Source organism: Lagenorhynchus albirostris, chromosome 7 (genome assembly GCF_949774975.1).
Source record: "Lagenorhynchus albirostris chromosome 7, mLagAlb1.1, whole genome shotgun sequence".
NCBI lineage: Eukaryota > Metazoa > Chordata > Mammalia > Artiodactyla > Delphinidae > Lagenorhynchus > Lagenorhynchus albirostris.
The window spans coordinates 107,147,191-107,217,661 of record NC_083101.1 but is presented as its reverse complement, the minus strand read 5'-3'; the positions used below and the strand labels follow the sequence as shown (position 1 = coordinate 107,217,661).

The following is a 70,471-nucleotide window of genomic DNA, read 5'->3' as shown; positions in this document are numbered from 1 at the left end:
ATTAGGTCCCATTTGTTTATTTTTGTTTTTATTTCCATGAAATGACATATTTAAAGTGCTAAAAGAACTGTCACCTAAGAATTTGCTATCCAATAAAACTATCTTTTAAAAAATGGAGGTGAAAGAAATACTTTTCCTGATAAATAAAACAGAGAATTTGTTTTTATCTGACTAATACTACGGAAAAAACTAAAGGAAGTCGTTATAACTGAAAGAAAATGATACCAGATGGTAACCAGTTGACAAAAGGAAATGAAAAGCACTGACAATGGCAACCATGTAAGTAAATTTAAGAATGTATAATAATAAAAAAAGAATATATAATGATATATTATCTTTTCTTAACTTAAAAAAATATGATTGCTCAAAGCAGAAATTATAACATCATACTGTGGGTTTGTAGCACATATAAGTATATATGCCAATAATAGCACAGAAGAGGGGGTAGTGAGAAACGGAGCTACATTGTACAGAGTTTCTTTTTTTTAAAATTTTATTTATTTTTTGGCTGCGTTGGGTCTTTGTTGCTGCGCATGGGCTTTCTCTAGTTGAGGCGAACGGGAACTACTCTTCGTTGTGGTGCACGGGCTTCTCATTGCAGTGGCTTCTCTTGTTGCAGAGCACGGGTTCTAGGTGCGCGGGCTTCAGTAGTTGTGGCGCGTCGGCTTAGTTGTTCTGCAGCATGTGGGATCTTCCCAGACCAGGGATCGAACCCATGTCCCCTGCACTGGCAAGTGGGTTCTTAACCACTGCACCACCAGGGAAGTCCCCAGAGTTTCTTTTTGTCACCAAAAAATCAGTATTAATTTAAAGTAGATTGTGATAAATTGAAGAGGCATACTGTAATCACTAGAGCAAACATTAAGGAAAGAAATTGAAGAAAGTCATAAAAGTAAAGAGAAGTGATCTCAGCAAGTTAGCACACTAGGAAGTCCCAATGCTTGTCCTTCACTCACACACACACACACACACACACACACACACTAATAAAGAACTACAAGCAGATGAAATAGCATAGCACTGGCAGAGCTCTGAATGAAAGAAAGAACTTGCAGCAACTCAGTGGAGCACAAAACCCAAGGATGACTGCATAGAAAATCGTAGGCGGCATCTTCCTGGGATCACCCCATCCCCCAGCCTGGCACAGCTCGGTGGCAAGAGGGATGCCCTCAGCAGGACCTTCCCACATGGGGGAAGGGAGATCAGGAGGACCACAGCAGCCCTCGTCACCACTGAGACACCAAAAGCTTTCACCACTGAGGACTTCCACAGAGTTTGCTGACACTGACCCCAGCAAACGGAGATGCTTGGAATCCACACTACTGTGTCTCCCTGGAGAAGAAGCCACTGTTGTGCTCCCTGCCTTGAAAGGAGCTGCCATTGCATCCCCCCCAAGGGCCAGAGCTGCCATGTCCCCACACCATCCTCCCCTCTCCAAAACAGTTGTACCCATGGCCAAGACCCGAGCTCAGAAGCCACTCTGTATACACTTGACATTGGCACCACCAGCACCACAGCAAGTTCACTGTGCCCTGAACCGCAGGCCATAGTCACTCCATGTGTGCCTGGGTCTTGGACACCGGTATCGCTGTCACAGCAAGCATGCCCGCACCCTGGATCTGGAGGCCACAGCCGCTCTGCACGAGCCAGACCTGGCCCTATGACCACGGCACACACGACTCCAGTGCCACCATGGTAGGGAACATGCCTTCATGCCAAACGCAGCACCGAGAGGGATCTTCTTGACCATAACATCCTCCTGCGGGGAATAAAGAGAACCAGAGCATCCCAGCAGCCTTCACCAAAGAGGACCCCAGTCAACTCTCACCACCACCAAAAACACCCACTGAGTGTTCAGCATGAGGGATACAATCAAGCATACCACTGCATCATAGAATTTCAGAACAATGAAGTAAAGAGAATACCCATCCACAGGCCTCCAGAGAGAAAAACGGGGGACAGAGGACCAATGACCTCAAAGTAATCATGGACGCTGGAAAATCATGGAACAATATCTCCAAAATTCTAAGGAAAAGTTATCTCCAACTTAGAATTCTGTCTTAAGCCAAACTATTAATTAGGAGAGAGAGTAGAATAAAGACATTTTGGGGCAGGCAAGGTCTCGAAACATCGGTTCCACGTTGCCTTTCTCAGGAAGGGACTCGGAGATGTGCACCACCAAAACGAAAAAAGAAATCAAGGAAGAAAAAGACTTGAGATCCAAGAAAGCGAACAGCCAAGATGAGAGAGGTGAAAGAGATTCCCAAGAAAATAATGAAGAGAAATCTCAAGAAAATAACTGTGATGCAGGCTTAGGAACAACCCACGCATTTTGGAGTAGGTCAGAGGGCTCTAGGGGATTTCTTCGAGAAGGTGATATTATCATATTGCCCAATATGTTCGAATGTATTAAGAAGAGACTTACACAACTAGGGACAACTAGCTTGGAGGGTTGAATTAATGATAAACATATAGATAATTAAGCAAATGAAAAATTAAGTCAATTATATTCAGGGAAAGTCTATGATTGTGTTTGAAAAAAAAAGTGTAGTATGCTATATGGCTCAGCTGCGAGTAGAATTTATGTAATCATAATACAGACACTGAATACTTATAAAAATTACATGGCTCTACTGGAGAGATGGTGAGATAAGGAGGGTGTGCTGGAGAGATTGAGAAGAGCTAAATTTGCTTCATAATAAGAAATCAAAAGGTCATGTCTGAAACCGAAAAAAATCAAGAAGTAGCAATCTAAACCTGCTACTGATATTTGGCGAAATGGGGGTAAATGTCACAAGCATCTGTTGAAATTTCTGAAAGTATGGAGTCTGGAGAGCAGAAGAGAGCCGGCAGCTGGCAGAGGCAAAGGAGCCTCTCTGAGTCTTCAAACTACATACATGTGTGACCCTGAGAGACACTAAAACTAGATTTTAAAAAAAAAAAAAGGAGAAAGAGAGAGAGAGAACAGGATGACACAGGTTATGGGGCGGGGGGTAGGGGGCGGGGCAGAGCTTCTGTACTCACAGGTGGACTATTGCCCGGAAGCAAAGGGAGTTTCTGGGACGGCAGCCCTGAAAAAAATCTTGAGGCAGCAGGGAAATGTGATCTTTAGCAGTTATCCAGAAGTTCACCAAATTGCACTTATCCCTAATCCTTGGGAACTCCAATAGGAAAAGGACTTGTGTTTTTGTTTTATTTATTTATTTATTTATTTTAACATCTTTATTGGAGTATAACTGCTTTACAATGGTGTGTCCATTTCTGCTTTATAACAAAGTGAATCAGGAAAAGGACTTGTTTTTTCAGAAATAGCTCTGTTCAAAACTGGAGACGGTACAGGGCCCATCATTAAGGTTTTGAAAGTCATAACCCCTGGGCCCTAGAGGAGGTGTCTGCAGACAAAAGGACTGGAAAGCACACAGCAATGGCTTGCCAAACTTTTTTTTTAAATTGTGACCTGCAATTTACATTACAACCCAGTACACACATGTAAATAACTCAATCCAAAGTTTCACCCCAAATTACCTATTCTTACCTTCCATTTATTCTACTGTGTTCTATTCCTATCCCTTCCCCTTTCTTCTGTGTGCTTTGTTTTATTTCATTTTTTAAATGCTGGTTTTGACCTACTAAATTACTACCACTCAGATATCAAGCTTACAGACCCCAAAACACTGGTGAGAAACATCTCGAAGGGACTTCTGTGAGTCTGGGAAGCATTGGTCCCAGAAGGGAGAGCGCAGGAGCAGCTAAGAGTGAAAATCCCAGTGTTATAAACTTGTTGGCTGTGAGATTCTAGCTGCATCACCTGACCTCCTGGGCCTCAACGTCCTTGTCTCTAAAACTAAGATAACAAAACCCAGTTCTTCAGGTTCTGGAGATGACAGGTCTGCACAGTGCCTGGCCCTCAAAAGGCCCTCAAAGGTGTTCTTTTCTTATAAGTCAAAGGCATGATGCCCCAGTAACATAGATCCTTATGAGCGAGTCCTCGCGTGTCCTTGAAATAGCTTAGTGGTCGAGACCTTGCCAACTGGAGCAAGACAGTCTGGTCAAACCCTGCAACAGACATTTAAAGCACAGACAACTTGGGCAAGTTGCCCCATCTAGCTGGGGACAACAATAATACCTGTCTCTTAGGGTTTTGTGAGGATTCAATGAGCTGATATAGACAAAGCATTTTGAATGGTTCCTGACCCGTGAACGTCGTGTAGACGTTTACCAGTTTCACTGTGATCGTGTTGGCTGGACGCATGAAACAAGTGACAGTGAGGCAGGCTCCACGGCTCCTGGGAGGGCATGAGCCTGGACGTGTGGCATGTCCCCATGGGCACAGCTGCACTGTGGTTTGCAGAGACTATGCTGACAGTGTTAAACCTTTGCACTTCATTTTCTTAGGATGGCCTGTTGTAACCACTGCCTCCCAGATAAAAATTGGATGTCACAGGAAGGCTCTCCAGGCACTTGTGAGCGTGTGCTCTCCCAGCCAGGAACCTCACTGCAAGTTGGTGTTTAAAGGTTCCGTTCCTGGCTAAGGCCCTCCCCAAAGCCCCTGGCCTCACCCTGGAGGTGAGGAGAGCGTGGCTATGTCAGAAAAACTTAGCGCTGGATCCACCACTGACGAACAGTGGCCTTGGTCAAGTCACTTCAGTCCTCTGATTTTTAATTTTCTCCTTTTCAAAATGGGGTAGCAATCTCTAGTCTGAAGTAGGGCTGTTGTTAAGAATAAATGTGGGGCTTCCCTGGTGGCACAGTGGTTGAGAGCCCACCTGCCGATGCAGGGGACGCGGGTTCGTGCCCCGGTCCGGGAAGATCCCACATGCCGCGGAGCGGCTGGGCCCGTGAGCCATGGCCACTGAGCCTGCGCGTCCGGAGCCTGTGCTCCGCAATGGGAGAGGCCACAACAGTGAGAGGCCCGCGTACCGCAAAAAAAAAAAAAAAAGAATAAATGTGAACGTTTGCACAAAGCCCGGCACACAGTCAGAAAGCCCGTTCCCTCTCCTTATTCTGAGTAAGGAACAGATTCAGAAACCAAGAGCCTCTATTACCATGACCTTCTCCTGCCTGTCTAAACATTGGGGCATCCCTGGGTGCGGGCTTTGCTGTTTACAAAGCATGTTTACGATCGTGATCGTACTTTGAGTTCTCAACAGACAGCCCAGCGCGAGAGAACTCCTCACCTCCTTCTTACAGATACACACGTTGACTGCCCAATCCACCCGGCTTAGCAGGGCAGCCCCAGGGCTCTGGCCCCTGTCCTGCGCTGACTTATTCTGTGCCTCTGGACAAATGGCTGCAGGACCCTGAGCTTCATCTACAAATTCCAGGGAATGGACTTGGTGATTTCGGAAGTCCTCCTAAAGTCTGTGTCTTCTGTACATCTCAGAGTTCTGTGGATGGAATTAGTTTTCGGCTGAACTGTGTCCCTCAAAAGTTCGTATGTTGAAACCCTAACACCCAGCACCTCAGAATGTGACTGTATTTATAGATGGGGCCTTTACAGAGGTGATTAAATTAGGATAAGGTCATTAGGGTCGGCCCCAATCTAATCTGACTGGCATCCTCATAAGAAGTGGAAATGTAGACACACAAAAAGAGACACAGGCCGTGCACACGCACAGAGGAAAGGCCACGAGGACACAGGGAGAAGGAGGCCGTCTGCAAGCCTGGAGGTGAGGAGAGCGTGGCTATGTCAGAAAAACTTAGTGCTGGATCAAATCCCCCAACACCTCCATCTATGAGGCCTTTGGGCTGGGGTGATGTCTGCTTGCCCCTACACAGCCACCTCCGCCTACGAAAGAGGGGAAAATGCCCCACCAGAGAATAAGATGTCCAGAGTCACTGACACCTCAGTGGACAGTAGTCTGCGGCTGCTTCCCTACTGGTCAGCTAACTGGGAGCCAGGCTGTGGATCCAGGAGGCAACGAATGTGGATTTTGTGCTGAGAAGTGGGAACGGCCCCAGAGCCACCTGCAGAGGAAGTTTGGGGTCAGCACTGGGGTGCACACGGCACTTGGGGGTGCGTTTGAAAGGGGGTGGGTGGGTGGGAGGTGTGTAAAGAGCCCTGGAAACCTGCGTCCACACCTCAGGAGACCTTCTCCGTGTGTGAGCCCCTCCTATCTGCTCTGCAGCTCTGCACCATGCTCCAGAACGGGGTGCCTGGCTATCCTCACCTCATCCCCACTGGGAGCCAACTCAGGGTCTCCGACCTCACATGTCCAAGACCAGTATCTCAATTTTCCCTCCCAGACCCACTCGTCCCCCAAATCAATGAATCAACACCACCACTGACTCTGTAGCTCCACGCAAAATGTCCAGCAGGCATCCTCTCCATCCCTTTTCCCCAGTCACAGTGGATCCTACGTGCTCCGTTTCCACGAGATCTGGCCTCTGCCCGCTCACGGCCACCTCAGCGCTCTCACCCCGCAAAAGACATCACTGGCCTGGACAGTGGCGTTCTCTGGACACTCCCCCAACCCCGGTTCTCTCCCTGAGTCACCCTGTTTTATTTTTTGGATGGTACTTATCCGTAGGTAAAGGTACCGTGTTGATCGGTTTATCTGACGGCTTGCCCGTCTGTCTCCTGCGCTGACTAGAATACAGGTCAGCCCCACAAGAAAAGGCCTTACCGTTCTCGTCTGTCACTCCGTCCCCAGGGTCTCCAGCAGTCCTCAGCACACCGAAGGTGCTCGGTCATAGCTGGTGAATGACTGAAGAATCCTCACCTGGGTCCTACCGTCCCCATTTTCCAGGGTTCACAGAAGGAAAGAGATCTGCTCGGGCTGCCAGCTGGAGCGCAGGAACACGAGGACTGGATCCCGGGGCTCCTGACCCACAGGCCAGTCCGCTTTCCTCTCCAACGTGCTGCCTCCTAGAAAACTCTTCCCAGACCTCCAACCCACAAGCCCGCTAATGACCGGCTTGAGCTGAGAGCAGCTGTTCTGGGAGCTTCAAACCCTGAAGGCTGAGTGGCCGCAAATCAGACTTTCTCCGTAGTTTAAAGAGAGATCGGCAACGTCTGCAGCTCGGCCACTCTGGGCCCTCCCTGGACCCCTGAGGGGCCGCCCCGGCCTGCTGTGGCCACCCCTGATGGGACACGGCGAGTCAGTGGAAGGGCTTTTGGGGCTGAGTGCCCAGGACGGTCCTGGGCCCCATGCAGGACAGTAGCAGAAGCTGAGACCAAGTCTGGTGACTCAGTGGAACCCAGAGCAGAAGTTCGAAGGCCCAGAGCGCGCAGGGAGAAGGCACAGGCTGCCTGGGTCTTTGGGGCCTCAGCTCTCCTCTCAGGCTCCCAAGACGGGGGTCGCCACTGCTCAGCCCTCAGTACCCTCCACTTAACTCATTTCTTTCCCCAGACTCCGGTCCTGCCTCAGCCCTGCCCCACATTCCAGCTTAAAACAGTCTCCCAAACAGGACACACAGGAGTTTCTAGCCTACTTGGGGGCCTACAGCCAGAGCGGCCTAAGTTCTCGCTCCCCTGCTTCAGCATTGGGAGGGACCATCTCCACACACAGGACTGAATTCCAGGCCCGGAAAGGTAGGGGACCGCTTGCATGGCTCTGCCCCTACTCGGGTCACACACGTTCCAGGTACCCAGGTGCAAACACCTCAGCCCCCTGGGCCTTGAGGGAAGGTGGGGCAAGTTGTGGAATTTTCCCAAGTCATAAATGGAAAACATTTTAATGTCCCGAGCTCAGCAGTCAGGTTCCCATGCAGGCTGTGGGGCACTTAGAGAAGTGTTCACTCTCTCCTCGGCCTCTCCATCTGCAGAAAGCACAGAGCAAAGTTGACCCTTCGCTGATTTCCTGCAAAAGGAGATGGTATCATCTACTACCCTCTTTTAGCTCCTGAGAAAAGAGGATTGATCACACAGGCCCTTTAATGACAGGGGAGAGAGAGCCCCTGCTGTCTTTCTGTAAGTCAGTGTCAGGGAGGCTAGTGGTGGCCAGACCACGTCCCAGGTGAACCAAGGGAGCCACGTCGACTCGTGCCTAGGACGGGAGAGGACAGACGACCCAGCTCTCAAACTACCCACCCCATCTCCAGCAGCCCATCCGGGACCCTCGGGCATCCCTGGCTTAGTTTGTTTCCTTCCATTTCTTCTTTGGCAGAGGAAACTAGACACAAGGTGGTACATTCAGACCACAGAACCATTCTGAATATTTTCCTTGTCTTCTCTTTTCCTCTTTCTTCCCCCCCCCTCCTCCCCTTTCTTTCTCTCTCTCTCTCTCTCTCTCTCTCTCTCTCTCTCTCTCTCCCCTCCCCCTCCCCCTTCTCATAAGCCTCTGGCATCATCACAACAACAATTTTCAAGGAGGGCTGATTCTGTTTGCTAAACATTTTGATCCTATCAAGAAACATTAACCTGAAAGTGACTCACAAGGGGTTCTGCAGAAGTAATTTCTCTGTGTGTTCACCATCTGTCACCCGTCCCTTGGTCTCCCACATCCTTGAGAGCATCAGTAGGCCCATCTCAGGGTGCTTCTCCCTGTCTGCTGCCAGTTCTGTCCTTGGACCAGAAACAGTCCTAGTCATGAGATGGTAGTCAGGGTGGTGGCAGGCGACCCTGCTAAGCGCTGGCTGCGTCCCCTGAGTCTGTGCCTGAGGACTGCGGCTGAACCACGGGGTATGTGGCTCTGCTCCGTGCTCTGTCCTATTTTCCTAGTGTCAGGTTCCAAACAGCTACTTCATGTTCAAGGAAGACAAACCAGGCAGCTAAGGCACTCGGGAATCCTGCCGGCTTGATCGTTTCATATTTACTCACGCTGCGGTTTAGGCTAGAACGCGCCACACGCACGACCCTTCTCAGATGGGGCACAATCAGAGGATCGGTTGGCGCACAGACATGGTAAAAAAAACACATCGTTTACTGGGTTCCTACTCTGTTCCAAACTTCTGTCAGGCGTTTTATAGGCATTGCTTCTAATCCTCACAACGACCCGTAGTGGGAGGCACTGTCATGTGTAGGTGAGGAAACTGAGGCTCAGAAGGGTTAGATATTTGCCCAAAGCCGCCCAGCAGCAAGTGGCAGAGCCAGGATCAGACCCAAGGTCCCCGAAGCCCGAACTGGGCACTCAGTACACTTCGTCCCCTCCTGGCTGGTCAGGATGGGGTGGGAGAGAAAGTGTGTATCTCATTTGCTTCAACTTCTATGGGGGCAGTCAGTTTGAGTTGATCTGGGGAGAGCAGTTAAGTATAAGGGAGATTAAGGAGGTCTGTCCTTGTGGTACAATTCTCGGAAAGGGGGTGAACATGAAGACCCACAGACTGGTTTCCCCCAGAATCCCTCCCCAGTGATGGATAACAAGCATGCCGTGATCTTTTTTGACTTGGCCCTGTTTCTGCCTCTGAAGCCCATGCTTATGGTCTAGGTTTTCTTAGTGATAGAAAGATCAACTTTATCCCTGTATGTGACAACTTCTCCTGACACCCATCCTTGGCCTCTGTATCATTAGAGATTGGCTGGCTGGTGGATATGAAAAGAATAAAGTCATCGGCCGCTAGGAGCGCTGCTGAGCTCGTGAAGCAACTGGGAGTCGGCGGCTGTGCTTCCATCAGCCGGGAGCACCTCACCCCACCCCACCCGCCAGATTAAAGCAAGGCAGAGAACAAGCAGGCGCTACCCAAGATATGGGGGTACAGCCTTGTCTGTGAGTGTCTCACCTGCTGGCTTTCACCCCAGCCTCATTGCAAACCCACAGGACTCTTTCTCTCTGTCTAGCTGGCCTTGACCTCTTGCTGACCCAGACTTGAAGTATCTTCCAGGCCCTCCCACTTTGCAGCTTCTGGTCCTGCCTTCTGCCCAGCATGATACATTCTATTCGGTGAGTGGGGAGCATCATGGAATCCTGGGTCAGCAGGTGCCAGAGCTTGAACCTCTCGTTCCAGTGATTTGACAAAGATCTAATTAGTAACAGAGCCAGGACTGGAGCCTGGATCTCCCGGTTCCTATCCAAGCCTCTTTCCATCATTCAAAGGGGGTGAGATGATGCTTAAAGGCTCTCCTCTGACCATCAGGGCTGCTTCACCGCCATCATTAGTGGCATCATTTCTTCTTTCCTTCCAGAGTTGGGAGTGCCAGGGAGGCCTCATTCCAGCTACCACTCAAATGTGCTGGTGCTGGGCCTGGAAATACTCTGCAGCATCTTCTAGATGGTGAGTCTTACAAGTGTCCATAAGATAAAAGTGCAAACTCTGCGGGACAAGCCACGGTGGAGAGGAGAGTGACCGGGTGACAAGAGTTCACACTTGCGTGCAGTGTCCTGGGCTTCTTAAACAAACCAGCAAGCCGGGCCTGTAATCAGGCCCACCCTCAATGTTTGAGAGGTCCAAAGCCAACACGTAAATGGAGGCCCACGCGCCATGTGTCCAAATATTTGAGAGCTGTAAACCAAGCTAACGAACTGTTAGACAATGTTTGTTCTTTCCTCTTGCCTGGACAAACATATCTTTATAACAACCTCAAAGGCAGGTTTCAATTCCAAATCCTTGGACTCCTGCAACGCCAGGGGCAGGGAGGTGAGGTCTCAGCCCCACCCGTGGCCTTCCCTCTTTCCTTTCTGACCTGAGGGCCCTTGCGCTTATGCAGGAGAAGCCCCATCCTGAGGGTCCAAGCTTCACCCACACTCCGGAGACCAGGAAAGAGGCCTGCACGGGCCCAGATGCTGGCCATTCGGGCAGGAAATTCCTGGATCCTGGATGCCTAGAGCACAGAATAAGGAAGGAACGGATTTGGAGTGGGCACGTTCTCTGGCCTCATGGCCCCCTTACCTGGAGGAGACCCAGAGCAGGGCTCTCTAAAGCATGGGGTCCAAGGCAGGCCCTCTTGCCCATGTGTAAGGCTAGTACTACTAAAATGAGTTCCATTGTACAGATGAAGTAACTATAACTAAAATTTGAGTGATGCCATACAGGCGCACGCCAGTCACAGAAGAGCTAGGACTTCAACCTGAGCCTGCCGGCCTACAGATCCCCTGCTGTGCCCCTTCCCCCAACACCCCGCTGTCCAGCATCCCCTGGGAAACACAGTGAGCCACTCCCTGCCAGACTAGTAAGATGGAAACCATCTCTTTATTGGTCTCCTTTCCTCCTGTCTTGTCCCGTCATCCATCCAGGTTTTCTAAGACACAAAAGCCGTGACACTCATCCTTCTTAACCCCCTGCCTTCAGGGTCATGTTCAAAGACCTCACCTTGGCCCGTCATGTCCTCTTGCACCCTTCCTCTCAGCCACGGTCAAGCCCCTTCTGGCCTGAACACACTCTTGCAAACGCTGTTCGTCTCCTGCCACGCTCCTTGTCAGGCCTCCCCGCTGCCTCTCCTAGCCCAGCTCCCTCATCTTCCTCAGCTGGGCTTAGACGGCATCTGACACCTGCCCAACTCCAGTTCTAAGGTAGATGCTCTTTGTTAATTACTTCCTACACCAATAAACGGCAGGCACCGCACCCGATACTTAGCACCGGCTGGTACGGAGCGAGCTGCCCATAAATGCTCATTGACCGCCCCGCCCCCCCGGGCTCCCTACAGGATGGCAAGCTGGTCCCCCACCTCCCTTCAGTGCTTCTGCCTGAGTCAACCTCTTCTGAGAGATAAGGGCAGCAAAGAGCCATTATCCTTGCCAACATCAATGCCTCCAAATGACAAACACTTCCTGGATCCTCTTAAAATGCTGGACCCATGAAGGAAATGTCCCTCCCAAAGGCAGATGGTAGAAACTAGAGGACTCTGGCCGGGGACCGCGAGTTCTAATTGGCGACGGTGTCAGCACCCTCCGTGTCTTCCGGAAATAGAGCCAAACAGAAATTTCTTCTTTCCTTCCTTCTCTCATCCAATGAATGGGGACCAAATTTTCATCCCCAGGAGGGATACACAGGAGCCTTAGACAAAGGAGTTTGTCCGTGAGTAGCTTAAAAAGGCTGGTGGGAACAGGTAAGACTAATTTAGACTTCGGGCTGTGGGAGCTGAAGACGGCAGAGACCCATCCCAGGTGTGCATTCTTTGCATTCCCTGGGGGAAAGGCGAGTCCTTACAGTGGTCTGCCAGGTCCATGGGATCTGCCAGCACCCCTGCCCTGTCACCTCCCTGGCATCATCTCCCACAACTCTCGTCACCCACCCCCACCCCGGCACTGCACTCCCGCATGAGGCACCCCTGCACAGGCACGTGTGCCCACAAGGTGCCTCTGCATTGGCTGTGCCCTCTGCCTGGGACACCCTTCCTCCCCTCACCTCCTGACCAACTCCCTCATCTCCGTCAAATCTCTGCTCACAAGTCACCTTATACACGAGGTCATCCCCGGCCATTGCACGTGGATGGAGCGCATTGTGGTTACTGAGGCCGCCCTGCCCATTGCTTGGAGGGACTACGGGGTCAGTGCGCTGCAGAACACAGTGCTCTATATTCGGGGTCAGACCAGCTGGGTGACTTTGAGTAAGCCCCCTAACCTCTCCAAGTTCGGTGTCCTCACAGGTAAGGTAGGGAGAATAGTTCTTGAGTGCCCTATTTCATAGGACTTCTGTAGGATCAAAAGATGCCTCACTCATCTTGCCTCTTGAAAACTAACTTGGATCCCTAGGATTGATCCAAAAGGCAACTTTAGAATCAGTGTGCTGTCACCAAGTCCAGACGTACTCTCCCAGGCTTGGCCCAATGTTCCCTGATCCAAAGGGCCACCGGAGGGGAAGAGCTCCCAGGTGGCCCGGCTGCTCTGGGCTCCAGCCCAACCTCACAGCACCTCATATAAAAGACAGCTCCATTCAGAGCAGGAGACATCAGGTATGTACCCCAAACACGGGGCCATCTTCTCTTTGTCATAGTGTCTCTTGACATTGCTAATTACAAAAACTATTCGCTGCAGAAAATGTAAAAAATGAATGCCAGTCTGTAGAAGAAATGTAAAGTCCTCTGTTATCACACCATCGAGAGAAAAACCACAGCTAATATTTGCATATACCCTCCCAATCTTTTTTCTACACATATAAGAGAATTAGATATTATTAGAATTAAAGCTTTCGTCATGTCTTGCTTACTTTGACATTGGATGTTCCAGTCTTATTTATTTAGCATGAGATCATTAGCATTTTCCTACGTCATCAAATTTGTTTCGAGAATGTTATTTGGATGGCTACATGCTATCCCATGCCAGAGCGCGAACTATAACTCAGTTGACCCCGTCCTGTGGTTAGGCGGTAGACGCGAGACTGTTCCAGCAGAGGTCGGGCTCCACTTCCTCTTTTTCCCGTCTCTGCCTTGCTGACTCTCCTGGTTGAGGATCCAGGCCTGTATGTACCAGGCAGAATGGGAAGCAGGGGGCAGAGACCCTGCCTGCCCTGGACAGGCTGCCTGTCTGTGTGAAGACAGAAGACAATGTACTCACAAGAAGCAGGAGCTCCATGTCGAACGAGGGGCTGGGAGGGTGAAGATGGGAGACAGCATTTCCAGATGGGGTGGGACGGCTCCACTAAGGAGACACTGGAGCATTTGCCACATGCTGGGGCCGGAATACACTGGTGAGCAGTGGTGCAAACGCTGAGTATTCAGCCAGGGACAGCCAGCCCAGGAGGATGCCGAGTTCCTGAGCGGGACCACGCCTTCTGCCTGAAGACATGATTCCTGCCCCTCAAAGCCTACAGCCTCGGAGGGAGACAGATACTAATCAAATAGCCTCACAAATAAAGATAAAATGACAACTGGCCCAGGAAGGAGAGGATCACCTAGGTTCCCTCAGGAGGCAGAAGTGCGGCCCGCCCCCTGCCGGAGGAGCAGGTGTGAAGAGCATCGGTCTGGAGAGCAGAGCGTCAAGCTAGGCCAGGCCCAAGAGGTAGGCAGAGCCAGGCCACACGGGCCCGGTGGCCATGCTGTTTTTTGTTTTTTGCGGTACGCGGGCCTCTCACTGTTGTGGCCTCTCCCGTTGCGGAGCACAGGCTCCGGACGCGCAGGCTCAGCGGCCATGGCTCACGGGCCCAGCCGCTCCACGGCATGTGGGATCCTCCCGGACCGGGGCACGAACCCGTGTCCCCTGCATCGGCAGGCGGACTCCCAACCACTGCGCCACCAGGGAAGCCCCATGCTGGGTTTTGACCCTGGAAGGGATGGGAGCTGCTGGGGGTCTGTAAACAGAGAGAAGCCAGGATCGGCTTTCCATTCTGCGTCTGCTCCGGCTGTGGAGGAAAAGCTGGCTCAGGGGAAGAGGTCGGGGGCCAAGGGCGGGTGCAGGGCCGTGAGCAAGGGGCTGGTGCTGGAGCTGGGGCGAGCTGACGTGAGCCAGGGCAGCGGCACAGGGGACGGGAGGAAGTGGAAGAATTGGATCCGTATTTAGGAGCTAGAGTCAAGAGGTTGGGTCAATGCTGTGACTCCCCAGAAAGCCCCTGTTCGGGCACACTTGCTGCTTTAGCCCCACCAGCCCGTTCGCATGAAGAGGTGCCCCCATTCGTGGGATGTCTCCTTAGACAAAGTCCTTAGCGGATGTCCTGGAGAAGAGGGAAGGAAGGGAGTGGGACCGGGCCCAGATGGGGAGTTGCAGTGAAGGACAGGGGGACAGCACAAGTGTCTCAGGCACAGTGGGGGCCGAGTCCCACAGAAAACAAGGCCAGCCACCTTGGGTCAAGTCACTTTGCAGTGTGTACACCTACCCTGGAAATAACGACGCCTGCCCTGCACCCCCAGTGCTGTTGTGAGCATGGCAGATGAGATAACTTTAAAGGACCCTGCAAATCCCAAGAGTCTGGGAAAAGAACTTGGCCATGTCTAGGCTGCCGCAAGAGTAAGGCAAACTTCCAGTAGTCAGCCCTGGGGGACAGAGGTCCCAGGAGGAAGCAGAACACCCCCTCACCCCCTCCCTCCCCTACCCCCATCTGAACTGGAGTCCCCTGTCTGCCGTCAGAACTGATCCCAAAGGCCAAGCTGTGGTTAGTGGAGGAAACACATGGTCTGGGGCAGGCCCCCCTGGGCTACTCCCGTCTGGTCTGGGAGACAGATCTGGAAGAACGTCTGTTTCTACTTCTCCTCTCTGAGCCTCAGTTTCTTCATCTGTAAGCTGGGGATGCCCACATCTGCCCCACCGAGTGGCTGTGACAGTGTTGTGACACGTGCTAGGCACTCAGTATGGGCCTTGCTGCTGGCAGCTGGAACTCAAGCCGCTGGTGGGTGGAGTGTAGGCTCTCAGCCTGCCGATACCGCTGGAAGGGGGTTCTCCTGCCCCTCCACGCAGGCAAACTGCTGACAGTGGCGAAGCCACGTGGCCACGCTTGGAGGAAAACTGCCTTGGTTTCGGTTTTCTGTGTTTTCGCTTTGTTTTGTTTTTTGTTTTTTTAAAGCCTATTTGGGTTTGGTTTCGTCTAGGGTTTGGCCATCGCGTGTGCTTTGCTTCTACTTGCGGCAGGGCAGCTGCTCGGTTCGGGTCCTGGCCGGGAACGCGCCGCTGGAAGGGCTTTAGGACCCGGCGCGCGCCTTCTGGCCTGGCGCCTCCCCGTCCCCGGAGCCGCGGGCGGAGAGACTTGAATGAGAGGCTGGAGGGGATCGCGACTGAAAGGCTCGCGGTGGAATAGCTCCGCCGTCGCCAGGCAACCGCCCTGACGCAACGCAAAAAAAAAAAAAAAAAAAGAAAAAATCCCTTAAAAAAAGAATAGTGCCGAGAATTCCCAGGAGCGAGAGAGAAAGGGAGGCAGAAGCCGGCTCAGCCTCGAAGCGGGGGCCTTGGGCTGCGGACGAGCGGGAGCCCGCGTCGAAAGGAGGAGGCGGGGACCTCGGTGACACCCCTGGAATGGGCCTCGGAGCGCCCCGGAAGGTGGGTTTGCAGCAGGGCGGGGACGCTCCCAGGTCTGGGGGCCGGACTGGGGATGATGTGTCTGTGGCCGGCGGCACTGCCAGGGGAGTGCACTTGCCAGTCGGGGCGCCGCAGGTCCTCAGAGCTGGCAGTGGCGGGGAGCAGCCCAGTCCGGGGCTGGGGGAGCACGGACTCCAATGCGCCCTGGAGCGGGCACCGCCCCCCCCCCACCAGCCCGCAGGAGATGAGGTCCTGCCTCACCCGCTCCTGGGGGCTCGCTCCCCTCAGGGGGAGCGGGACAGCTCGGCTGGACTCCATCTCCCAGATTCCTGGCTGGCCCCTTCCAGGAATAAGATCTGGGTGGAGATGTGAGGTTTGAGGTCTGAAAGGGAGGAGCCCCACTCAGTCTCTCCGGGTCTACTCCCAGACCGCTGGTCGCCTCCAAGCCCACCTGGTCCCCTCTGCCTACTTCAGGCTCAGCGATGTGGTTATTCCTGCCCCCAGGATGCAATCCCTAACTCAGGAGAAGTGACCCAGGGCACTTGGGCCCGAGGGTGCTCTGAAAGGCTGAGGCCAGTGCAATCAGAGGGAACTGTACAGCCAGAAGGGCCCCAGGGAATGAGAGGGTCAGCCCTGCGGCTGGGCACCCAGGTCACTGGGAGAAGGCGGGAAGGTCTGTGGCCCGAGGCCAGGGGGCAGGTGTCTCTGTGCACCAAGTCGGGTTGTCTGTTCTGCTTTTTAAAAAATCCCTTATTGCTGTTTTTCATTCCCTGCCCCTCTGGAGAAGATCTGGAAGGTGAGTTGCTTCCAGGTCGGTGGATCACGGCCACTGTCTTAAATCCGCAGGCACGTTCTCCCAGATTAAGTTTCCACCAGCTGCCAGCGGTTCCTGGTGAATCCCAGGTGCAATGAGCCCAGGTCCCACCAATAGGGCAATCCCCAAAGTGCCCGAGGGAGGCGTGGCTCTAAAGCAGCTTCCTTTCCGATGCCCCAGAGACAGCCTTGCTGATGGAGAGTGGAGAGCTGGGCAATGTCCAGGGAGAGCAGAGGTGGCCTGACCGCATCTGCAGGGTGGGAGCTTCTGCTAGCGGAGTTTTAAGGGGCCTGGCAGAGCAGCTACAAGCTGTACTGAGTGCATAAGGATGACGGCTCTTCTTTCCTAAGTGCACTTGCCAGCCGGGCACTGCTTGAGAACCCTTCACACCCGCTGGGCGTTTGACCCTCACAATCACCCTTCGAGGGAACATTATACCCCCATTTTGCCAATGGGTCTCCGAGAGGTTCGGTAACTTGGTGCGGCTCGTGGGGCTGGTGAAAAGAGCAGAGAGGCTCAGCCAACGTGCTGACTCCTAAGACGGTGCTCTCAAAGGAAGGCTGCTTTTGGACATCTGATCAGAGAGGCCAGAGAGGGGGAAGAAACCAGTCAGACCCAGACCAAAAGAGAGCTGCGGGGCAGGGCTTGTCCTGTGACCTGGGAACGTTCCTGGCACCTCAAGGGCCCTGTGGAGCCAGGAAAGCAGCCAGGCTCTGCATTCGACCTGGCTGGCTTCAACCTGCTCCCCTGAAGCCGGGAGAGAGAAGGGTCCTCCCTCACCCCCCTTTTCCTCCTTGCCCCCTTGAAGACCCCCAACTTCTCATGCACTCGCTCCTGTCTTGTCCTCCCAGTTACATGCATGGATTTCCACTAAATTAACAGTCCCACCTCCGTGTCTACCCGCTTGGTCTCCTTCCAATATGGACTCTGGCCGGGAAGTAAATTAAGGCAGTGCCTAACTATTGCTGAGAGACTTCCACCGAGCCCCAGGCCGACGAGGAAGAAACTGCTTGTCGGGCTGTTCACTCACACGCGCAGGCGGCTTTCTTTAGGTAAATTTTGCCCATGGATAACTCCCTCAGCCCTACAGGAGCGTCTGGAATTCCCAGCACCCTCTGGGAGCTGTGCTCTCCCCAGCAATCGCTCTTTGCCTGCGTGGGGCATAGAGCTATTTGCAAAGGTGGAAGATGAATGATAATGGAAACAGCTTGCTCCCTGGTTTGTAGACTAGGCGGGACAGAGTTCTCACTCACAAATCAGAGACCCTCTAGGATTAACCAGGATGGCTCTTAATATGCGCATGTACCCTGGGATTTGGACTGGGGCGAGGAGAAAGGAAGGAAAGGCAAATTCTGAAGAAGACCTCTAAGCGGCGAGCATGGGCTAAATGGAGGGCAGTGGGCATGCGGACCCGGAAGGATCTGGAGGTGGGCAAGGGGTTTAGAAGGAGCTTTGCCATCAGCCTGTAGAGTTTGAGCCGCCACAGGGGGTCAAGTTGCCGACAAGAGTTAGGAAGACTGCAAATGTCAGTATCTACGTGGCTAGGACAGCTGCCCCGGTGCATGAAAGCCCGGTGCTTCCACACTCTGCCCCCCAGCCCCTCCACGCTTGTCTCTGGACAGGTGTGGGAGCGGAAGGAGACAAGACGACAGAGAAATGGAGAGGAGAAGTTACAAGTGTGCGCTGCCCCACTCCCGGCTCCTTTCCTCCTGAATGCTACCTGACGGTCCCCCCCGGCCCCCCCAACTATGCTCGCCCATGAAAAACTTCTTAAGGGAGGGAACGCAGAGCACAGCAGCTGGTCTCCCTGTGGGCACACCCATCCAGGAAGGTAGGGGGGCAGTGAGCTCCCCAGCATCAGGGGTCGCTTCACTCCTGGCCCCTGCCCAGCAGCCTTTGCAGAGCCCTGGGGAGGGGCGGGATTCAGCTTCTCCCGGGGCACAGACTGAGCTCCCGCTTCTTCAAGGCCATCTCTCCAGTATGGCCAGAAATTCCCCTCAGGTATCCTGATCCAGATGTGGGAGCTGGTCATGGGTTCCCAGAGGCTTTGTCATAGGGTTCATCCCTTGGGACCTGGAAGGCCCAGCCCAGAGCCGATTTCCAGGTACATAATGGGCCCAGACGGTGACCTCCACGGAGGCCGCAGCTCAGGGCCCACTGAAGGCTGAGCTGTTTCCTCATTCCAGGAAGCCAGCAGGGCCTGAGTGTGAGGCAGGTACTTCAGCCCCAGAAGGCCAGCTGAGGCGGTCCAGGGTGATGATTATGCAGGAGGGTTCTAAATCAGGATCCTTGAGCGGGAGGCCACTTCGCGCCCTGGTCGCCCCTGTCCATCATCAAGTCAAAGTGACACTACCTCCCTCGTCCTGGGAGCATTTCCATGCGCCTCACCCTGGGGCACCGCCTTACTGTACACTGTCCTACTAGTTTGGTCCAAATTCTCAGGTTCTGTTGTGTTGTTGTTTGTTTACTTGTTTGATGGCAGACAACGACAGCTTTGAGGAAGGTGAGAGCAGACCTCCCTATCAGGCCGGATGGAAATAAGCCTCAGACTGAATTCCGCCACACAGACAGACATTTTTTGAACACTGTTTATTTGCCAACGGGTCCAGCAGAGTTCAGACGGCCTGCTCTGTGGGCTCAGTGAGGTCACAGCCATCTGTCTCTCTAGGAGCCCCGACCATACCTCCCCCTGAGGTCTCACCAGATGCTTTCACTCTGCTCCTTCAAGAGTCAAGAGTGTCTCAAAATTCGTTTGGCCCGCATGTCTTGAATACCTCTGTTTTCACCTAGGAGAATGCGCTTCTAACGTTTACCCTGCGAGTTCTCAAATGTCTCGTGCTGAGCGGTAAGAAAGACAGCCAGTCGCTTCCCAGAGCCCGCTCTGCAGAGGGGGGACCCTACACCAGGCTGCCAATGCCAGCCGGGGTTGGGGTGTCCCTCGTTGAATGCGGCTGGTTGCAGCTGGCCCGGTGTGATACCACACAGAACATCTCATGTCTGTGAAGGGTTTTAAGATCAATCATGGACATCCCACCAAGGAAGCAGGACAATGGCCCTGTCCTCAAGGAGGTGCAGTGTCTGATCAGAGCTGCCGACGAGAAAAGACCACTCGTGCAGCCCAGAGTCCTGGGCAGGCAACAGCGTGCTGTCCTGCGCGTTCTGGAGTGCACAGAAACGTGTGGGCTAACGTTAGTGGTTCTGCAGCCAGGAGAGGTCCAGCCAAGCACTGTTGTGGGCGGGAGGTGACCGTCCTGTTAGAGGCATAACTAAGAATTCACATACACTCTATCTCATCGGATCCTTCCAAGGCTTTGCAGTTGATTCCACTATGATCCCAAGGTCATAGAATTAGTAAGTGTCCGGGCTGGGCTATCAACCCACGTCCACCAACACGCAGCCCTGTCCCATCCCTATAACCTGCTGCATCTCTCTGTCCGGCTCCCGATTCCTGCCCTCTGTGAAGTGTGAACTCAGGCAGCTCAGCAGCCCAGCTACGTTCAGCTCAACTGACCTGAGAAGGGAGCAGGGGCACACACCCTACTTTCTGTTCTCCCTGGGCCCCGGAGGGGGCGCAGGGCTGCACTTTGGATGAGCTGCAGACAGAGCTGGAACGGCCCCTCACTCCCACGTCCTTACGACGGGCCCTGCCCAAACACAGGGCAACTCTGAGGGCCCTCCAACCCCCTGAGAGGTCAGCACGCCCAAACAGACTATGCAGGTGAGGTGCCCTACATAAGCGAGTGAAACTTCTTAGGAGGTCCTTGCCAAACCACTGGGCTCTGGGACTTTCGACGCAGAGTAAAACAGAAAGCCAGTCGTCCCAACACTCTCCCATTTGAGCCGGCTGGTTGCTTCTGCACATTTGAAGCTGGAGCCCGTTATTCTGTGGACTCGGACAGTCCTAACTCTGCCTTGGATGGGGGCTGAGACAAATGCCAATTAGGAGACACTTTGGTGGGGCGGACGTACCCCACGGGGGAGGATGTATAGCCCCAGCGTCTTTAGCTGTGAAATGGTGCCTGAGTTTCGCTCAGCTGTGAAATGTTCCCTGTTCTTAGAGCCAGAGCACCCGCCCGAACTGCCTTCTACTTTGATCTCTGCAAATTGCTTTAAAGGCCACTCTGTGTCTGCTTTCTCCCCCCTAATCCCCGTTGCCATGGCCTTTGGCCAGAAGAGTCCTGCGGTCACATGCAGCAGTTGGCCGGGCGGCGACAGGCTGCCTCACCCCTCCTGAGCATCTCTGCCTCGTCAGGGTTCTCACGGAGGAGAATCTGCGCTTCGGACTCTGCATTTCCCATGGCTAATCCCCCCACACCCCCCGTGGGACCCTCCGATTCTCAGGCACCTTTCTCCCGGCCTGTCGGGGTGGAGCAGCCCTTTCCCAGGGCCTCGCGGCCTTGGAAGGGACACGGCGGCGACGCCGGGTGACCCGGCAGGCCCCCCGCTCCTTTCAGTGAGGCAGTAAATTAGATCTGTGGCTCCTGGGAGCCAGGGCCTTTTCCCGACCCACAGGGACGCACAACTCTTCCTTGGCGGTTTTCTCAGCCACCTCTTTCACTGGGCAAAAAACGATAGGGAAGTTCCGCCTATCCCCAGCCTCGCGGCAGGAGGCCTGTGTGCTGTTCTCCGCGGCAGGGGGCAGGGCCCATCAATTATTCAGCGTGGACCGAGCACTTTATGCAGAGGCCTTAACAAGTATTTTTATAGACTCTTGTCTCACGAGGTCCCAGAGAGACAGAGCAAGGTTTCTAGACAATGGAAGCTGCACTGGGAGTCCAAAGACGCGGGTCTGAGCCCAGCCAGCTCCCTGAACAGAGCTGTGTGACCCCAGGCAAGTCTTGAAACGTCTCTGGTTTGTGATTTCTCTGGGGTCTAACTCTCAGGAAGGCCGCTGCAGCCCAGGCCATCGAAAGTGGGGAAAACGTTTGTAGGCTGCAGTGTGATTTCCTAATGTTTGTGATTGCGCCTGTGATTCCAGGTGTGGACGTGGGAGCGCTGAGTGAGAAGCTGAGCCGTGGCCATTAGCACAGGACGTTGCAAACCGAACTTCACTGGGAGGAACGCCTGAGAGAACACTGGTGAGTGGGTCCCTGTGCCCCCTGCCGGTGCGATTTCATGACGAGGTGACAACCCCACCGGGTGCCGTGGTCTAGGCTCTGTGCTTATTGGTGAGGAAGGAAGTGTCAAGGCCGTTCCACCCAAACCATGCATTTGGCAGGGGAGAAGCAGAGCCCTGAGGGGAAGTGAGTGGCCGCAGGCACTCGGGCTAGGGGTGGGCATGGGGTCCCTGGAGCTGACGCCCCGGTCAGGGACTCCTGTTTCCCACCCGGGTTGGGCCTGTCCAAAACGGTGGCCCCATTCCCCTTCCCTAGCAGCGGTGCTGGGACTCCTGGAGCAGGCAGTGAGGGAGTGAGGATTGCAGCCCACCGGGCCTCTCACCCCCGGTATAGAGGACTGTAGAATAAGGTGGTGTTTGAATTAGGCTCAGAGACTCATGAAATTCAAACCTGAGGCTACGCGGAAAGGCGAAAACATCAAGTTGAGACCAGTCTCCCAAACCCACCCCGGCCCCCCAACTCAGACTCACTAGAAACATTCTGACCTTGAAGCTGCAGGAGGTCTTCTACTGGGCAGGAAACCATCTGGAGGTGTGAATTTGTTCACTAGCTCACAGCACTGCCGTCCTCAGCATTTATTGAACGTCTGCTGTTTGCAGAGCCCTGTGCTCAGGACACAAAAGAGAAAGGAATGCTCTTCCCATCGAGGAGCTAGACAGTGGTCAGGGAGCCAGACACTCCCACGGTTCAAGGTCATACAGGCCAGGGTGCCGTGCGTGTGACAGAGGCCAATGCCGGAAGCCGTCAGAGAATGGCCTGGAAGGTGGGGTATCCTGGAGCGTTTTGGCCAGCCCTCAGCTGAGCTTCAGAGCAGAGCTGTAGACCCAGTGAGAAGGGAGTTCCCTGAAGGGGCTGTGATGGACAAAGGGATAAAACCGACTGCCCAGAAAGTCCTCCTTCTTTCATTCATCCAATCACTCATTCACTCATCCAACAAGTTTATTGAGCACCTACTATGTGCCAGGCACTGTTCTGAGTGCTAGGATCACAGCAGTGAACAAGAGAAAGCCACTGCCCTCAGGGGACTTACATTCAACGTGCAACATCCTAGTTCTGTGAGTGAGGAGAGCTATGAAGAAAAAGGAAGCAGGGACATCTCAGTGGGCTGGTCAGAGCTGGTCTCTGTGGAGGTGACGTGTGAACGTGTGCGTGAGATCAGGCGGAAGTCAGTTGATGGTGCAAGGCATGAGGGCAGGAGCACAACCTCAGGCTCTTAGAGGAAATGGCTGGAGTCTCACAATGGTTTGTGGCAGGAGGAGTGACCCAGGCAGCAAACGGGTGGCTTCCAGGAAGTGGAAAGCGGAGGGCTCTCCTGGTGGCAGCTCGCAGCCCCTGTGGGCGTGCCTTCCCCTGAGGGGTACATCACCGGTGCATGGGAAGAACCCAGGTACCACTCCACTTCCCTCACTAGCATCCCAGAGCACACACGCAACAATAAAGCACCCCCCCAACACACCCCCCCACACACACACCCCGTCCCAGCTCAGTTTGCCTCCGCCATGCACGCACAGTTTGTACCCGGGGTCCTGTCTCTGCATCTTGTCTTCCCCCCGATCTCTGGCACTCCCAACACCAGCTCTGACCAAGACCTGGAATAAAGATGAGCTGGGAAAGATGATCTGTGAAGGGCCAGACCAGCGGGTGTCCCCTCCTGCTTCGGTCACCATGGCAACCTCAGAGGAGGCGAGAAAACACGTTCTCTGGCAGCTCCTGGAAGCACCCTGGTGACCATGGGCCACAGGACTGTGTCCCCCAGCCTCTCAACCCTGGTCGTTAGGGCTCCCTGAGTCTACAAAGCACAGACGGGATTTCACAGCCTCCATCGGCCACCGGAGGTCAGTCCTGAGGCCCAGCCCTGTGCGCTCAGTTTAAGATAAACATCAGGGTTTTATGATTAAACCTAAAAAAGCCTGCCTCGTCCCAGCTGCACTTCCTTGTCCCAGACCTACCGACCTGTCACCCACCTGGAAAGAAAAGGGACTCGCTGCTTTAGGAAAGGAAAGAAAAAGGTTCAGGTGTGAGCCATGGCCTGAGCCACGCTGAAAGCTTATAAAACGCAGTGCAGATGCTGGAGCCCTTTCCCCCGACTCTGTCCTCAGCCCGGCGGTGGCTGACAGGGTGGACGCTGCAACACCTCATTTCAAAAGAGGGGCCGGCTGAGACCCAGACAGGCGAGGCGAGGTGACTCCCCAAGTCTCAGAGCCCCCCCTGGAGAGGGGCTCCGGTCCCAGAGGACAGACCCGCAGCCCGGGAAGCAGGGGTCCCCTTTGTCCTCAGCCCTGGCAGCCCCTGACCCGCTCTCAGGTCACGGCCTGTGGGTAGAAGGTGGGGATGTGTGGCCCTGCTGAGAGCTGGCAGGCAGGCCTGGCCCGGCTAAAGCCAGAGTGGGTGCCGTCCCTCCCTTCCTGCAGCCCCTGCTCCCAAGACGCTGGGTGGCCCCTGAGCCCTGGGCCCGAGTCCGTCCAATGAATCTTTTAGGCCTGGTGACACATGTAACACGCCCACAGGGCGGCTCTCTTTGGGGGACTGATGGGTTGGGCTCATCAGTCAGGGGCCTGAGGCCCACAGAGGTAGAAGGTGGATAAGCAGAGGCAGCAGCAAGCACGGCAGGGGACACAGAGCCAGCGGCCCTGCCCTCACACCCCGCCCCCGTGAGCGGGCCCCGCTGCTGGGTCTGTGTCCTGCAGGGACACTTCTGCAGTGAAGAATCGGCTACTCTGTGGCTGGGGCCCTCACGGGATCTGAATTTCCTCAGCAAGGCAGGTCTGGCAGGGATGGGGTGTCTTAAGGGTCCGTTCCTGCCTTTACCAACCCCGCCCACAACCCCTGTGTGTTACCCACCGCTCTGCTGCTGGGGACCAGGGCCGGCCTGCACGCGTGTGCAAGAGAGTCTGCGCTGCGTGTATCACCAAGCCTAAACCCAGGGCGTGTCAGCTTATGCACGAGGACCCACGGGCGGCACTTCTGCTGGAAGGAGCAGCATACGTGTCAGTTTATCCCTGTGGAAAACTGTTATTACATCCTCATCAAGCACTGCCTGTAGTAGATCGTAAATTAAGAAACATATGAGGGGCTTCCCCGGTGGTCCAGTGGTAAAGAATCCGCCTTCCAATGCAGGGGACGCGGGTTCCATCTCTGGTCCGGCAACTAAGATCCCACCTGCCGTGGGGCAACTAAGCCCACGCGCCACAACTACTGACCCCACGTGCCACAACTAGGGAGAGAAAACCCCCATGCCACAACTAGAGAGAAGCCCACGCGCTGCAACGAAAATCACGCGTGCTGCAATTAAGACCCAATTCAGCCAAAAATAAATAAATAAATTTTCTTTTTTTAAAGACAAGAAACATATCAACTATGAATGCGGATGGACTCTTGGTAAAAGCTTCTTTGAGTCCACAATGGTCATCCACTCTCTGGTTCTCAGCTGGAGGTGGCACCCTCTAAGGGACACGTGGAAATGGGGAGAGGGAGCCTCTCTTGGTATTCAGGTTGTTTTATGACACTGCTTAGCTGTCAGTCATATGCTTTGCCTCCCCCTCATTTCAGTCAGCGCTCCTGGTTATAAGCAACAGAAAGCAGTGTTATTGTAAGGTGTACACAGAATTGGCAGGAGGTAGAGACCCAAGAGAGAAAACAGGCAGAATCGGGGCAGCTCAGAAAACCGAGAGGCAAGAGGGCCCATAGTGATCTGTCTGAGACCCACTCATCGGGGCACTAGGTTTTTATTCACACAAACACCCCCTCCTGGAACACTTCTGACACCAGATGTGTGAGTTTCCCACCCCAAACAACCCTCCAGTTCTCTGCAGACACCAACTGGGTGTTCTACGATTTAACTCAATTTTGACACTATCCACCTAAGGGTAGCATCAGACCCCACAAGTTAAGGGCTCAGTCCCACAAGACTGTCCCCCACTTCACACACCAATTGCAAGTCCCAGGTTGTCACCTGAACTTCTGACCAACTGGCTGTAAACCAGGAATTGCCCACAACCCCTTCCTCAGATTCAGTCATCTGCTTAAATAGCTCACAAAACTCAGGGAAGAATTTAGTACTTGTATTTACCATCCAAGTGAAGACGTCCATAGGGGGAGGGGTGCAGAGCTCCCATGCCCCCTCCAGGCGTGCCATCCCCCCAGTACCTCGGCGTGCTCACCAACCTGGGAGCTCTCAGAACCCCTTCAGTTGGGGTTTTATGGAGGCCTCATTGCATAGGCATGATTGATTAAATCATTGGTGGGTGGTGATTAGGTCAACCTCCAGCCCCTCTCTCCTCCCCAGAGGTCAGGGATGGGGCTGAAAGTTCCAACCCTCTCATCGCGGGTTGGTTCCCCTGGCAACCAGCCCCCATCCTGAGTGGTTTCCAACGGTCACCTCATTAACATAAACTCAGGTGTAGTAGAAGGCGGCTTCTTATTAATAACAGATGACCCTCTTTGCACCTGAATGCCCTGGAGCTGTTTCAAGAAGTGGGAACAAAACTGAGATACCCTAACAAAAAATACTCTTATTGCTTTCATCATGTAGAAAATTACAAGAGTTTTAAGAGCTCTGTGTCAGGAACCAGGGATGGAGACCAAATACACATTTCTTATTATATTACAACATTACCCTCCCACAGTCCTTCAGTAAGGATGGTTTGGCTAAGATGACGCCACATCCCCTGCACTTGACATCTTCCTCCAAGGTTCAACGTCCCTCCGTCCTGGCCTCACATGCCCCAGACTCAGAATCCTGGACCTGAGCAACTGATTGGCCAAGCTCAAGCCTCATGCTCAACTGTCAACATCCACTGAGTCATTTTATGTCCTTTGTCCAACACACGCTTATGTTGGTTCCAAGTGTCAGGAACCCGCTTCAAAGTAGGAGGATATATCAAGGCTCTATAATCAAGGTCAGGTGGAACTGCTTCCCACAGGGCCTCAAGCTACCTCATCTGCTTGGCTTCGTTGGCTAGGCAGACCCTCTCCCTGTGGTGAGCAGCGGGGCCACGGCCGGCTTCTGGGTGGTTCTGACACAGCCACCCAGGGGGGCTCTGACGGGCCAGTTTGAGTCATGTGGCCACCCTGAGGCGAGAGCTGTGACTTCCTTCCAGGAAACAGAAATGCTCTTTCCAGGGGAGGGAGGGGACACTGGGCAGAAGTCCCCTCACCTCACGATGCTGGGCCTGACAGCCTGTATCCAGGCGCCCGAGATCAGGGCAGGTCTCGCGAGGACAGGTGGGGGAGCCCAGATCCCCTCTGCTTCTCTGAGCCCATCCAGATGCGGGGGGAGAGGCGTCCGTGCTCTTTGCTTGTTCATTCACGAACATTTAAAGAGAGCAGCTTGGCCCTGAGGGCTGGGGGTTCCAGGGTGCAGAGCCTGGTCCTTGCCCTTCTGAAGCTCAGAGTCCGGCAGAGGAGACCATGCAGAAAGTTCCTGGTAGAAATGCTGTGGCCCGAGAGGGCCACTGAGCCCAGCGTTATGAGCCAGCCTGGAGCCGGACTGCAGGGTTCCGAATCCCACCTTCTCACTTAGTTCTGTGACCCCAGGCAAGCTACTCAACCTCTCTGTGCCTCAGTCTGCTCATCTGGGTCACGGAGACAAGAATAATATTGCCTCGTGGGGGTATTGTGAGGATTAAATGTGTCCGTGCACATTAGCTCTTAGAACAATGCCTGGAATGACCTGCTCTGAGTAAGCGTCAGCTAATGTTGGGATGACATAATTGTTTGCCCAGTGTGGTCTCGTTGTATCCCCGGGGGCACACACAGCTTGGGCAAGTCAAGAAAAACTTGAAGGGGAAAATCCCTGAGAACTGAGGCAGAGAAGGGAGGGAAGGGCATTCTAGGCCGAGGGGACAGCTTGTGCAAAGTCACGGGGGCCGTGACAGGGCCTGGTACTCAGTGTTGGAAGGATTGCGTATCATGGAGAAGAAATGAGAACCCCGTAGTGGAAGGAGCAGGCCTGAGCCTGGGGATCCACACAGGGAGAGAGTGGCTTCGAGTTTCTTAGGAAAAGGTAGGGCAAGAGGGAGGGAGGGAGGGAGGGAGCGTCCCTTGAGAGAGGGACGGAGAGACAGAGAGAGTGAGAGAATGGGTCAGCGCATCCTTCCCTGCCCGCAGAGCCCAGCTAGGAAGTGGGTTTGGAAGTTGTCCAAGTGGACAGACTAGGTCATGATGAGATGGGGTGTTGGCCGAATGACTGGGCTGCGCCCACCTGGCTCCCCCAGCAGCTGGGGGAATTAGCTCACGGCTGGCACGGCAATCTTCGTGGCAGCAACCGTGCGCCCAGAGCGAGCCAGGAGCGTGTTTGAACAGCCGTCCTTGTGTGCTGCGTGGGTCCCGAGCGCTGGCAGGTTGCTGCTGCAGGAAGGCTGACGTGCCCCCGGGGGTTGTCTTCTGCTTCAGGAATTTCGTGTTCCCCTGCAGCCCGGTGGCCTGCCTGGCGGGGCATGCCTGGGCCTGGTCAGATTACCACCTGGCCCTGTTTTTCCAGATGCCTCAGGCCCCAGGTCTGGCAGCCTCCTGTGGCTTCCCTCCTCGGGCTCTCTGCCTTTGCCACGTCCCCAGTGAGTGTCACTTTGTCTAGGGCTTACTGTAGACCAGGCACTGTTAAGGACTCGATATTTGTCACCTTATGTAATATTCAAAATGACCTGTGAGGTTGATGTTATTACCCTGGGGCCGTGGCTTCGTGAGCCAGGGACCTGGGCAGCCCCCAGGGCCCTTGAAAATCTTTTTTTTTTAATTAATTAATTTATTTGTGGCTGCATTGGGTCTTTGTTGCTGCGCGCGGGCTTTCTCTAGTTGCGGCGAGCGGGGGCTGCTCTTTGCGGTGTGCGGGCTTCTCATTGCAGCGGCTTCTCTTGTTGCGGAGCATGGGCTCTAGGCGCACGAGCTTCAGTAGTTGTGGCTCGCGGGCTCAGTAGTTGTGGCACACGGCTCAGTAGTTGTGGCGCACAGGCTTAGTTGCTCCGCGGCATGTGGGATCTTCCTGGACCAGGGCTCGAACCCGTGTCCCCTGCACTGGCAGGTGGATTCTTAACTACTGCGCCACGGGGAAGCCGGAAAATCTTTTTAGTTAGTACTTTTTAATGAGGCGCCCTGATTGCATTTTGCACCAACCCCAGCAAATTACATAGCTGGTCCTGGTTCTTCCCACTTGTCAGGAGAAGACACAGAAGCAGAGAGTGGTCATGAAGCCACATGACCAAGATCACAGAACTGGGACCCTGGGGGACTGACCCCAAGGCCTATGCCCTCTGGAGTAGAAAGAGGCTGACCCGAGTCCCTCAACCTTCCCAGCCTCGATTTTGCCATTCTCAAAATGGGGTGACCCCTCCTGCTTCTCAGGGCAGCTCTGAGGCTGGAGGGAGAGGACAGTGCACACTCGCTAAAGCTCAGCTGATCAAGGGTCAGCACCGCTGATTCTCAGCGCACGGCGCTCCCGCCAGTGTTTCCAAGCCATCCTGACGCCTTTGTGCCGGTCTTCTCTGAACTGATTTAGAAACCACTAATTAAAATAAGCTCCCCCACCCCCCACCCCCTGCCCAGGAGGCAGCTACAAGAAGGCAGTCGTAACTGTCCCCTCCACACCGCCTCCTACCCCGCGGCGCCGAAGGAAGACCCCTCCTAACAGGTCCTCCCTCTGCAGGCAGGGTGCGGGTGGCGGAAAGGGGGAGGGAGACAGACGTCCCAGCAGCTTCTTCTGCTCACAAATCTCAGGGCTCATCTGCAGCTAGATCCTCTCCAAAAAGCTTCGCTGGAAATAGCCAGCGCTCCTGGTCAGTGGAGCACGCCCTGTAGGTTCACACCACCCCGGCACACTCCAGACTCTGGTACCTCAGCAAAGAGGCAGACGGCGCCTGGGAGGGGCCCCAGACTGCGGCTAATAGGTCTTTAGATTTGGAGAGATTCTTAAGAAGCCTGTGTGACGGTGAGGCTGCACAGAAGACCCCCATGAGAACACCCCAGATTTGCAGGGCATGCTAAGCCTGCAGAGGGCACATACACACCTTAGTTGTGCCACTCCCCCAAACCTAGGAGGTTGGTATTATCACCCCCATTTTACAGGTGAGGAAACTGAGGCTCAGCTAGCCTGGCAGCACCTACGGCCAGACCATCTGATCCCAAGTCTAGTGTTTCTGTCTCAAGACCAGCGGTTCTCAACCCTGGTCATCTCAGGTCACTTGGGGAGCTTTAAAATATGCTGATGCCTAAGTCCAGCCACAGACTTACTGAATCAGGACCCCTGGGATGGCCATGGGACTTGTGTTTGTGGAGGTTCCTCAGGGGATTCTCATGTGTGTGGCTGGAGGCAAGAGCTAGGTTTCCCTGCCGTTGGTTGGGGTGGAAGATTTCTTCTCATTCCCGGGCCCAGGCTCAGAGCATCCCTCTGGTCACATGCCACTGCAGGAAGGGGTTGCAGGAACCATCCGGAAAGACAGCAAGCTCAGCTCTTCTTGAGCAGCTCCAAGCCTCAGTGGGAGAGGAGCCCACAGTCTCCCTGGTGGCCCAGCCTGCCCACCATCGCCCCATGCTTGGTCCCCGTCACCCCAGACAAGCAATCACAACTCTTAGTTTCAGCTTTTCTCCTCAGGCACACACAAGTCCATAAAAATCTCTTCCTTCCCCGCCTTTTCCACACCAAGGGCGGCATCCTCTCCAGGCTGCGAATATATATTTTGTTTCATGTACGCTTTATCTTGGACATTGTTCCAGACCGATTCAGTCTTTTTCACGGCGGCCCGCCCTCAGCACAGATTTTTAAAGCTCACCCTGAAAGCCAAGGGCTCCTCTCCTTGGCCCAAGTCAAATGTCTCCTACTCTGATGGCCCATCTCCACCTGCCAGACACCGTGGGATATGGAGGCTGGGAGCCCTGGGCCTGATTCTGGCTCAGAGCTACTCCTCTGCCTTGTGACTCCAAATCATAGGGCAAGGGCCTGGCTCACACCTCCTCCCTGGGGGTGGGAAGGCCAAAGCGGATCAGAAGACTGCAGCCCCGGCAGGGGAGGCGCTGCCGTGTGGCCCTTTTAGGTGAAGGTGAGAACCGTCTTTCTAGAAGGTGAGTCACAGCCTTGCTCCGTTTAACAATCTCCCTCAGCTGCTGCAGGTTTACTTTCTTCCTCCTCTGACGAGCTGAGAGATAAGGTGCTGTTCTTGGGGAAGGAAGCTGAGAGTGTGCAGGAGGACTTGCCCCAGAGGGCTGGAGCCTAGGACGGGGTTGTGGTGGACGGGGCGGGGCGGGGTCAGGGGGTGCCTGGACCCAAGGCTCACCTGCGTCTGCATGGGGACCGCCTCCGCCCCTCCAGACAGCCTGCGCTCAGAGAGGCCTGAGACCGGCTCTGTCCTTGCTGATCAGCGAGAGCTCTTGGGTGAGTCATTTAACCTCTGAGACTCAGGCTCCTCTGCGTAAAACGGGGACAAAAAGAAGTAATTACAGACTTGCAGTGAGGAGTAAATGAGATAATAGAGGTGGAAACATTTCATACATGGTGAGACACTGCACAAAGTCAACGCTTTTATGATTAACTTTTTTGCATGGACTTAGGGCGCTGAAGTAGCCTCTCTTCCAGTCCTGAACTAGCAGTCAGCAGCCCCGTGTCTGAGCCTCTCTGAGCCTCAGTGTCGCCTTCTGAGGCCGCATCAAGGGGAGGGGTCAGCACTGACATCGTTCCAATCCTTCCTGCAGGCCTCACACCAGCCAGCAGCTTCTCACCGCCTGCCCTTCCCTGTGAGGAGAGGGCTCTGTCCCGCATCCCCTCCGGTCTTCAATCTGCCTTCACCTCCGGCACTGATAGATCTTCTTGGCAAAGCTGCCTCCAAAGATTCCTGCTAACGCTTGTCTGTTCCTGCATCTTGCAAAGCATGGCGCCCACGGCATCTTAAACCCAGATTGTCTGCAGCTGCTCCGGTGGACACTGCAGCTTCGCCCTCCTCCCTCTGGACTCCGGGAGCTGCGCCCGTCCTAGCGATGCCCTCGAGACCCTCGGCCCCAGCTGGGTGAGACCCTTCCAGAGCAGGACCCGACCTTGCCACCCACCAAGACTCCCACGGTGCCCTCCACCACCTCCCATGTCTGGCTGCCCAGGCAGGTTCTAGAATGTCTGTGCCCCAGAGCCGAGGAGAAGACGCAGCCAGTGGGGAAGAAGGGCCGGCAGGCGCAGCCCCGCCTCCCGATGACCACCTCCGGAGCCTGAAGGCCCTCACGGAGAAACTGAGGCTGGAGACCCGCAGGCCCTCCTACCTGGAATGGCAGGCCAGGCTGGAGGAGCAGACGTGGCCCTTCCCGAGGCCGGTGGCCGGGCAGCGGGCCTGTGTGGAAGAGGGGCCCTCAGGCCCCCCAGGAGCGCCCAGGCGGCATCCTCAACCTCATGGGATGGCCAGCCAGGATGATGGGGCCCCGTGCACGGGCAGGCTGGAGGGCTTCGAGAGCATCGATGAAGCTATAGCCTGGCTCAGGAAGGAACTGGTGAGTCCAGATGCCATTCTCTCTCTGTCTCTGTCTCTGTCTCCACCCCTCTGTCTCTCCCCCATCTCTGCCCCTCCCAACGGCACATTTTCCTGTTTAGTCAAGGCTGGGCCTCATTACTGTGTGGGTATATGTGGTCCATGTGCCCATCAGCCCCCAACCACAGGTCCTTGTGGAGAGCCTGAGCCCGTGTTTTTTATTTTTAGTTTGTTGGCCACGCCTTGCAGCATGTGGGATCTTAGTACCCCGACCAGGGATGGAAGCCTCACTCCCTGCATTGGAAGTGTGGAGTCTTAACCACTGGACTGCCAGGGCAGTCCCCCTGAGCCTGTGTTTTGAAGGTGTCCCCAGCGCCACTCCTGGCATCAGAGTCCCATACACTCCTTCCTGGACTGTGACTGCCCCTCTTCCTCTCTGAGTCCCTGTCACCCTGCCACCTGCCCAAGCTGCTGGCCGCTCCTGTGGCCCTTCATTCAGCAGCCAACCCCGCCCCATGGCGCTGCTCTGGGCAGCGGGGCCGCGTGAGGCAAGCACAGGGCAGCGCAGGCGCTGCTGTGAGTAGCTCGGGCTCAGCCCAGCAGCGCAGCGCTCTGCCCACACTGACGGGTGTACAGGGAGCTGCCCAGGGGCAGCGTGGCTGATCAGGCCTGGCGGGGGTGAGGGCTTTGGGCTGAGGCTCGGGGTCTGAGTAGGAAACTGCCCATATGTTACAGCTGGGAGGGCATCCAGGTGGAATAAGTGTGAGCATTGGGCGTGCGTTGGGAGCCGGGGCCAGCAGCTCGACCTTTTTTCTGCCCACGGGCACGGCAGGCTCCCATCAGGGGCGTTGCTCAGCACATGAGAAGGGGGTTGGCGTGCAGAGCTGTGCGCCCGTCGCCCGGGGGAGAATCACTGGTCCTGGGCATGGTGGTGTCTCAGCAGAGCCAGGTGTGATGCTAATCGTGTGCTTTCAACTCCTGCCCCAACCAGCCCGTCACCTGCGGCCCAGGTCACAGCTGCCCAGTCGGGCCACCCTGGCCACAGGTGAGCCAGCAACCGAGGGCCAACCGCCTTCCAGAGCCTCCAGTAGCTCCTGGTCCCACAGGGTAGGCAGAGGCCTGCCTGGTTTGCCGGGCAGAATCCTGAAAAATAAATCCCCTTGGGGGCCTGGAATTCTTTGTGAGTTAAGGTAAAGAACTGGGGCCAGGAGGGCTCAGGGACTCAAGTATCTGGTTAATCAGACATCTTTTTCGGTTTTAATCTTTGATGTTGAGACTGTTTCTCAAATCACGTCTCCACTACGTCTGTCCTGGTAACTGGAGTGTTAGTTGCTTGCAGAGAAGACGCGGCCGCTGGGGATTCGCGCTGCGTCTCCAGACTCCCCAGCGCCACTGGGTGCTCTCGGGGCGTGTAAGAGGCGAGGACGGAGGGCCACGAAGCTGCTCTTTAAATCCTTGAGGCTGCACTGCTTTGATTTGTTTTCATAAAGAGGAACAAAAAAACAGTCCCATCAGTCAAGGATTCAATTAGCTGGCATTGGGTTCATTTGAGGTGTGATGGCTTCTGGGAGTGGAGGCTTTTGCTTCTAAGTAGGTTAGCATCCCGCACGGGTCCCCGTCGGGGGTGGAAATCAGAGAAGGAATTTCCTGGATGTGAACCGGTAGGGCATTCTCTCAAGTTGTCCCCCACGTCCGCCGGAGGAGAGCCGCCCCTCAACCCTGGCTGTATGTTACACTTACCTGGGAAGCCTTGAAACCCCCAACTCCTAGACCACACCCCAGACCAGTCAGACCAACATCTGGGGGTGGGCCCCAGGCCTCAGTAGTTTTTCAAGCTATTCTCAAAGTGCAGCGTGGGTTGAGAACCACTGCCATAGACCTACAGGCCGTGCTCATTTTTCTTGCCAAGCCCATTGCAAGCCAAGCAGCGCGAAGTGCCCCGGCCGGAGTGCACTGGCTGAGGGGAGGAAGGTGGACCAGGCCAAGGGCACCCGGGGGTGACGTATGGAGTCATACTCCACAGGCAGGGAGAGGAGCGTTAATCGTCAGGACTAACGTGGCTGCCTAAGGCTATTGTAAATAAGTACAGCGAACATCGGCATTATTAACAATGCTTCATGTTTGCGTATTTTCCCCCTTTCCATGCCACTTCTCTGTGCTGCCAAAGGTGGGTAATAAGCATAATAATAGTAATAATATCAAGATTTGTTACCAGTTGAGTGACTACCGTGTGCCAGGTGTTTCACATGCATGACTTAGCTCTTCTGAGTGTCACATCACCTTCCTGTTGCCCCATTTTACAGAAGAGGAAACTGAGGCTCAGAGGGGAATGTAGCAATAATTGAGAGGGTAGAAATTTGACCAGTGGCCTGTCTGGTTGCCTCGCCCAGGCTCTTCTTAGCCACTGTACTACACAGTGTCTTCCAAAGGCAGTTGATTTTGTGCCATGACTTCACAAAGATGTTGGCAGTCGATAGGTGAGGCAGAGGGAGAAACAAAATTGAGAGTCCAGCCCTCACGCTGTGGTCTCTTTTGTTCCTACAGCAGACCTGTGCAATTGCTGTTATGTCTCCATTATACAGATGAGTAAACTGAGGCTCATAGAGTCAGACGACCTGCCTAGAATTATATGACTAATAACTGGTGAACTCAGCCTTCACCAGTGAGAGTACAGCTTTGGGGAGAAAGGCAGGGGGTGAGAGGTGTCCCTCCCACAGGGCCCCATCGGGCAGGCCTCCTCCAGCTGCAGGTAGAGAAACTCTCAGAGCAAAGACTCTCCAACTCTAATGGGCAGATTCTGATCTTGTTCAAATGAAGATTCTGATCTTACAGGTCTGGGATGGGGTCCATGATTCCAAATTTCCAACAAGCGCCAAGGTAGTGCTTGCTGTACTGCTGGTCCGGACCACACTTTGAGAATCAAGGACTGAAAGGCAGGCAAGACTGGGGTCAGAGAACCAAGAAGGGTCCTCAGAGGGAACCCCCAAGGGTCCCCAAGCCTGTGCCTTAAACCCTGTCCCTGCTGTAACTGTCCTCTGGGCTTGGGCTCAGCCAGTGGGCTCCGGGGATGAAGCCATGTCGTCCCACACCAAATGGTCCAAGAGCTGAATTAGTTCAGAAGACTTTAAGTCTGAGGTCAGAGCAGCCCAAATGCAGACCAGCAGGCAGGCCAACTGAAATGTGCAGTTCTGCCCGCTTCTGAGATTAAACAGTAACAAAGGCGACCTATAAAATCCTTTGACTGACTTGAAAACAGAGTTGAACATTTGATCAACACGCCCACGCTCCCGTTTTGACTCTCAGTCGAAACATTAAACTTCACGTCATTGTTTTCCCTAATTCATCATCTGTTAACTCATTGAAGGTGTCATTAAAAATTAACCTGTTTTTTAAAAATAGTGATTTCAAAAGTGGTTTCAAATAACCTTTGTTTTATTTTAAGCCCAGAGTCAAGTTTTCTCTATACCGGGGCAGGCTCTCTCTACCAATTTATCAGACCCGTGTGCAAATTTGTCTTTTCTCTTGGTGTGGCCAAGGAAACATCTGTAATTCAGTCAGCTGTGTAGCTGTTTGCCCCACACGATGCCATACTCAACTGGCTGGGAGTTCGGGGTCAGTCATGGGTTTGTGCCCTGAACGGGTCTCTGACCATCAAGAGCTTATACCGGAGCAGTTGATGAAACTAGCGAGGTTCTTGTTGACAACGCTGACCTTCCTCGAGGCAGGCGATGTCGGGTCTGGAGGGATGGGCGGTCCAACCCTATCTCCTAGGAGGTTAGCTCAAAGGCAGAGAGCGACTGCCTGAATCTTGGCTTATTTCCAAGGCCAGAGAGGGTCCTAGCAGCTCCCTCAGGGTCCACCCTTCCTCTCAGCTTTCACTGCAGGGAAAGTGCAGTCGCTCCTGACACCCCCAGGGACCTGCACGTAGAAGGTTTTCCTTCAGAGTAACATGTTGGGGGTACAAGGGGGGTGGCAATCCTTAAGCCCTGTTGGCACTGCTCCTCGGAAGGCTTGACCTTCAGCTCCCTGTGTATTCAGGAAAGGTGTCACCATCCGGCCACGGCAGGCAGGGCTGCTGCCTCTGTGCCCGGCAGCTTCGGGCCACCTGACTCCCCAGGCTGAGACCCAGCATCGTTTACTGGGGAGACCGACTCAGAGCCTAGCGAAGTGGCCCTCTGCAGCTCTGCTTGATCCAGGCTGCTCCCGCTGCCCGAGGCCACAGCCTCCAGCTTTCCACCTTCAGGGTAGCCTCACTAGGTCCAAGGGGCCTGGAGTGGGGCTGGGGCAATGCTTCAGGAAGGGGTGAGCTAGAAAGGATGTGGCCCTGAAGCTGTGGGTCTCAGCCCTCTAGCTGAGCCTGAAATTCAGAACACGTCACAAACCTCTGATTGCGTTTGGCCCCAGAGCTTGCAGCCCAAGAGAAAGAGGGACACTCCCTTCTGCCTCTCTCTTTAGTCCTGCTAAAACGCTCCCCTTGCCAACATGAAGGATAAAGAAAAGGGAGAAATCGTCTACTTGGCCTGTGCGGTGCCAAAACTAAAACCAAAACAAAACATTCCAGCTTCCTAAGGTGTTGCCTTTGTGGCGAGAATCCCTGGCGTCAACAGGTATTTTTCTTTTAGCCTCATGCAGGTGTTTGATCCCCACAGACAGAGCCCCCCGCCAAAAAGGTGTTTATGGTTGTTAGAAAAAAGGAAAGGAAATCTGACAAGTTTTAATTATTCTAAGGCCTGCCATGGCAGGAGGCCCGTAGCCCTGGACCCAGCTGGCCTCTCCGGGTTAACCCTCTCTTGCCTGTGCCGCCCGCTTGACAAGCACGTGACTGGTGTGTCCAGGCACAGCCCTCTGAGGCCAGTGTTATCCACTGCTGCTGAATGATAGCGGCCGAATGACAGTTCGAGCTCACTGAGCATCTTCTGATGGGGATGGAGGTGAGAGGCGTGAAGGTGATAGCCACGTTAACCCCGCCCATCTGGGGGAGCATTTTATGGTCCTCAAGGCACGTTTACATACAGTGTCTGAGTGGGACGGCTTGGAGGTATTTGCTATTCCCGTTTTACAGATGAGAAAACTGAGGCTCAGAAAGATGATGAGCCCGAGAGTCAGAGGTTAAGTGACTTGCCCAAGGTCACATGTAAGGGTGTGGCTAAGCCAGGACACAGACCTGCATCTCCTGGCTCTGGACCCAGATCTCTTTCCTTTGTACTGGGTACAGGTGCTCACATCAGATGTTCAAATCAGTAGGCCCGTGAGTTGTCAAAAAGCCTGCATTTGAAACTCTGCTGATTTCAGAATGGGGGGACGTCCCTGGTAGTCCAGTGGTTAAGACTCCTACCCTCCAATGCAGGGGGCGCAAGTTCAATCCCTGGTCGGGGATCTAAGATCATGGCACGGCTGAAAAAAAAAAAAAAATCAGGCCTTGATTTTAGAACGGGACATGTGTAAGGGGTCACAGAGAGTTATTAGCAACGCCTCATAACAACCCTATGGCAGGGATGGGGGCAGCCATGCCCGGTCCATAACGAGGATAATACCTTGCTCAGAGCTACCCAGGGGGCTGCTGGCTGAGCTGGGGTTTGATGCACAAGAGTTTCTAGCCTAGGTGTCACTTTGCCCGAGGCTAGGTCTCCTCTGCATAGCAGGGGCTTTCCACCCATCCACTCCTGCCGGGGGAAGCCTATCTCGTTAATCTGGCCAGATACCGCCCTTTAGCAGTTACTAAGGAATTGCTAAACAAAGGGGCCTACAAAGGAAATACTCCAAAACATCAATGACCTTTATTTCTGGGAGCTGATATTATCCTTTGGACTTTGCTGTAGTTTCTGAAATTTCTAAAATAGAAATATATATGATTAGGGAGAAAAAATGATTATAAAAGTAAAAGACAAAAGACGGGAAAGAACTAAGGTCCTCTTCTTGCCAGTGTAATTGGCACACATGCCTCCCCTCATAGCTTCCAGGTTAAATAAGGCATCGGATCTCCTAGAAAAAGATAAAACATGGGATCTGCCATTGCTAGACATCCCCCACTAGGTGGGAACTGTTGACCAGTGGGATGAAGGTGGCTCCAAATCAGGAGATCCTGCCTGCTTTCCATCTCTTGGCCACCTCGCAATGCAGAGAAGAGGATGGGAGAGGGCAGGGCTAGAGGCCTGATGGCCGCACTTAACCAGAAGAACAGCGCGAGGTGGTCCTGGGGCTGTAAGAGGCAGGCGGGCGTCCTTCGATCCAACTTGTTCGTTCAGTACGAGCTGTGTTGACCAAATGCCTGGGCTTAGGTGCTGGTGCCGGTGGGGACAGGGCCCTTGTCTTTATGGGGCCCCCCCTTTGTGGATGAGACAAACATGTGAACAGTGACACCGTGAGACAAGAGCTATGCTAGAGGAACAGTAAATGTAGTCCCCAAATGCTTTGGGGTGTGAGGCCCACGTTGAGCAATTACCGAGTGCCAGGTACGGAGGACTTTGAAATTAACCAAAGGGAAGTACACATCCCTAACTTCCTTAGCAACCAGATCCACGTCTCCAAGGCTTGACATTAGCCTTCTCCTTATTCCCATTCCCATTGTCCTGTGATAATTAAAACCCAGCTCCTCGGAGGGGCACCCTCCCAGCTGTGGTAACTACCCTCCAGGCTAGTGTGTAGTAACCGCTGGATCAGGCTCCCAGCCCTCTGTGGAAATGCAGATGCCGTAAGGCTGGGACTTCACATGTACCTGCAGGTGATTCTAATGTGACAGGGCCCGTAACTGGTCACAGGTGGAGTCGGCAAAGCATGCAGTTTGTAACTAGATTAGACGTCCAGTCAAGTTCTACCTCATCCTGGCTGTGTGAGTTTAGGAAACCCCGTTAGCCTGGCCCTCGGTTTTGTCATTGTAAAGCGGAGATTATACATCCTACCCGGCAGGGGGTTGTGACAGGACAGCGAGGCGGGCACAGAGGGCAGAGGGCACCTGCTGGGCTCCCGAGGTGGGCAGGCACTATGCACGCACATCCATGTGCCTCTTCTATGGTGGCACTAACACCACCCCCATTTTATGGGTGAGGAAACTGAGGTAAAGTGGTCAACCAGCAGAGCAGGGATTGAAGCCCAGATCTGCCGGCCTCAGAACCCCTGCTGCCCAGCCAGGGGCTCCCGAGGTCAGAAGAGGTGAAGGCGCATCGTGCTTCACGAGGCTTTGGGCCGTCAACACCTCAGACGTAGTTCATGAGTTGAGCAGTCAACTCGCTGTCTCAACTCCTGGAACTCTGGGCCGTCGTTCTCCAATGCTTCCCGATTCTGCAGTCTTTCAGGCACTCTCCTGCCTCTGAGAAGGACACTCGTACACAGGGTCTCGGGGCTGTTCACGGCCGAGGTGCCCCTGGGCTGGACTGTCCGTTTCCGAGGGGTGTGTTATTTTACAGGCTCTGGACCCACCCTTGCCCCGGGGCTCCTCCAGGGGCTGAAAAGCCGGCACTGCCCCGAGGTGTTGGCCGCGTCCCCAGGCTCAGGCGTGAGCCAGACTCAGCCAGCAAGCTGACAAAAGCCAGGGAAGGGCCACCGAGGCTCCCTCCAGGTGGCTAAGCCCTCGGCAGCAGGGAGATGGTTTCCAGAGCTGCACCGAGGGTCTGGCACTCGGGGGGCACCGCTCCCGACCGCTGGCAGGGCCAGGCCAGGCCCCAAGGTGCCCAGGAGCCAGGGAGGGGCCTGGGTGGCAGGCGGCCCTGGCTTCTCTACCTCCCACGTGGCTCCCCCCAGGGCGGGCACCACCCCCACCCCTGCCCCGGCACAGGGACTGAGGAGGACAAAGCCTCCTCCTGCCAGAGCAACTGCTTCGCGCGGTGCTGGTTACAACTATGGACGGAGCCATTGGTGCTCGAGCAGGAAGGAACCCAAGGGGTGGTGAGCCTTCATTTTTCAGCCAGAGACGGAGATGGGTGGAGAGGTCCTGCGAGTGTCCACTAGCAGCTGCTGCTGGTGGGCTCCCCCTGCCCTCTCTAGCCTCTCCCACGCTCCAGCTGGCGGCCCCACGTCGGGGCTGGACACGCTGCATGGCGCTCAGCAGTCCCCGAGCTTTCCTGAGCACCCAGGGTGTGCTCGGACTCACCCCCTAACTCTGGCATGTGAAGGGGAGCCAGGCCACGGACGCCCCACGGGCACAGCAGACACCCTCCTGAGATGGGCTCTGAGTCCAGCCCAGCACTGAGGCTGCTGTGAGGCCCCTCCCGGGGTGAAGCCCAAACCATTATTCCCTCTAAGGAGGCAGGTTCCAGGGTAACGGAGCATGAGATGACTTGGGAGAGCTAATGGCCTTGCTCACACTTGCAGAGAACAGATTTGCTTCACTTCCTTTGGAAGGCACAGGTGGGAATCTATATATAGAAACTGCAGGTGCAGGGGCACCTTAATCACTCATAGGAGACCTAGTTCCACAGGGCTCGCTTCCTGACTCTTGGGCAGTGAGGGTTCCTGGCTGGTTCCTGGGCTTACTTGGTGTCAGACGTGAAACTCCCAGCCCATCCGTTTCCAAGCCGGGGAGCCCAGAACCCAAGAAAAGTCTAGAAGTCCCCACACAGGTGCTCCAGGGGTCTTCTGGGGGCTCCCTAAGGATGCCAGGCACCTCAGCCCTGTTCCATCACATTTGACAGTGGCCCTGGCTAGAGCTGATCTCCACGCAATCCCTTAATGAAGCGCTACTCCTGCCTGTGCTGGTGGGCGCTCCCTGCAGGTGGAGGTTCAGAAGGCAACCCAAGGAGTTCATGGCAGAGCAGGAAGTGCGGGGGGTGGGGGGGGGTCTCGTCTCTGTCTACTCTCTCGCCTAGAGACACCCTAGCAGGAGAGGCGGGGGACCAGCCCTCCCTGCAGTCTTGCTTGGGGCTCAGGGGGAATAGCTGTGCTGTGGGCCCCACTCCAGCAGCCTGGCACAGGGGGTCACCATCCCGGGGCTAGTTGTTGCCCAGCAAGGCCCCCACTTGCTGTCCAGGGCAGTGGCAGGGAAGTTGGGGAAGTCCCCGGCCCACCCTGCGGGCCTGAACCCATCGTGTCCAAGCTGAGGACACCCCTGCCTGGGAGATGCCTCCACGGCAAATGCTGAGGTGCTTCGGTGTTACTGGCTCTGTGACTCTGGACAGACCACTTGGTGACGAGATGCCAGTACTGCCCTACCAGCCCAGCCGGCCGTACTTGGTATTGATAACAATGGGAAGGGCGACACAGGTGTCAGGTGTGAGCAATCACCCCCAAAGTGTGTGGGAAGCATGGGTTGGTGACTAGTTCTGCTCCAGGCAGTTGGGGAACAAAGGAGAATCACACTCTCCTCCAGAACTCCTAAACCTAGTAGGAGAGATAAGAATGTCATATGGGAAATAAGAAAAAATAACTGACGGCTTAGCTCTATGAAGAATGGATAAAGTGGAACTAATATTTGTGGAACCCCGTGTCCTGGACCAAGTGTCTTATATATGTTTTATTTACTTAATTCTCAGAACAGGCAGGCATTATTATTGCACCCATTTCACAGATGAGGAAATTGAGGCTCAGGCAGCTTGAGCAACTTGCCCAGAGGGGCACCTCCAGTGAGTGGTGGTGAAGGACTTTGGACCCACAAGCCGATGCTCTGTTCATTCTACTCGAGGCCTCTCCCCAGGCCTGGAGGGCAGCCTGGGTGGGAAAGTCAGGGATGGTGTCCTAGGATTGTCCCACCTGTGTAAAATCAAGACCTGGCTCTAGGAGAATTGAATTCATTCATTCATTCATTCGATCAATGCCTTTTTTTTTTTTTAACTTAAAAAATATACTACTTTATTCCAACTTGTGTTTCCACCTCAGCCATGCCTTTTGAGCACCAGGCCTGATCTCTCCTGCGTGTTTTACTGTCTGGTGAGGAGACAGGCAATGCTGTGTGTAGGTGTTGCCGTAAGAGGTACCTATGGTTGGGGTGTCACCCAGCCTGCAGGGTTGGGGGGCAAGGGCTGAGCTGGGCATGTGGATGATGGCGTGGGAAGGAGTGGTTCTGGGGGAGGGGACACAGACCCAGCGTGGCTGCCACAAGGCACCAGGGGCTCAGAATGGGAGTTCAAGGCTGGAGAGAGCAACGGAGCCAGGAGGGCCGGTTGTACCTTTGAAAGGTTTGAAGAAGGGGAGAAACCTGGCTGCTGGCCTCTTGACTGCAGGGCTGAGTGCAGAGAGTGGGAGGGGGGCAGGGAGGCGCGAAAGGATGCTGAGATGCAGGCTGACAAGTGAATGTGGGTGTGCTCATCTGGGCCTGTCTTTCCCGTCTCTCCCCTCTCACAAATTCCTTTCTTGGGTGTACGGCTTCTAGGGCTCCCTCATGTCCAGGATGCAACCTTATGAGGTGGGGGGAGGTGACGAGCATCCTCTTTCCACAAAGGGGTCGCATCTCCTGCCCCGGGCCACTCATCTCCTCATAGGCTGGACTGGGACTGTCTTCATCCATTCAGGCCGCTGCAGCAAACCATCTCCAACGGGGTGGCTGATAAACGACTGACATTCAATTATCACAGTTCTGGAGGCTAGAAGTCTGGGGTCAGGGTCCCAGCATGGTCAGGGGAGGGTCGTCTTCCGAGTTAAAGACTTCTCGCTGGGTCCTCACATGATGGAAAGGGACGAGGGGACTCTCTGGGGGTCTCTTTATTATTATTATTATTTTATTTTTATGCGGTACGCGGGCCTCTCACTGTTGCAGCCTCTCCCGTTGCGGAGCACAGGCTCCAGACGTGCAGGCTCAGTGGCCGTGGCTCACGGGCCCAGCCGCTCCGCGGCATGTGGGATCTTCCCGGACTGGGGCACGAACCCGTGTCCCCTGCATCGGCAGGCGGACTCTCAACCACTGCGCCACCAGGGAAGCCCCCTGGGGTCTCTTTATAAGAATAGTAATCCTATCGTGAGGGCTCTACCCGCATGACCGCATCACCTCCCAAAGGCCCACCTCCTAATACCAACACATTGGGCTTTAGGATTTCAACATATGAATTTGAGGGGGACACAAAGATTCAGACCAAAGCAGACTAGAACCCAGAACCTCTGGGGGCAGACCTGGGGGCCTTCAGAAGGCACCACCCTGTCCTTCCCAAAGGTCAGCCTCACCTGTGCAGGCGGCAGCTTGGCCTAGGAACTTCCAAGTTTGCAAAGTGAAGACTTTATCATATAGTATGTAGAGCTTGACTCTTGCCACTGGCGACGGAGAGTCCCTGCTGGGGCCTGAAGCACCCCCTGCTCTCTGTCCTGGCTCTGGGGCTCTGCTCCGACTTTCCCTCCTGGCAGACAATGGCTCCAGGGGCATCAGGAGAACCCAGATTCAGCCTGTCCCTGCCCCAGCGCCAAGATTGGGGCTGCAGAGCAAGCGGAGGCCGAAAAACATGTTCCAGCCTCTGCCTGAGTCAACAGCATCCCCTGGAAATCAATTCACAAACCCAGTTTGGTTTCTAGGAGGTATTTGAAAAAAAAAATTAATTTTTCCCAGCATCTGAGGTTGTCATCCAGCAGCACACCTCAGTGACAACCCTCACGTTCTTTCCTCACAGCATGTCTCTGGCTCTTTCTCAGAGGCCAAACCCAAGATCAAATAATGAATCGTGTTTTATCCAGGCTTCTATTTCTACACAATGCTGATTAAAACAATAACTGGACGTTTAGTTGAGCTAAGTCATGAGACAGGTTATGCAAACTCCTTCCATGGTTCAAGATGAAGTCTCATAGAGAAGGGAGCATGTTCCGAGAAAACGGCCTGGATTTTATACCCAGTCTCTCTTCAGCATCGATCAGAGGCTCATTGTGGCTGTTGGGCTGGGATAGCTTAGATTCCAGCCTCAGAAATCGGGATTGAACAAAATGCCCTTGATCACCTTGGGATTTTTGTTTTCCTGTCTGCCTGGATACTGTCCATTCCAAGAGCTGTAAGACGCAAACAGATCATAAGTAATGCACCATATAAACAACAATATTGGCCAAAGAAAAGTAAGAATTTCACCATGTAGGTCCTTTCTCTCCAGGCCTAGGTGCAGAATGTTGAAATTGGGCAGGGCCCAATAAAGTTTTGAGCCTTTATTAAAAAGACTTAGACGCTGGCCCTAAAACTTGGCCCTGGTGACTTAACTATCGACACGAGTTTAATGCTCTCCCTGGCAAAGGCTCAGCTGTGGGATATGCCGACTTCAATCCCCCCTCCCAGGGTGGCCTGTTGCCTCTGCAGGGTAAAGTTACTTGTAGGATTCTCAGAGGCGCTGCCTGTAACTCCAGCAATCCTCTAATTGTGGTATAGTATTTGGTGAAAGGGTGTGTTGCCACGGGGTGAGAAAGTACACACACCACGGGGGTGGCAGCTGACCCGTAGCCCTGTTGCAATAGCTTGGCTGTAGCCAACGTGTTTGATTCTCTGAGTCAGATAAGAACGGCTCTTAGGAGAGGCTGGTTGTTTCTAAGGTGGAAGGTGAAACCCCAAGGGAGGGAAGAAGTAACTAAAGGTGGTCATCAAGCTGCTCTGCAAGAGGAAGAGGGAGATTTCTTGGGTTTTGCTTGAAGGGATAAGGAGGCGTGAGGGGCGGTGAGGCTCTGAGAGTGGGGAGGGGCTAGAAAGGGGGCATCAGGGAGGGTGGCGGTCGGGAAACTCAGGACAGAAGAATCTAAGTGTGTAGGTGGTTTGCTGTGATGTCTCTTTATCCGAGTCCCATGGATCACTAGTGATTTCCTAGAGAATTAAAAGAGGGGCTGACTCCTGCCTCTGGACTGGCTGGAATAAAAATATTTACTGGCTGCCGTAAAATGGTGCAGAGAACAGTATGGCGGGTCCTCAAAAAATTCAACATAGTATTAGCATAGGATCCAGCAATTCCACTTCTGGGTATACTTCCAGAAGAAGTGAAAGCAGGGACTTGAACACGTACTGTGCACCTGTGCTCATAGCAGCATTATTCACGAGAGCCAAGAGGTGGAAGCAGACCAGACATCCATCCATGGATGAAAGGATAAGCCAAAGGCGATGTATACGTTCCGTGGAATATAATTCAGGCTTAGAAAGGAAATTCCAACATGTGCTACCACGTGGATGAACCTTGAGGCCATTACGCTGAGAGAAATATGGCAGTCACAAAACGGTAAATACTGTACTGATTCCACTTACACAAGGTAATTGGATAGTCAGATTCACAGAGACAGAAAGTAGAATAGTGATTGCCAGGGGCTGCGGGGAGGGAAAATGGGGAGTTATTATTTAATGGAGGCAGAGCTCCAATTTTGCAAGATGAAAAGAGTTCTGCAGGTGGTTGGTCGCGACAGCTGCACAGCAATGGAAAAGGACTTAACGCCACTGAACTGTACGCTTCAAAATGGTTAAGAGGGTAAAATTTTATGTTCTGTGTACTTTAACACAATTGAAAAATCCTGGGGGAAAAAAGCCTCTTAGCCCTGTACTTTTTGCTTAGGTTTCTTCGGGGGCTGAGAAAACTCATTTCTATATGGATTTGGCTTGATTATAGTGGAGTTACCTCTTAAGCGGGGACTCAGTTTAGGGTTTAAGTGTGGAGTCCCCCTTGGAAAATTCCTGTGTGGCCCACAGAGTACGTGGGAAGGGGGCCAACGCTGCTGCTTTTCCTTGTAGCCCTGGAACAAACACTGTGTCTTTGAGCATCAGGTGCAACGTGGATTTACATTCATGAGTCATAACGAAATACATCTTGCAAGCCAGTCCTAGGGTGGGCTGCTCACGCTGTGGTGGGCCCTCAGGACCAAGCTTAGTGAGGAAACAGAATGATCAGCCTCTTCTGGTGTTGGGCTCCAACAAGTGGAGGGACATGCATCACCTTCCCCACAGGAAGCCGTTTCCTTCCCCTCATGCAGAGGCGAACGCCTCCAAGCTCAATGGGCGTGTGAGGTGTCTCCACCGAGGTGGCCTTTGTCCAGCCCAAGGACAGACAGATGCCTTACTATCAAACCACCCCCCCCCCGCACCTTTCAGCTGACTCTGATGGGTTTTCAACACTAAATTGTTCTCTGACCTTGGACCAGACCTACTGGCCATAGAAAAATGGCCCCTTCCCCCCACCAGGCCTCCCTGCTGACCACATCTCACAGGCACTTCCAGACACCTGCTCAAAACTGAAATTCTCCAACTTAAAAGGATCTTTTCAGATTGAAGATGCAATCCCTGAGGCCAATGCCTTGGTTCAGATCCGAGCCATAGGGTTCCTAGCTTTCAAAGAGAACCATCTTCAAATTACAGGATACCCCAAAGAGAAGTGGTTCAAGGCAAACTCACAGAAGACCATATTAAATAAAGCAGTGGTGTGAGCCGGCACTGGCTTTCAGACAAATTGGACCCCCATCTCCTACAGAAGGGCTTAGGCAGCACCTAGCCCAGTTCTAGGCATGGCTGGAGGCTCCAAATAAGTGAATGAATGACCAGCTGCCCTCTGGTGAGCCCGCCAGCGTTGATTTGGCACTATTCTAGATCAATACAATTTCTGATTGGCAATACATTTGGGTTGTGATGCCCAAGGATTGAGAAGTAAACTAATGAACAGGACGCTATGAATTTTAACCCCGTTTTCCATTAAACACTTTGCTGATCCCCGGGCAAGTCTTTCCATCTTGGTTTTTCTCACCTATAAACTCTGTATAAGAGAGATCTGTAGAAGTACATCAAAACATGGAAGAGAGAAAACAGAGCAATGAAATGCTTACTGGTGAAGTCGCTAATTTTTCTACCCCGAAATGCACTTGGTTCTGAAATGCCCAAGGTCGCGAGGCCCCTCCACAAGACCACCAGAGTCGAGAGTCAAAGCCAAACGGCAAGGGTCATTTATTGCAGGTTCGAACCTGGACCTCCGCGCACTTGTTGCCGGTGACGCTAAGAGGTCCTGGCGGAGTTTAGTACAGCTCTTTTATAGACCGGTACAAACATAGTCGCCGATTGGTTGACTTTTAAACAAAGACACTAGTCGCCGATTGGTTGACTTTTAAACAGAGACACTAGTCGCCGATTGGTTGACGTTTAAACAAAGACACTAGTCGCCGATTGGTTGACTTTTAAACAGAGACACTAGTCGCCATCTGATTGGTTGGACGGTTGCGGGGGTGGGGGGGGTCAGCAGGCGTAATTACAGAAGCGAGAGCGGCTGGTTAAGTTTCGGTTTCCTGAGGTTTTGTTTCTTAATTGGAAATACTTAAGGCGGGGCCATGGTCGCAAAAAAAAATAGTGCAAACAGGAGGACTGATACAACCCTAGCAGTGCTGCGGCCTCCACCAGCCCAACGGCAGGGCGTCGGGAGGCTGTGCGCCCAACTTCAGGCAGCGCTCCCAAATGTGGCAAGCCCAGCGCCGCGCCCTGGAATGGTCCTTTTTCGGCCCTTCCCCTCCGGAAAGAACAGAAAAGAAATTCCAGGAAAAGCACAAATTGAATGCAGGGCGTCAACTCAGTCCTATTCTCACCAAAGTAGAACATAGCCCCCTCATTCCCCCCTTTCTCATGAACCAGAGGAGCCAATCTTGGGTCCTCAAGGCTCCGTTTCTTCAATTTCTGAGGCCTCGCAGGGCTGATATTGCGTTCTTAATATCATTAGCTGGACTGTATTTATTCTTTCGCGAACAAAATTCATGACTTTACTGAGTATACAGGGGCCTATAGTGAGGAGGAGAAGGAGGCATAGTAGAGGGCCCAGGATGGGGAGGAGGAAGGGGAGCATCCCATGAAATCCTGACCAAAGGGGATTATCCGCTAATTCTTGCCGGCGGCGAGCTAGGTCTTCCTGGAGCTGGTGGATCTTGTTTCTTACAATGCCTGATTTATTTGCATAGAAACAACATTTTTCTTTTAGGGCGAGGCATATCCCACCCTGTTCAGCTGTCAGCAAGTCTAAGCCCCTCCTATTCTGTAGGACCACCTCGGCCAGCGAATCTAATTGGTCCTGTAAGTCCTGAATGGTCCCAGAGAGAGTTTCTACATCTTCTATTAATTGCCTAGACAGCTGACTATAGGAGTGAAGGGAGACCCCAAGGCCCGTGCTCCCTGTGGCCACAGCTCCTGTAATTCCTAATCCTACCAGGAGGGGCAGGACTGTAATGGCTCGTTTGGTTCTCCCTGCCCAGAGGTCAAAGCTGGGAATGGGCAATGGGGTGTCTCCCGAGATCAGGTCTACATTGGGGAGGAGAGTGGCCAGGGTGCAGACCCCTGTCCAATTCGGGGGTAAATAGGTGTATGCTAGGTTACTTCCACAGACAAAGACAGTGGTATTAGGACTACAGAGGGAGGAGTTCACGGGGATATATTGACTACATCCAGTGGATGAAAGGATTCCCAAGTCAATACTGGCGTTAGAGAGGGAATCGTTCTTGACAAAGCATGAGGTATTAAAGGTGGTTGAAAATTTTGAAAATTGTATGGGGAACGGCTCGGGGAGTGAAGTTGGGTTACATCGTTCGCTGATATTTAAATTGGCGAAGGTGGGGATGGCTATAGGGCGGGGCGGTCCTTGAGGAAGGCAGAGCCAGCAATCCTGTGCTAAGTTGGGGTTGGTGGTATTCAAAAGCGCAAAAGTAGCTTCTAGTATGGACATGGTCTGGGAGTCCAATTCAGAGGGATCGACCTTAGGGAGAATTAGGGGGTGGTAGCTGAGCTGTGGGTACAGATGCCGATAGGCCTCTTCTATTTGTCTTCGGGTTTCTATCTGGCGCACTGCGTCCTGGGGCCCCCCACCGTCTGACATATGTGTGGGGGCCCTGGTATTCCAGCATACCGGGGTCCCGGGGGTGCCAGTGCATCCAGCCTGAAGGTATTTATTATCATCACTAATGGTGGGGCTTTTATTATTCTGTAGTATGGCTGTGAAATAAGTCTTGTTATTGGCCCCTATACATTGCTGGTAAGAGGAATAGCACATGCTATGCATTGATTCCTGGAAGGTAGAACAGGGGCAAGTAGCTCGAGGGGGGAGTGGCTTAGGCTTATGGTAGCATTGCCAGTTTTGAGAGGCCCCGGTAACCCTATATTCCTGAACAAGATACGCAGTTATGCCCCCGCAGTCCTGCATATGAGTATACCCTCGGGGAACAACAGGAGTCTCCATAGTACCTCCCCTGCACTCGCACGGTGCACCATATAGTAGTTGTATTAAAGTATTCTTATTGGGGGGAGGGCCGAATCCTCCCCTCGTGGCCCGAGGGTTGAGGGTTAGGACTATCATTAGGGCTATCAGCAGTACTTTGGTCATCATGGGGGAGGGTACGGCGCAAAGTCAGTTTGAGGGGATTGTTCTTACTCCGGTCAACAGTCCAGGTGACGTCAGCTTTAGTGGACTTGATGAGGTCAGAGAATGGGTCCACCGGCTTGACGTGTGTGTAATGGATCCAGGCAGCTATGCTGTCCACCTTGATGGCTGTCGGCGTTGTCAGGATGATCTGGTAAGGTCCTTTCCACCTGGGTTCTAGGGTCTCTTGTCGATGGCGTTTGACAAGGACCCAGTCACCTGGCCGGAGCTGGTGTGGAGTAGGTGGGGGTCCTGTTGCATATAGCTCTTTTAGTTTGGGCCAGATTGTCTCGTGTATCCGCTGTAAGGCTTGGAGGGAAGACAGGAGATTATTTTCTGGGTCCAATTGGATAAGGTTAGTCTTTAGATTAGGGATGATAGGAGGAGGCCTACCATGCATTATTTCGTAGGGAGTAAATCCTAGCTTATAGGGGGAATTTCGCACCCTAAACAGAGCGTAGGGGAGTAGGACTACCCAGTTAGCGCCAGTCTCCATGGTCAATTTAGTCAAGGTCTCTTTTAGAGTTCTATTCATCCTTTCTACCTGTCCTGAACTCTGGGGGCGGTATGCACAATGTAATTTCCAATTAGCCCCAAGTATGGAAGCCAGATCCTGACTTACCTTAGAAACGAAGGCTGGCCCGTTGTCGGACCCTATCATAACTGGAAAGCCATACCTGGGCAGGATCTCTTCTAGTAGCTTCTTAGCTACTATTCGTGCAGTCTCATTCTTGGTTGGGAATGCCTCAGTCCAACCTGAAAAGGTATCTATAAACACCAGTAAATATTTATACCCATATTTGCCAGGCTTTACCTCCGTGAAGTCCACTTCCCAGTAGGCTCCAGGCTGGTTTCCTCTCTCCCGGATGCCAGTGGTTGGCGGGTGGGAGCTGGCATTATGGAGTTGGCAGACTGCACAGTCAGCAACCAGTCGTTCAGTCTTCTCGGAGACATTTTTAATTTTAAGTCCAGTCTGCCTGATGAGATCCTGTAGCCGTCGGGCGCCCAAGTGGGTGCTACGGTGGATCCGTTCAAGGACCAGGGTTCCTAGTCTCTCAGGAAGGAGGATATTGTTCTTAGCGTCCCGCCACCATCCGTCTCTAACCTGGGTTAGAGGAAGCTTGCTCATCCATCTGATGTCATCCTCCGAGTAGTCGGGTTGGGGCGGTAGTTCCCGGGGGCCTGGATCCGGCAGTTGCAGGGGAAGTAATGGTATTGGAGTGTGTGCCGCCTTTCGAGCTGTCTGGTCTGCCAAATTGTTGCCTCGGGTGACTGGATTCGTGGGTTTTTGATGCCCCGGGCAGTGTACAATGGCTAGCTTTTTGGGTTCCCATATGGCCGCTAGCAAGGCCAGGATTTCCTCTTTGTTCTTGATGTCTTTGCCCTCTGCTGTGAGTAGTCCCCGCTCTCGGTATATTGCCCCATGTATATGTGCGGTAGCGAAAGCATACCGGCTGTCTGTGTATATGGTAGCTTTTTGGCCTTTGCTCATCTTGAGAGCTTGGGTCAGGGCAATTAATTCAGCTTTTTGGGCTGAGGTCCCTGGGGGGAGAGTCTCTGCCCATATCACCTCAGTTTCTGATGTTACTGCTGCCCCCGCATACCTCTGACCTTGCTGGACAAAGCTGCTGCCGTCAGTGAACCATGTGACTTGTGCATCCGGTAGGGGCTGGTCACGTAGGTCTTCCCGAACCCCATGGATCTGGGCCAGTACCTCTGCACAGTCATGGAGTGGGGAGTCCAAATCTGGGTCAGGTAATAGGGAGGCAGGGTTTAATGCCCGCGGCGGAGTGTAGCTGATTCTGAGGGGATTTAACAGTAGACCCTGGTAGTGGACCAATCGAGCATTGCTCATCCATCGGTCGGGAGGCTGTTTGAGAACCCCGTCGATGGCGTGGGGGGTGGTGACATGTAACTCCTGCCCCATAGTTAGTTTGTCAGCATCCTTTACCATTAGGGCCGTGGCGGCGATCATCCGGAGGCAAGGAGGCCAGCCGGCAGCCACTGGGTCCAATTTTTTTGATAGGTAAGCAACAGGCCTGGGCCAAGGACCGAGGGGCTGGGTCAACACGGCCTTAGCTATGCCTTTGCTTTCATCTACAAAGAGGTGGAAGGGTTTGGAGACATCAGGGAGACCCAGGGCGGGTGCGGATAGCAAGGCAGTTTTGATCTGCTGAAATGACTGCTCAGCCTCTTCTGTCCATTCAAAGGGCGTCTGCTCTTTGGTGGCTAGGTATAGCGGTTTGGCCATTTCAGCAAATTTGGGTATCCATAAACGGCAGAACCCAGCCGACCCCAAAAATTCCCTCACCTGTCGAGGCGTGGTGGGTCTGGGGATGCGGAGGACGGTTTCCTTCCGTGCATCTGTGAGCCATCGTTGCCCCCCTTTCAATAGGTATCCCAGGTAAGTTACCTCAGGCCTGCAGATCTGTGCTTTCTTGGCAGAGGCTCGGTATCCCAGGGTGCCGAGAGTCCGTAGGAGGTTTCTGGTTCCCTGCAGGCAGGCTTCAGCGGTCTCAGCAGCTATTAAGAGATCATCAACATACTGCAGGAGGGTTACATTGGGGTTTTGTCTCCGGTACTCACTGAGATCCTCGTGTAGGGCCTCATCAAACAAGGTAGGCGAGTTTTTGAATCCTTGGGGAAGTCTGGTCCAGGTGAGTTGTCCGTTTATACCTCTCTCGGGATCTGACCATTCGAAGGCAAAGAGTTCTTGACTTTTGGGCGCCAAGGGTAAACTAAAAAAGGCATCTTTGAGGTCCAGCACAGTATACCATTGTTTTTCTGGACTAAGGGCGCTCAAAAGAGTATATGGATTGGGCACAGTAGGATGGATGTCTATGACCCGTCTGTTGACTTCCCTCAGGTCCTGCACTGGGCGGTAGTCTTTACTGTTAGGTTTGCGGACTGGCAGCAGGGGTGTATTCCAGGCCGACTGGCAGGGACGCAGTATCCCCAGGTCAAGAAGCCGGCGAATATGAGGAGTGATACCAGTCTTGGCCTTTAGGGGCATGGGATACTGTCGGACACGTGCAGGATCTGCCCCCGGTTTGATCTCTATGAATAGGGCTGGGCGGTGTTTGGCTAGTCCCACCCCCCCTGTTTCTGCCCATGCTTCGGGGAACTGCTGAAGCCATGACTCTATATCTTGATTTTGGGAGGGTGGTTCCTGGTGAAGTCGGTACTCATCTTCCAAGTTTAGGGTGAGCACAGATATGGGTTGGTCGTGAGGGTCTGTTACGATTGGCCCCTCTGGCCGAAAATGAATTTGTGCTCCCATTTTAGTGAGTAAGTCTCTCCCCAGTAAGGGGCAAGGGCTATCGGGAATGACCAGAAAGGTATGGGTTACCCTTCCCGTGCCCAAGTCCACAGTTCTCTGAGTGGTCCAAAGATAACGTTTGACTCCCGTAGCTCCCTGGACCCAGGAGGATTTGTTAGAAATTTTCCCGTGGGGCTTAACCAAGACCGAATGCTGTGCCCCTGTATCCACCAGGAATTGGACTGGTTTCCCCTCCACTCGTAGGGTTACCCTGGGTTCGGGGAGGGGGTCCGAACCCCGTCCCCCCTACTTTGTATCATGTGTAAACAGGACTGGGGTGGCGTTCGGTTGCCATTGCCCCTGGTTGGGGCGCGGCTGCCTTTTCTTGGGGCATTCCCGAGCCCAGTGGCCCTTTTCCTTGCAATAGGCACATTGATCTCTGTCCAATGGTCGCCTGGGAGGTCGAGTGGCTGGGGGGCCCTCTTGATCTTTCTGAACAATGGCGGCCAAGACTTTAGTCATTTTCTCAGTGGCTTTAAGTTGTTTATCCTCTGGGGCGTCCCGGTTATTAAAGACGCGCTGGGCGATACGGAGTAAGTCCTGTATCTGTTTGCCCTCCAGATCTTCTAACTTCTGGAGTTTCTTTTTAATATCAGGGGCTGCCTGGTTAACGAAGGACATTACAATGGCGGCCTGATTTTCGGGGGCCTCTGGATCCATAGGGGTATACTGCCTAAAGGCTTCCATTAATCTTTCTAAATAAGAGGAGGGACTTTCTGTTTTACCTTGTACAATTGAATATACCTTGGCCAAATTAGTGGGCTTGCGCGCGGCAGCCCGGAGACCCGCCATTAGAGTCTGGCGATAAATGAGCAGTCGTCCCCTACCTTCTCCGGTGTTATAGTCCCATTCATCCTGCGGGGGGCGAGTTAAGGGAAAAGCTGCATTGATGAGGTCAGGGTTAGCGGTGGGTTGACCATTATCTCCAGGAACCAGTTTTCTCGCTTCCAGCTGGATTCGCTCCCGTTCTTCGGTAGTGAATAGGATCCGGAGGAGCTGTTGGCAGTCATCCCAGGTGGGCTGATGAGTGAACATAACGCTATCTAGAAGAGCTATCAAGTCTTTAGGATTATCAGAAAAACGGGCATTCTGGGTTTTCCAATTATATAGGTCACTGGTAGAGAATGGCCAATACTGGAGTCGGGGGTTCCCTGTCTCATCGGGAGGGCCTATTTCTCGCAGGGGTAGGGCTATGGTGGAATCAGGATGGCGGAACCCTGGGTCGCGCTGAGTGCGTCCGCGAGTGCGCCCAGCCGGCCCCTGGGAATTATTTTCATTGGGCAGGGGGACCGGTAGTGCCTCTGCCTCTCGGTCCTCCGGTTCTGGCCTGGGTGGCCCTCCGGGAGGGGCCGCAGGAGGTTCTACCAAGGGGAGAGGAGCAGAGCCAGGAGCAGGAAGGGGGACTGGTTGTGGGGCCACAGGAGGAGATTGATATGGGGGGGGGTCTAGGAGGAGGTCTTGGCTGTCAGAGAGTATGGGTGCAGTTCGGGTCTGAGGCTTGGGAGGTTTAGTTGGTCGGGCCGCAAGGATCTTATATGACCCTGATGACAAAAAGGGGGTCATCCAGGGAGGAGGGTTTTCTACCAGGTCCTGCCATACCAGGATGTAGGGGATCTGGTCCGGATGGCCTTCTTTTCCTGGCAAGAAAACTCTAGATTTAACTTTTAGGATTATAGGAAGACAAAAGGTACCCTCGGTGGGCCAGCCAACCCCGAAAGTTGGCCATTCAGAGCGGCAGAAGGTAATTAGTTTTCTTCTCCGGATATCCAGACTGAAGTTGTGTCCTCGGGACTTTACATCCCCGAAATTAGCGAGAAGGAGGGAGAGGGGGGTACTCTGTGCTTGGCCCATGTCTAGGTCCTGGAAGAGATTGATTAGAAAAGGTTACTCTGAAAACAAAAGTGATTAAGAGCAGTCCCAATAGCGGAGTCTGTAAAAGGAGGAAGGGGAGGTTATCGCGTGCGCGCTTCAGATGGGCTGTCAGCCCCAGATGGGTCGTGGTGGACGTCTCCAACCACACCCGACTAGGTGTCCTATAGCGCGTCCGCCAGGACTGTCCTAGTCCCCAAAACAGAAGGTACCCTGAGCCGGCTTACTTACCGATCGGTTGTCAGCGATGACCCGTTGACCTGATGTCTGGTGGGCTTGGGGGCATCCCGGACGAGCCCCCAAATGAAATGCCCAAGGTCGCGAGGCCCCTCCACAAGACCACCAGAGTCGAGAGTCAAAGCCAAACGGCAAGGGTCATTTATTGCAGGTTCGAACCTGGACCTCCGCGCACTTGTTGCCGGTGACGCTAAGAGGTCCTGGCGGAGTTTAGTACAGCTCTTTTATAGACCGGTACAAACATAGTCGCCGATTGGTTGACTTTTAAACAAAGACACTAGTCGCCGATTGGTTGACTTTTAAACAGAGACACTAGTCGCCGATTGGTTGACGTTTAAACAAAGACACTAGTCGCCGATTGGTTGACTTTTAAACAGAGACACTAGTCGCCATCTGATTGGTTGGACGGTTGCGGGGGTGGGGGGGGTCAGCAGGCGTAATTACAGAAGCGAGAGCGGCTGGTTAAGTTTCGGTTTCCTGAGGTTTTGTTTCTTAATTGGAAATACTTAAGGCGGGGCCATGGTCGCAAAAAAAAATAGTGCAAACAGGAGGACTGATACAACCCTAGCAGTGCTGCGGCCTCCACCAGCCCAACGGCAGGGCGTCGGGAGGCTGTGCGCCCAACTTCAGGCAGCGCTCCCAAATGTGGCAAGCCCAGCGCCGCGCCCTGGAATGGTCCTTTTTCGGCCCTTCCCCTCCGGAAAGAACAGAAAAGAAATTCCAGGAAAAGCACAAATTGAATGCAGGGCGTCAACTCAGTCCTATTCTCACCAAAGTAGAACATAGCCCCCTCAGTTCCAAGGCCGAATTCTTAAATGTTTAAAATGCATTTAAGACAGACATTCTTAAGAATGCAGACATTCTTAAATGTTTAAAAAACAATGTGACGGCATACCCACCACCCAACATAAGATACAAAACATCATCAATAGAGTTGAAGCCCCTGAATACCTTCCCCAAGTTCAGTCACTGCTTCCTGCCCAAAGGCAACCGTGCTCCTGAATCTGGACAAACGTGATAACCACTGCGCTACAGAAATGACGCCTGAATTTGGTGTTTATCATTCCCGTGCAATTCTTTATACCCTTACTCCATTTATATATATATATCTGTAAACAGAGAGACCGCTGGAAATACCTTTAAGCCAGGACTGACACGCATGTCTTCCAGAAGGATTTTGACACAGTATCTAGCTTAGCAAAGGATTGTTTGGCAAGCACATCCTTATTTGTCATCTCACTCTCTGTGTCTTTTCACCTCCCTGAGCTGGGAACGGGCTACTCTCTCTAGGTGGACCCCAAATGGTGATGCAAGCCCTTCATTAGGTCTCCTGTTAACGGGCCTGGGCCCGTCCGGGACTATGGAGCTGAAGCACCGACCCCCCACCCCTCTCCCCGGCCCAGCTCGGCGCTGACGCCTCCCCCGTCTTCCCTTGCAGACGGAGATGCGGCTTCAGGACCAGCAGCTGGCCCGGCAGCTCATGCGCCTGCGCAGTGACATCCACAAGCTGAAGATCGAGCAGACCTGCGACCTCCACCGGCGGATGCTCAACGACGCCACCTACGAGCTGGAGGAGCGGGACGAGCTGTCCGACCTCTTCTGCGACGCCCCGCTCGCCTCCTCCTTCAGTCTCTCCGCGCCACTCAAGCTCATTGGGGTCACCAAGATGAACATCAACTCCCGCAGGTTTTCTCTGTGCTGAGAAGCCCTAAACGGGGCGGTGGAGCCGGAATGAGGGTTTGGGAGGTGGACGGTGGGGGGCGGCGGGGGGCGGGGCGTGGGAAGGAACCTGAGGCCCAGCTACCCGAGCGGGGCCTCCCCGGAGGCAGGGCGTCCCCAGGACCTGTGACACGTGCTCTCAGGGCCCAGCTGTGGAGCTCAGTGTCCCCATGCCTGGCCCTGGTTTAATACCCAAAGAGTCCTGCAGAAGGGCTGCCGCATCCGCTGTTCAGTGAGACCTGGGTCCCCAGGGCACACGTCTCATCCTCCCCTTAGTGACCCACATTCCTGTTTCCGGAATCACTGGTGCTATGACCTGGGAACCCAAAGGGGGACCAAAGCTGTGATTCTTGCAGAAGGCTTCCCCAGGTGCACCGACCCCCAGGGGGAGGTGATTAGATGTCAGCCGCGCCCTTGTCACTGTTGCTGTCCTCTAAGTACTGGCTCAAATTCACCCTAAGTGGGTGACTCAGCAGCCTCGACAGGGACCCAGCAGCAAAGGAAGACCAAAAGGAATAACACGTGGAGCTTGGGGAAGCAGGCCCCAGAGCCGCAGCCAGTGCCCCGGGTGAGGTCTCCGACCTCGGCCCTATAGGTGCGGGGTACACTGTTTCCAGTGTGTGTGGTCCCACCAGTGTAGCTGGGGGGGGGAGCAGGCACACCCGCCCTCTGCTGCCCGTTCTGGCCACGTACACCAGTCCCAACCTCCAAAGAACCCCTTTGCTGCCATGCTACAACCCTGGGGAGCACCTAGGAGTGGATTTCCCCGGGGAGGGGGGGCAGCAGAGGCCTCCTGGTGTATTCCGACGGTGTCACCTCCGTCACCTTCGTGCCCTCCCCAGAAGCTCGCCCTGAGCCTCCACTGAGATTCTGTGCCTGACTTAAACAACTAATTTTAATTCAATCAGACTGTTACTAACCTGTGGCTAACTTGTCAATAACTGTTTGATTTTTGTCCAAATGGCGAAGCCAGTGGGTAGGTCAAGTACAGAGGTTCAGGGTTTGATTTTAGAAGATTCTCCCTCAAGACAAGTGGGAGGATCGGCAAGGTAAGGACTGAGACCTCAGCAAGTTAGGAAGTTACCCCAGTAGAACGCCCCGTGCGGGGGGTGGGGAGGTGGGCTGACCTTTGACCCATCTAGCCGAGCCCTCTGCGTCATAAGGGAGTGAGGCCGGGGAGGGGAGTGGTCTCCCTCGGGCTCCGCGGCTCTTTAGCGGCTGTCGAATATTGATGTGTTAATAATAATCATTATTAATTACGCTACACAGATCACGTATCCATGAACTTGAACTCCAAAGATGGTACTAATGCTTTGCCAAACCCACGGACTGCCAACTGCCGCTCTCCACTCACTCAGCCCCGCCCCCCCCCCGCCGAGTTACGATTCCTACTGCGTCCGGGTTCCATTGTCGATGTGAGGCGTCCTGTTGCTCTGTCTTTCATGCTTCGTCTTCCTGTAGAATTTCAGTGGGGCCCAGGCGTGCTCACACACACACACCATGACCCACACTGGGGAGCCGTCGCTCTTCTCTTGTGGGCCAGGAGTGGGAGTTTGTGGATAGTCGGTCCCTAGTTAGAAAAGAATTTGGTGTTTTGTTGTGGCTTCCAAGAGCCGGAGGGTTTACGCTTCCTTCAAAGACGGTATTACTACGTAGCCAAGATCTGTTTTTCCTTCGGCTCTGAGCAGTGGCAGAAGTCTGAGGCGCAGAGCATTTGTCCGTGAAGAAGCCCTTGGTGGGAGGCTAGGCCTCCTCAGGCCGGCTCCTCCCCAGGCAGGAAGGAGGGAGGTTTTCTCTAGTTAGTTGATGCCTCTCCTCAGGGGTTCTGTCTGAGCGCTGCCAAGTCCTACAGAGGCGTGCCCGCCAGCCGTCCTCCAGAAGAACCCTTGAGGTCTTGAGGTGGCCGGCCAGCCTGCACACACGCTCACTCTTCAGAGACGTGCACATACACACACTTGAACCCACGCAGGCAAGCGCATTCCACAACTGAAAAGAGGGCCAAACTGATTAGTTTTCTTTCTAGGAACCAGTCATTACAGTAACTAAAAAAGCTGGGTCCGGCCACAGCTGAGTGGTTTACCTGAATTTCGTCAACCCAGTTGAATTGGAGTCAACTGGGCAATTTAGTTGCTCAGTTGACCTAATGATTCTTTGAGATCAAGAACACTTGATGGAATAGGCTTTGCAATAGGCGCACTTTTTGGAATAGGTTAGATGTCTCAGCTTTTGTGCTTAGTTCATGCCAAGGGAATTTTATTTTGGGATAAGGGGGGAGGAGAAGTCAGGAAGAGAAGTGCGGGGAAAAGACAGGTGTGTTTTCTTACTCACTGTCCAGTGTCTGTTAGCGTCCTTATTTCCATGGCGAACACAGGCAACTAACCAAGTCATTTCGGCTTTGTGAAGTCCCTGCCTCCTGTGGGTCAAGAAACGCCTGAGTCAGTCGCAGCCTAACCTGCGTGCCCAGCTCCCCAGGGCAGCCTTCCAGCTTTACCACGCGTATATACGATACTGTTGCAGTTCTACTCATTACCTACCCGTCTCCCTGCCATCCCTCAAGGACCCCTGGGTGTAAAACTCGAAGTCTCCATGACACTGCCTCGCAGGGTGATGTCTGACGCCTTCGTGGGCTCAGCAGTGATCACAGGCCTGGGGAGCCCAGGCAAGCTTGAGATGACCTGACCCAGCCTCAGGCCTCCTCCCTGTAGCAATACCAAGTGCTATTACGTAATCGATGGACAATTTATAATTTTATTTTTTATGATTGTTTGTTTCTATATTGCTGTTAGAAAAAGTGAAATTAAAATATTTCAAAAGAATATATTTATAAAGAGGAGAAATGTGCTTCCTTTTATCTTGTTGCTGTTACAGCACACACAGGGCCCAGCACTAAATTGAAAGAGAAAGAAGTGGGAGGAGGGAGGGAGGGAGGGAGGCCTGGAGGGAGGAACAGTCACCTGAATCACTCTCCTTTCTTTATGGTACCTTCCCCCAAGGAGGGCTGCTTGGTGGTGTCGCCGTCAGGAGCCTCCCGGTGCGGGCTGTGTGAGCTCAAGATGTGAAACTGAGAGATGCAGGCATTCATTATTCCTGAACTTGACCAAGGCCAGAGCCTCTCTTACGTTAGCCACTTCCAAAGGTGACTCTGATTGGTTTCAGAATATATGGGTCCAACTCAGAGCCCTGCTGGATAGCGGACCCACAGGACATGTATTTCAAATTGCAGTTCTATCATCCAAGTACGGGGCTTAGCATTACTGTCCCGTGTGGAGAACTCGTGTCAAACTTTTTGAACATCTTACGTGGCAGTGCTCAAAATGAAGGCTGCGTGAGGGTCACCTGGGGCACCTGCTGCAAATGCACATTCCCAGGAAATTCCTGGGCTCCACTCAGAGGTTCTGGTGTGCCGCTCTGGCATGGGGCCTAGGAATCTGTTTTTAACAAACACTCCAGGAGACTGACACAGGTGGTCTACAGACACTTGGAGAAACCTTTAAAGGGACAAAGCAGGCAGGGAAGGCGTGTCTTGAATGGCTCCTGTCTCTCATTCCCGGGAAAAGTCCATGTTTGCAGGTCAGAGCAGGTGTCAGGAATCCCATTCTGTAGAAGGAACAGCTGGAGAGAAGCACTCTAGCTGTTCCTTGAGATCATATCACCTGCTTACACCAAGCGGATGAGTGACTGGGATCTAGTTCCTGCAGAGAGCCCCCAGTATGAATTGGCTGCGTGGAGCACAGGTCATGAGCTGAGGGACGGATGGGCACCTGGAGATCTGCCATCACCATCGGCCGTGTAGTTCAAAGGGCACTCGAGAAGCCACTGGGCCTTTCCACCCCTGCAGATGGGACTGCACACTTTTTCAGCCCAAAGGGAAATGACTCTAATTTGGCCTCCAAACAAGTTAAATACTTTTAAGTGCTGCAGAGAAGGTAAAAGGTGACGGCAGTGTCCTGCCTTGTGTGGGCGAGGGCTGCTTTACCACGCGGTCAGGGAAGGCTTCTCTGCAGCCATGCAAAGATCAGGAAAAAGAGTGTCCTGGAGAGAAAAACAAGGACCCAGATTCTGAGGCGGGAGGGAGTGTGGTGGGCAGTGCGGCTCGAGTGGGGTCAGCCTCGTAGGTCAGAGTAAGGAATCTGGGTTTTACTGGGATTGGGCCAGAAGTGTTTTGAGGTCTCTGAACAGGGGAGTGATGTATGATCTGATTTAAGTGTTAGCAAGATCTATGTAGAAAGTATGGGGGAAGTGGGGCAGACGTGGCATCCACTGGAGGTCAATTACAGTGGACGCGAGTGACTTGGACGCCCGTGGCAGCTGTGGACAGGGTGACACATGGTCCGATTTGGGGTTTACTTTGGGACCTAGTGTGGGATGTATTTTGGATACTGTGGAGGTAAAGCCAACAGGGTCCACTGGTAGCTTGGATGTGGAGTGTGCAGGAAATAGAGACTAAGGATAGCCCTCTGGCCAGCAGCTGGATTGGGGGACGGGGGCTTTACTGAGATGAGAAAGTTTGAGGGGAGCATGAGTCGGGGAGAGAGCATGAGTCAGGGAGAGAGCATGAGTCGGGGAGACAGGTAGCATTAACAGTTCAGTCTCAGCCGTGTTATATTTAAATGTCTATCAAACATTCAAGCAGGAAGTGAGTAGGTGGTTGGCTCTAAGGACCCAGACTTCAGGAAAAGGCCAGCGTCAGAGGCATAAATTTAGGAGTGTGGATTTGGGTGTTTGGATGATATTAAAAAGCACCATACCTGGATAAACTCCTCTAGGAAGAAAGCGTAGACATAGAAGAGGGGGCCAAGTACAGCATCGTGGGGACTCCAGCACCTAGGGGTCTGAGAGAGAAATAAGAACAGTCACAGGAGACTTAGAAAGACCAGCTGGTAAAGTACAAGGAAAACCGGACGAAGGGGGCATCGGGGAGCCTAAGAGAAGAAAATGTTTCAAGGAGACGGTCGTCAATATCAAATGCTGCTGAGAAATCGAGGAAGAGGTGGACAGAGAGATAAACAGTGTTTTCAAGCAAGATGGAGATCATCTGTCTTTTATTCCAAAGGTCATAGCCCTTTCAGTCCAGGGGTAGGGACAGAAGTCCAGTTGTGTGGGTTGAGGAGAAAATGGAAAGTGAAGAAATTGACTCAAGTCAGTTTGCTGTAAAGTGAGCAGAGAAATAGCAGCTGGACAAAGTCCTAAAGTCAGGGAAACAATTTTTGGCTTCCTGGAAACAGTGTATAACAAAATAAATACATAATAGAGTGCACTGTATATTAACAATGTATCGAATCATAATACAAATGTATAATAAAGGTGTCAGCATCTAAGACATGCGAAGGGAGAAACTGAGGGTGCATGAGAGAGCAGAAAGTAATTGTAGCAGTGAAGTTCTTGAGGAGGAGAGAGGGGGCTGGGAGGGGAGTAAAGACACCCCTTCCACTGTAGCAAGAGGGAAGGCGGAAGATGAGAGGGTTAGGGAATCTCTGGTGGGAAGAGGAGGGTCCCATTGGATCCTTCCTATTTTCTCTGTGAAATAGGAGAGTGACTTGGAGGTGGTGGAATGTTGGAGGTTTGGGAAGAAAGAAGTTTTGAAATAATTATCTCAGCGAATGGGCATGTTCATTTATTAGGAAGGGTAGTCAAGTCACCCAGGAGTGCTGGCTGCCCATTTGAGGCTTGCGGTCGTTCAGTGTGATGCAAATCCAGTGACTGTGGTTGCGTGTATTTTTTTTTTTTTTTTCCCTCCAGCAATGGTTAGATGCCACAGTGCGCACACAGGGCAGGCAGACGGTGGCAAGGGGATGTGTCAGGCAGGTACACGGGAGGACAAGGAAGCGGAAGTTAAAGTGTTTTGCAAAGGAGCAACCGTAGTGTTGAACCAAGGAATCCAAACCCAGTGAGGAGGGGAGAGGGGACATGGGGACACAGGGGCGGGGGTGACAGCAGTGCTAGAGCGGTGGGGTCCGTGGTTGGCGGTCTCTGTGTCATCTGGGACTCGCTGAGTGACAGGGCTGGTGGGGAAAAGCTGAACAGAAGGTGATGATCAGAGTATGCGGACAGCAGAAGTGACATTTCGGGGATGGTGCAGCTTCTTCCTTCCGAGACACAGCCTGATGCTACATTAGCTGCCTGGTGGCCTCAGTAAGTGTGTACCTCATGCACTGGTGACATCAGTCAAGACCGAGACTGCCCCGGCCCCTGCAGATCTCACCCGTCTTATTTAGAAAGGGGTTTTTACGCTCTGTCGACAGCATTCTCTTTGGCTTCTTGGCAAGAGCAGAGCATCTCCCGCTTCCTAATGCTCTCTGTCAGAGCCCCGAGTCTGCAGTTGAGAAGAAGAGACTGGAGGAGGACAGTCGTGTGGCCCTGCCAGGACACACAGGCCAAGTACAACCGTGGGCCTATCTGATGGGAACCGCTCAGGCACACTGAAGCTTTCAGATAAGGCTATTTTTAAATACCCTGTTCGCAGGCTCAAAGCAAACAGCGGTGGAGACACCTAGGCAGTCTCCGAGGGAAACCGACTCAGGAAGAGAGACCGCAAACATTGGAGGGCTCTGGACAGCAGTCACCCACACTCACTGCGAGGAGATAAGTCCGCGGGGGGCATTTCCTGGCTGGCAGGGACAGGTGCTGGAGTGGGTGGAAATTCCCTGGGAGATATTCTGGTAAGGCCTGGTTCAGCTCTGCAGGACTGGAGTGTATTTATTTCCTAAACCATTCTGTCAAACAGGGAATCCCTCAATCCAATCGCTTCTTCTTCCTGCCCCCTCCTCCACGTGGGGACAACTGGAGCCTGAGAAAGGACCACTTGTCGGAGGACATCCAGGGTCCCAAGGGACTCTGCCTCCTTCCAGTAAACTCCCCTTCCCAGGGGGGGCCGGCCTGGGCACCACCCACTGCCCCGAGAGCCTCCCCGGGATCGGACACCCCTTCGGGGTGGCACAGGGCTGGGGGGCAGCACAAGGGCTCTCTGCGCTGTCCCATTGCACCAGGCGGGGTGGGCGGGAAGTGGAATTGTTCCAGCATCCCAAGCGGGGGAGGACCTGACCCAGGGCATCCAGGCTTACGAACCACTGGAAGAGTCAGGGAACGTGATTCTCGGAGCTGTGCTGCATTCCAGCAAGCTCGGCAGGCGTCCTCTGGGGCTTCTGGCAGCACCTGGGCAGGTATTCCCAAGAGGTCTTCTGTCTGCCTGTCTGCCTTCCGCCACCACTGGGTTTTTACTCACACAAACACCCCCGCCCAGAACACTTCTGACACCAGATGTGTGAGTTTCCCACCCCAAACGATCCTGCAGTTCTCTGCAGACACTAGCTGGGTGTTCTACGATTTAACTCAGTTTGACACAATCCACACACAAAATGTCGTCTCCTGTATCCCCCATCCCCGCCCACAGTGGCCTCTGAGCTGGGCTCCCTGTACCATTCTCTAGGAAAGACAAGACTGAATGAGCCATCATGAGGATGCAGCGTGGTGCCCAGGAGGTAAAAAGCGACGCTCTGAAAGCAAGTTTCTGTTAAAAGTTTCCAGCCACTTCTATTTCTAGCAGAGGAGACAGTGAGTCTCCCTGAGAAAAACCGTAGGAGTGGTTCCTTTCAGGGAAGTGGATGAGAGGGGGTCAGCCGCCATGCCCCTGGGGGAGGGGAGCCAGAGGGATGGGCAAGCTGCATCCGTGCCAGAAGCCTTCCCAAGCAAACGACCTTGACTCCTTTATGGATTCAAAAGCACCTCTGAGGCCCAAGGCCTTACTTCTTCAGGGGATCACAGACGTGCGGGTGAGAACACGCATCCTAGGGGCTGGGACACAGGGAGGAGGTGATGGTACCCACTTTAAGGGAAAAAGCAGAGGTAAAGAGCAGCCTCTGGGAGTGATGAGTCTCAGGGAAGAAGGGAGAGGACAGCGACTCACCCTGATGAAATGGGGCTGGAATTAAATCATATAAAATAACAAAGGAACATGGCTTTTTATGGACCCCAAGCTGCAGGTGGGACACACCGTATGCTGTCAGAGTCGGGTGGCTTTACCACTCAGAGTACGATTTTTTTTTTTTTTTCCTGTTGCAAACAAAGAAGCAGGTCCAGGAGCTGGAGTGGCTGACCACGGTCACCGTCTGGTTGGTGCAGATCTGGGACTGCACCGCGGCCTCCTAACTCCTTATCCTGGCTCTTCCCAACGCCCTCTCTTCCCTGGAGCCCTCCCACCTCCGAGTTCTCCCTTCCAACTCCACAGAGAAGGAGGTCTGAGAAAACAAATCTGAGAAGTTCTTCCCCCTGTAAACAAAAGGTTTTTTTCAGACTTTATAATGCGGGCCTATTGAGTGAAGGAAAGCCTAAAGTGCCCCCTGCTGGACAAACAGAGGAATCTACTCACATGTGGATTGTCTTCCAGATGCTGTAGCAGCGCCAATAACTTACACCTTAATATTTGCTTGTTTTCTTGGCATTTGTGATTGTCATCACTTTCCATGTTTGCTGGAAAATTCAAAGTTCAAATGCTATTTCCACCACTCAAAAAATGAGATCTCTAGCGGGAGTACCCTGTCACAATTTAATTAAATTCTACAAATACTTTTTAATATTTACTATGTGCCACGCACTATGCCAATTCTAGAAAAGCAAGGTGACTAGAAGCTGAAGGTTTATACAGCACTTTGGTTTCATTCATGCCATCTCAACTGAAATTCATGTTTTATGTCAGTCGTGGCATGCAATCCTTTATAAAGAAAATAAAATGGCCATTAACTTGAAAATAGTGTGATATGTTTTAAAATCTATGGTTTAATGTGGTGTTTTCATTCTCATTTTTTTGGTTTTTTTTTTTGCGGTACACGGGCCTCTCACTGTTGTGGCCTCTCCCGTTGCGGAGCACAGGCTCCGGACGCGCAGGCTCAGCGGCCATGGCTCACGGGCCCAGCCGCTCTGCGGCATGTGGGATCTTCCCGGACCGGGGCACGAACCCGCGTCCCCTGCATCGGCAGGCGGACTCTCAACCACTGCGCCACCAGGGAAGCCCCCAACCTACTTTTTTTAATGGGCAAAAAATTTGAACACACCCTTCACAGAAAAAAAAAATGCAAATGGCCAAGAAGCACATGAAAAGATGCTTAACGTCATCAGTAATCAGGGAAGTGAAAACTAAAACCACAGTGGAACACCACTTCACACCCATGAGACAATGACTAAAATGAAAACGACTAGTAACACCAAGTATTGATGATGTGGAGCAAACTCATATATTGCTGATGGAATTGTAAATGGTACAGTCACTTTGGAAAACACTTTGGGAATTTCTTATATGGTTGAACATATACTTACCATAGGACCTAGCAATTCTAAGGTATTTATCCAAGAGAAAGGGAAATAGATGTACACACACAGACTCGTATATGGATGTTTACAGCAGCTCTATTCATAATAGTCAAAACCTGGGGAAAAACCTAAAATGTCCTTTAGTAGGTGAATGGATAAAAAAATTGTGGAATATTTATACAATAGCATAAATATTCCTACTCAGCATAAAAAGGAATGAACTACTGATACGTACAATAACATAGATGGATCTTGAAAATACTGAGCGAAATACAAAAGAATAGGTGTACAATTCCATGTACATAAAGCTAGAAAAAAGTCTTATTTAATTCACGGTGACAGAATGCAGATCAGTTGTTACCTGGGGCAGGAGCGGGGATTGACTGGGGGTGAGGCCTAGGGAACTTTTGGGGGTAATAAGGAATAGTCTGTGTCTTGAATGTGGTTGTATGAATATGTAAATCTGTCAAAGCTCATCAGAATGGGTTTTGGATGCATAATAAATTATACCTGAGTAAATTACACCTCAATAAAGTTGATTAAAAGAAACACCTAGGGCTTCCCTGGTGGCGCAGTGGTTGAGAGTCCACCTGCCGATGCAGGGGACACGGGTTCGTGCCCCGGTCCGGGAAGATCCCACGTGCCGCGGAGCGGATGGGCCCGTGAGCCATGGCCGCTGAGCCTGCGCGTCCGGAGCCTGTGCTCCGCAACGGGAGAGGCCACAACAGCGAGAGGCTCGCATACCGAAAAACAAACAAACAAACAAACAAAACACCTAAGCAATCTGGGAAAAAATAAGGCTTAGAAAACACTAACATAACAGATGAAAAGGAAAATCACGACTTTATGGAGTCCTAGAGATGGGGACCAGAAGACACAAGAGGTAAAGCAAGTGAGATTCTGTGAAACACCTTTCCCTCTCCTGGCCTCAGTTACACCCATGGTACAGTGGACAGGATCCTGTGCGCTGTCCCCTGTAAGTTCAGTTGGTTATTTCTCTGAATCAATTGCCGGCCGTGCCTACACACAGTTATAATCATCATTACAGAGAGCCTTTCGTATCCGCACTGGATTTTATGGTCTGTGGCCAGACCTCTTCACAACCCTCACAGCCACGCTTGACTTAGATACTATTGTGGTCTCCATTACTACAGAAAAGGAGACTGAGGCTCAGAAAAACCAGTGATTTTTTTTTAAGATCACACGGAAAATGACAGACCTGCGATTCAAGTCCAAGTGCCAAGGAACTCCAATTTTCCAAACTCTCTCACCTCCCCATCCTCCTGTCCCCCAGGAAAAGTCACTCAGTTATTATGTAATTAATTGAAATCACCATGAGCAATAACGTATCAATAACAACAGTACCAGAGCTAAGAAGTAGAACTAGGATGTAACATTCATTTTCCGGCTCAGACCAGTCCACATGCGTTTCTCAAAAGATGGAATGACTATAACGGCTGATGGTTGTGTTTAATAGTGCTTTGCTTATTAGTATCTCAATTCAACAAATACTCTGTGGGGAAGGCATTGTTAGGAGCAGGGCATTCAGAAAGGATTAAGGCACAGTCCTGGCCTTCCCAGAACTTAAAAGCCAGTGTTACACCCTGTTCAGCTCAGGACTGTTTTCTCCCATGTGTGGTCCTAACACCAACAGTTACCTCCTACCGAAATCCCATCAGCTCCCACAGTGACTCACAGAATGGGCGCCAGATGGGGCACCATGTCCAGATTGTCTGTTTTCCAAGAAGTATTAACGGCATTTTCCAAAGTCAAATGGAGGGATCTGACAAGGGCACTGGGGCCCACAGTAGGAGAGAGCAATTTAAATCAGACCTAGCTTGTGGAGTCTATAACACAGCACTGCTCTGAATAGGGCTGTAAGCCTCCAGCCTAATAGCCCCAAGCTACTTGAGAGCTGGTGAAGTTACTTTAGAGTTTTCAGATGCTTTTTAACATAACTGTCAAATATGGTAAGTCAAGCAAACATAGGTTTTTGGTTTTTTTTTTTGTCTTTCCTTGCATATTTTAAAACGGCTCTTTTACATATTATAGCAGATACCTCAAATTATAAACATTTCTCTGGGAAAGAGGTGGTATAGGGTGGGGCACTTCTGTGAGAAGCACCATTCCCTTTATTTATGTCCTGCCTTTTGAGGGCAGTGGAAGGAAAGCAGAGATTGTTATTCCTGTTTTCCATGATGAGAAACTCCACTGGGAAGCACCCCTTGGTTTTGTGCATCTCAATCCTTTTTAAAGTTTTGACATAGGCATGCTTCCTTCTCTGATGCCCCATTACACACATTCATTTGAAAAATTAAAGTGAATTACACCTAACTTTTTTCATATTGTAACATGTAAAATTAATAACTTTCACTGCATTTTCTGTAATGTGGAACACATAAGGAGCAGAAAGGGTGACACAAACCTAATTTTTGGCTTCCTCAGACACCTGTTGGCCTCCTATGGGATGCATCCTTGTTCATGGCACACAGAATAACCCTAGCCTGCGTCTCACGGTCAAGTGCGGCAAACATCAACCCGTAAAATACTTTCTCCAGTGTGTCAACCTGGTCAGGACTGGGGTGTCCCGTGGTGGTAGGGATTTGTATAAGTTTTATTTTATTTTATTTTGGCCACACTGCGCAGGATGTGGGATCTTAGTTCCCCAGCCAGGGATCAAACCACTTCTTACTACCCCCGAAGGGGAAGCACGGAGTCTTAACCTTCCCTGGACCACCAGGGAAGTCTCTGTATAACTTTTAAACACAAAATTGTTCAATTTTTTAAAACTTTTATTGAAGTAGAGTTGATTTACAATGTTGTGTTAATTTCTGTTGTACAGCAAAGTGACTCAGTTATACACATATATATTCTTTTTTTTTTTTTTTTTTTTTTTTTGCGGTACGCGGGCCTCTCTCACTGTTGTGGCCTCTCCCGTTGCGGAGCACAGGCTCCGGACGCGCAGGCTCAGCAGCCACGGCTCACGGGCCCAGCCGCTCCGCGGCATGTGGGATCTTCCCGGACCGGGGCACGAACCCGTGTCCCCTGCATCGGCAGGTGGACTCTCAACCACTGCGCCACCAGGGAAGCCCAGTTCTCATATTCTTTAAAAAAAAAAAAATCCCTCTGTACGTGAACGTTGTCCTCAATGATGTAAGATCCGTGAAAGGCAGGGTCTTTATCTTTTTAGCTCCCTGCCTTATTCCTAGCAGTTAAGACAGTGCCTGGCACACAGGTGTCCTATAAATATTTGTTGAATGAATGACGAGTAAGCTTTCCCTGTCCACATGTGACTGTCCAATGAGCCCCTGTATCAGTTCTTTCACGTGTCCCTGCTCATGTTTATGGGCTGAAACCCCCTCCCAACTTATCAACTGAAACTCAGCTGCAGTCTCTCCTCCATGAAATGAGCTCCCCAGGCAGCTGTGATCTGAAAATAGTGAGCAGCAGGAAGGATCATGTAAATCAAGTGCAAATCAAATCAGCAAAAATATAGTCTATTTCATATTGAAATAAACTAAATTACAGAGCTGCTACCATGACTTATCAAGGGATATAAATGATTGAGAAAATAAATCAATAAACCATTTTAGCAGTTTCCAAATCACGTATTGATCTTTTAAAGTTTTTGCCATGGTTTTTTTTTTTTTCTGGCTGGCTAGCTATCACCTGCTAGATGAAACCGTAACTGCCTGAACCATAATTTGACTTACATCTGGCTCTCAACAACGTTCCACATTCAGTCGATATTTGGCAGGTGACTTTTGTCTTAAGTAAATGTCTCTTAGCATCAATGCTTTAGTTTTTGGTGCTGAATCTTCTACTGAACTAAGGAATTTCACTAAAGAATTTCTTAGCCCTTATAGTCCTGTTTGATATTTCTATTTATTTAATATTTCTGATACCAGCTAAGTCATAAAAATGTTCATTGAAATGTCCTATTAAAGAATTGGTTTAATTTTATCAACTTATGTTCACCTGCAACCCATGAAGCTTTGTGAACATCGATCAGCCATATGGAAGGAACTTAAAATCTGCTATGGTTTTTACTTTTCTCATCAAACATGCATCTATAGATACTTTATTTAAAAATTAATAATTTGTCTCCTGTACTTGATATTTTATTTTAAATTCTTTATTTTTTCTCATATACTTATATAGGATATATATCTTCATTATTTCCTCATTCTCAATATCTTCTGCTTCTTTCTTATTTTCTGTATTTAGATTTATAAGTGTAATGACTATCATTCATCAGAATAATCTATCAGCTTTAATAACGGAAATATTTCTTTCTTGTAAAACAAAACAAAGTTTTGAGGTCTGTTAGAATATTATTTACTTAAGCCAAGTCTCTAATTTAAAAAATTTCTTCTGGGAGTTCCCTGGCAGTCCAGTGGTTAAGACTCCACACTCCCAATGCAAGGGGCCCAGGTTTGATCCCTTGTCAGGGAACTAGATCCCGCATGCCACAACTAAAGACCCCCACAGGCCACAACTAAAGATTCCACATGCCTGAGCTAAAAGATCTCACATGTTGTAACTATAGATTCCTTATGCCGCAACTAGAAAAGATCCTGCCTGCTGCAACGAAGATGCTGCAGCAGCAACTAAGACCCAGTTCAGCCAAATAAATAAATAAATATTAAAAAAAAAAAAGAC

At 52.6% G+C, this 70,471-nt stretch overlaps 1 protein-coding gene and 1 long non-coding RNA gene across 2 annotated transcripts; one reads left to right on the top strand and one right to left on the bottom strand.

Annotated features, from left to right (window-relative positions):
* The first annotated feature begins 15,697 nt into the window (after nt 1-15,697).
* Nucleotides 15,698-56,489, top strand: FAM167A (family with sequence similarity 167 member A). The gene is made up of 4 exons (XM_060153615.1): nt 15,698-15,779; nt 21,551-21,650; nt 31,368-32,147; nt 56,226-56,489. The coding sequence occupies exons 3-4, from the start codon at nt 31,779-31,781 to the stop codon at nt 56,487-56,489; spliced, it is 633 nt and encodes a 210-aa protein (XP_060009598.1). The 5' UTR covers nt 15,698-15,779; nt 21,551-21,650; nt 31,368-31,778.
* On the bottom strand, nt 56,318-58,922 carry LOC132523047 (uncharacterized). The gene is made up of 3 exons (XR_009541411.1): nt 58,835-58,922; nt 57,890-58,492; nt 56,318-56,495 (listed from the first exon to the last, which is right to left on the bottom strand). It is a non-coding gene; the product is annotated as an uncharacterized LOC132523047 (long non-coding RNA).
* Between the last annotated feature and the right edge of the window lie 11,549 nt (nt 58,923-70,471).

What these genes read in the sequence shown, in the direction of transcription:
- FAM167A (XM_060153615.1), top strand. Translation starts at nt 31,779, where the DNA reads ATGTCTGTGCCCCAGAGCCGAGGAGAAGACGCAGCCAGTGGGGAAGAA. An exon ending in CCTGGCTCAGGAAGGAACTG is followed by an intron (nt 32,148 to 56,225) that starts GTGAGTCCAGAT and finishes CTTCCCTTGCAG; the next exon opens with ACGGAGATGCGGCTTCAGGA.